Source organism: Heterocephalus glaber, unplaced genomic scaffold (assembly GCF_053883595.1).
Source record: "Heterocephalus glaber isolate CG9 unplaced genomic scaffold, H.glaber_assembly_v1.0 deba00000281, whole genome shotgun sequence".
NCBI lineage: Eukaryota > Metazoa > Chordata > Mammalia > Rodentia > Bathyergidae > Heterocephalus > Heterocephalus glaber.
Window position 1 is genome coordinate 38,061,727 of NW_028258139.1, and position 72,089 is coordinate 38,133,815.

The following is a 72,089-nucleotide window of genomic DNA, read 5'->3' on the forward strand; positions in this document are numbered from 1 at the left end:
GAGATGGACATGGACCCCACCATCCTTAATAAGCATTAAGACCAGTGAGTGTAGGTTTGGAAGGCAGCTGGACCTGAATGTGCTGGCATAAATTTCACCAATTGGCTTAACACCTGCCCTGTGGTCTCATCCTGTAGAGAACAGTGATCTGTTTGCTTTCCATCCCAACCAACATGAGCATGGAAACACCTTGGCTTGAAAGTTTGCATGGCTTCAGATGCATGGATAGTGTATAGCTGGAAAAATGGGCACCTCACAGAAACACACGACATAAAGCTAGGTGAAGAAAAACGTGGCTTGCTGGCTTTCAAGATTTTAGAACCTGGAAAGAAACCACTCATTATAATATACAGATCAATTTTTTTTCTTTTCATTTCCTTTCTTTTATTTGAGATGGTTGGGACTTTTTCTATTTTTTTTTCTTTTGTCCTTTTAACTTGGTTTCCATTCTTCTCACTTTTTTATCCTTAATTTTTTATTTTTTCATCTTATTTTTTCTAACAGAATTAATTTTCTATTACTCTACAAAGGGATCCTCCAATTTACTTTTCTGTCATTCTGTTTTACACTGATTAATTTTTCAAACTATACATTTTTGCATTTTCCTTTTTTACAACTACTTTGGTAGAAGTTGTACCAACTTTATTGGTAGAACCACTAAATTTTATGATTTGTTACATAGTAAAATCTATGCTATTACTGTTGGATATTGATCTGTTGTTAGCGAAGGTATAGTTGTTGCATTTAGTATTTATTCTATGGCAATATTTATTTGTCTTTGTATTTGTATTATAATTATAGGTATCTTTCTGTAGTTAACAGTGAAGCATTACTATCTGTTAGGGTAGGTCAATATCCAGATTGTCTTTGATGTTAATATTGTTGTGGATTTCATCACTAATAAAAAAAATGGAAGAATTGGTACTAATAATTGGTTTTCTTTGTATGACAATATCTAGAATACATTTGCATTATTAACAATACTGTTACCCAATCCCAGAGAACTGGGTGCTGGGTGAAATAAATGGCAGCCTCGCCTCTCAATTAAACAGAGGTCTTGGGTTTTCAGACAAAGGGCAATTACTGGAGGCTGATTAATCCTCCTAACTTTCTAAGAAGGGGTAGTGAGGGCTAAAGAAAAAAGACAATAGAGACATAATTTCAAAGTACACAGGGAACTGTGAGGTCAGTGCCAGAGTGGGCAAAGGCAATGACACTCTGAGCTAGCTAATATTTATACATACAAACAAAAATTTGTGAGAAAGTAACAGTGACTCAGAGGGCAGTAATAATCCTATTTTGACAAGGGTCTCAGGTTCATGAGGATCTTAACTTGATGAGGATGGTGAGAAGGGCAAAGAATTCTTACAATACTAGGAGGGATGAGATGGCAGGCTAATAAGGAATTTGTCCTTCTCCCACAAGCAACATTTCTCTCTGTTTTATTACTACTCAGATCTCAAAGAAACAAAATGTATTCATCTGCAAATCTTCCCATTGAGTGTCACAGCATCACTGGACCACTGAGGCCTCAGCTTGTGAATGGAGGTACATGGAGTTATGTTTCAACATATCATAGCCAGCTCTCAAGCAAGGTGACATTGGGCCTCAGACATCCTTAATCATAATTTAATTATGAAATAATTTCCCACAAATTTGTATTGAATGGCTTTCAACAGGAAAGTGTCATATTTAGCCAGCTCAGTGTATCTCTAAAGAGTAGAAAATAGCTAAAGTGATCTCCATACTAAAGGTATATATTACAAACATATGCACTCAGTTCCCATGTACTTAACTCCATAAAACAACCATTACTGGAAACAAACACAAATTTTAAGGTAAATATCAACAAGATTGAAATGGGGTCCACTATACCCCACTGGCACAAAGAGACAGACCAGCTACACAAAAAATCTGAAAAGAAACATCAGATTTGAATCAAATCTTTGAAAAAATTGACCTAATATATACCTACAGTGTTCCACTTAACAACAGCAGAATACATATTTTACTCCACAGAATATAAAACTTTCTCCTAAGTATACCACATAGTAACCAACATGCTTAAAGAAATGTAAAAAAATGAAAGTTATCTCATGCATAATACCAATCATATCTCAATGAAACTGAAAATCAATAACAAAAGAAACCATAGAAATTATGAAAATGTATGGGCATTAAATAATATACTTTTCAATAAGTGATAGTCACAGTAGAGACCAACATGACTGAATAGAGGAGGAGTCACTTAAGAGAGACTTGGAGATCAGCTAAAAACATAGGTAATGAGAAGAAGGGGAGAGACTTCCATCCTGATATGAAAACAACAATTTGAAAGAGAAGACTGGTAGATCAAATAAAACATATGTATAGGAGTTTAAAAGAGGCAAGAGGCAGTCTGACAGGTCTGCGGGGCCTCACCCTGCATGCAACAAAGGAACTAACATTTTGGGAAATTCTCAAATAGCTGGTAGGATGCAAGTAGCAGAGTCAAACCACTCAGGACAGACTTGAGGTACACTCCCCTTGCCACATGGAACCCTTTACAAACAGAGGACATTGCAGCCTAGCAGCTTGTTTTGTTGACATATAACAAGGGCAAGTGACCAGGGAGCTTCTCCATCCACTAACATCCTCATATGTTCTCAGACTCTGAGTGCATAAACAAGCAACTGCTGCTTGTGTTGCGAGTCTTCTTCATTGGGCCCCAATCACACCTGAATCACTGCTGGGCATCTGCAGTTTATCCCAAGCTACATGGGACATTCATTCAGAACACAGAGCTAACAGTGGTTTGGTTTGAATCCATACTCAGCACCCTGGGATCCCTTGAGCCTATGTTGAGCTAATACTGACTTCTCCAACCCTAGACCCACCAGAATGTGTCTGACATCCAGGACCAGTCCCTGAGCAACCTGGTTCACATGAGTGTTCCAAGCACCCTGGGCACAGCAGACCCTTCATCCTGAATTTAGATAGAGCCCTGAACACAGTCCCTGCCTGACACAATAATCCAGTCCTCTACCTGGTTAAGCAGCAAGGATTAATGGCTGCCTATTCTGCCTGATATCTGGACAGCCATAAAATACCACCCAGTGCTCTGCTCCCTCACTTGGCTTGTATATATCTGCCCATGTTAGTCCTGAACTGATTCATTTCTCTTTTAAGCATCCACAGGGCTGACAGGCCTGAAATTCCACAGGAGCCTCCATGTTCCAGGAGCGTGTCCCCTAGACACCGGAACACACATCTAATAACCAGCATCGATCAGCAACAGGGAGAAATCCAACAGGAGCCTCAGAAACAAGGTCTCACACCTTCTCTGGTCCAGTCACCCAACCAGAAGAACTGCTAAAAACTGGTGACTATGGAGAGAGGCTACCTTGAACCGAGTGACCTCCATACAAACTCACAGTCTACAAAGAGGGGCAAATAGGAGTGTGACTTGTAAGATTAAAACATAATATCTGGAAATGTGTAGGAGCTTTGTGCTCTCTCTCTCTCTCTCTCTCTCTCTCTCTCTCTCTCTGCATTAGTGGTGTGTTTTTGATTTTTCTTTTTTGTTTTTTGCAGAGGTTATAGTTTAACCACCCATTTCTGTTTACTTCATTTTTACCTAATTTTGATTGATTTTTGATAGTCGCTCCTTTTACTCTTTCTCTCCCCCTCCTTTTCTCAGTTTCTCTCTTTCAAATAGTTCATTCCATACTTTCCTTACTTTCTTTTCCTCTATTTTCATCTCTACCCCCTGTTATTCTTTCTTTTCCTAGGTGTTCCTCTCTGTTACTGCTATCTAATACCACTAGCTTCCCTTTACTCTTAACAGGACCTGCTGCATCAACCTTACCACATTCTGAACATCTGCCACTGCTTAATTCATAATCAATTTCCTTTGCTCTTTTTTCTTCAAATTTTCACATTCATACCCTTAGTTTTATGAATTTATCAACAGTTAACTATATCTTACTATAGCTGAACACTGCTTTAGTATAAAAAAGGGATGAATTACACTATGGTGGAGATAGTGACTGTATATAATTTTCCACCTCATCTTCAATTTTGTTATGTACCTATAAATCATGTACCTAGGGTGAAAAGTGACAAAGTATTACCGTTGTCATTTTCCAGTTTGTGTTTGACTCTCTCTCTCTCTCTCTCTACACACACACACACACACACACACACACACACACACACACACATATATATATATATATTTTTTTTTGTACCAGGGATCAAACTTGGGACCTTGCACTTGCAAGGCAGGAGCCAGAACCACTGAGCTAAATCCCTAATGAAGGAAAGATAAAAATGATACAAAATAGAAATAAAAGGTCAGAAGCCCAGTTGAGTCAAAGGAAGAAATTACAGAGACATTGAATGAGTGGTTTCTTTCCAGGATGTGCATCTCAGGGTCAAGCCAATCAAAATTTTCTCTGCTTTGTTTTAAGTCCAGTTGGCTTTTAATGTGACCTCTCTGCATCCAAGTTTCCTCTGCCTATTCCCTCTATACTGTGTTTACCATCCAACCCAAGGTGGCTCCTTATTCCTGTTAGTAAGTGGTAAACTTGATCAGCCCTATTGTCTCTGCTGGACTTAGGCTCCAGCCTGGCAGTGGGTATGGGCTGCCCATTGTCCATGCCTGTGTGGTCTGGTTGCTTCCTTGTTTTCATAAGCATTGTCCTCATTCAGGATTGGGTCATGTGGTTATTCTTCACTTCTGCTACCCAGTGACACAAGGTAGCAAAATATAGAGCCAGGTTGGAGTCATTGGGTGTTTGCCCACTAGTGTCAGGGGACAAAATTCATGTGGCACACATAGGCCTACATGCTTACATGGGGGTAGCAACCTGCTCTTTCCATGCAGGTCTGCTTTTCCCATGGGGGCAGGGTACTGCATCTCTTTCCAACTTTACAATTTTTACAAGCCATTCAGGAAATCTTTGTCTCCTCCATCCTTCTCCTTTTGGTGTGATAATATGAGATAATTAAGAAATATAGAAATATTCTTTTCTATAGAGACATGAATTTTAAAAATTGGTGCAGAGCATGAACCACAAATCAGAAGAGTTGTCAAGCTTTCCTGACAGAAAAGTTTTCCCCAAGACCTTTTTTTCTCCAAAGAGCAGTTTAAAATGTGAATGAGGCACTAAACAGTCTGACCAGTTCTGCCATGAAGAAAGACCTGGGAGATTCTCCCACTATGCTGCAAGAAAGAGCTCTTTGTGGAGCACAGTGAAATCATAAATGTCCCCCATAACAAGTTATACCAGCATGTTCTACTACCTATGAATTTTATGGGCAAAAATGTATCATATGTAAACAAGCCAGAAATAAGGTCAAGCCAAATCACATATTTCCAACTCTCAATGGAACCCTGTATAGTTTTAAGATAACTGTCTATTGATTTGGACATAAATAGGATTCTTAGGACTACATCAAAAAATATCCAAACCACAATACTCACCTTGTGAATGTTTGTAGTTTTTATGATTTGCTTTTAGCTGATATCCTAAGAAATTTCGGGAAAATCTCACAAAATATAAAATGATGAATATAGTGCTGTAGAGTTTAGAAAATTTACATATAAAATCAGCCCATCCATAAGTAACTTTTTTTCAGTGCTCACAATGTGTTGTATGAAATATTACAGATGAAAAACTCATATATTTCTCCAAATAACTTGCTTGAAAATAATAACAGACAGTGAAATAGGAGGAATTAAAATAAAAGTCAAGACTGACTCTATTACCTAATTGAAAAATCCCGTTTTTCACCCTTGCCCAGCCCTCCCTTCAACCCCTCCAGCCCTCCCTATTTACAAAAATTTTGTTCCTATTTTTCCATTTTCTCATATTAATTCCATTCCCTTCTATCCTTTCCCTTAGCCCTCCCACTTCCTTCCCCTTTGCCCCTTTTCTTCCTATTTCACATGACCTATTATACATTTAGTCCTTATTTACACCTTCAGTTTCTCACACCAGAGAAACTATTCAGTACTTACACATCTGTGTCCTATTTATTTCACTTAAGAGTATTGCCTCAATGTGCATCCACTTAGCTATAAATGTCTCTAATTTCTCATTTTTTATGGCTGAGTAGTACTCCCATTTTATAAAAAACCCACATTTTCTTTGTTCAGTCTCCAGTTGATGGGCATTTGGGCTGTTTCCAAGATTTAGCTATTACAAACTGCGCTGCTATGAATATGGGTGCACATATATCACTGTGGTATGATTCTTTTAATTCTTTGAGGAAGATCCCCAGCAGTGGAATAGTGGGGTCAAAACAAGAACCAAGAGAGACTATGTAAAGATGCAAATTTCCAATGATGAATGTCATTATATTGTATACCTAAAATGTACCAATGATTAGAATGAATAATTGATAATGTAAAATAAGAATAAAAGGTCCAAAAGGGTAGGGGTAGTGGGAGGCACAGGAGAAAGGAAAGAAGGGAAAGGAAAAAATGATGAGAAATGGAAAAAATGGAAATAAAGTCTTTGTAAATAGGAAAGGGTGGAGGGTGTGAAGGGAGGGCTAGGAATGGGGAAAAAATAAGAACCAAGATGCATTATATAAAGGTACAATTCCCAACGAGAAATGTAATTGTGTTGTATACCTACAATGTACCAATAAAAGAATTTAATATGAAAAAAAAAAGATTAGCATAATGTTGAGTTCCTAAAATGAGGGGAGAAGTGTTCCTTCTTTTTTCTGCTTTAAATGTTTAATATAATTTATCTGTTAAAATGTATATGAGTCTGTTGTTGTCATATAGTTAGGTTTTTCAAGCTAGGGATACACTTTCTTTAATAGGAGCTATTCAAATTTTATATTTCCTCCAGAGTTAGTTTCATGAATTTGTCTTTCAAGGTACTTCTTAGAAGTTGTCAAATTTATTTCAAAAAGGATTTTTGTATTATGCTTTCTATATCCATTTAAATTCTGTAAAATCTGTGGTAGTGTCTTCTAGATCTTGGTATTGTAATTTTTAAAATGTATAATTGATATTGTGTAACAGGAAGAAAAGGTCTAAAAGAGTAGAGGAAGTGGAGGGGTAGGGGAAAGGAAAGAAGGGAAAAGAAAAAATATGAGAAAAGGAAAAAATGGAAACAAAACCTTTGCAAATATGGAAGGGAGGGCAGGGGAAGGGGAAAAAAATAAGAACCAAGATGCTCATGTAAAGGTACAAAATCCCAATGATGAATGTAACTGTATTTTATAACTAAAATATACCAATAAAATTAATGGAAAAAAAGAGAAAAATCCTGCATTAGCAATTAAATTATAAACCAATATTTAGGATATACACATTTGTCACATCTTCTCTCCAAATTACTCTGTAATGTTCATATTATTTCCTGACGCAAATGTGCACACATTTACACAAATGCACATAAGAGAAAGCATGTAGATCATATTACACAATTGCTTATAAAGAAAAGGAGTAGGACAAATAAAAAATACCATTAGTGCATTAATATATAATAATACTACAATTTTCCCTCAGTTTTTGCACCAATCAGTTTGATGGTGTTTTCTGTGGTACTGCTTTTCATTAAAGAGAAAATTTTACTCATGGGAGATGAAAGACACTATTTGGGCCTAGAGATTATGGCATTGTGTAATTTTCTCTGGGGTTAGTAATCAAAAACATTACAATGGTGAAGGCCAATGTGATTTCATTAGTCCTTGCAAAATTTCACAAAAGGTTAGACATAATACCATCTGTTGCACAAGCCCTGTGGTACTTATCTGGATGGACAATTATTTAATAAGTGTTTATGTTTCATAACAGTAAAGGTATGAATTAGATGGAAAAGAAAAAGAGGAATAGCCTGTGAAAATATTTTCCCACATTGTCAGTAGTCTTTTCACACCGCTGGTGGTTTCTCTTGCTGTGCAGAAGCTTTTAATAAGAAGACATCCATCTTGTTTATTGTTTGTGTTAGTTCATGGGCAACTGAATTTTTGTTCATAAAATCTTTACCTACACCAAAGTCTTCAAGAGTTCTACCTAACCTCTGTTGCAGCTGATTCAGCATTTCTATTTTAATATTTAGATCTTTAATCCATTTTGATTTTAGTTTAGTGCATGGTGAGAGATATAGGTCTAGTTTTAATCTTTTACAAGTTGAAACCCAATTTTTCCAGTACCATTTATTAAAGAGGTTATCTTTCCTCCAGTGAGGGTCTTTGGCTTCTTTATCAAAGATAAGATGACTGAGTGTTTCTGGAGTGGTTTCAGCATCTTCTAATCTGTTCCACTGGTACTCATGGCTGTTTCTTTGACAGTACCATGCTGTTTTTATCACAGTAGCTTTGTAGTATAGTTTTGTGTTGGGGGGTGTGATAGCCCCTGTCATGTTTCTGTTAAGGTCTACTATCTAGAATATATAAAGAACTTAAAAAAAATCAGACCTCCCAAATTTAAAAACCCAATACAAAACTGGGCATCTGAAATGAACAGACATTTCTCAGACAAAGAAGTAGAAATAGAAAAATAAACCTGTGAAAAAATGTTCAACATCACTGGTCATTCGAGAGATGCAAATGAAAACAACACTGAGATCCCACCTCATTCAGAAGGAATGGGTGCTATCATGAAATCAACCAATAACAAATACTGGTCAGGCTGTAGGGAAACAGGAACCTTCCTTCATTGGTGGTGAGAGTGTAGACTGGTGCAACCACTGTGGAAATCAGTATGGAGATACCTCAGAAAACTAGAACTGGAAGTCCCATTTGACCCAGCTATTCCCCTGCTGGGTATCTTCACAAAAGAATTAAAATAATCATACCTCAGCGATATATGTGCACCCATATTCATAGCAGCACAATTTGTAATAGCTAAAACTTGGAAGCAGGCCAAATGCCCTTCAACTGGAGACTGGATGAAGAAAATGTGGGTTTTTAAAAATAAAATGGAGTAATACCATAAAAATGAGAAATTACAGACATTTGAGCTCAATGGATGCACAATGAGGTGATAAACTTAAGTGAAATAAATAGGATACATGTGTAAATACCAAATAGTTTCTCTATTCTGATAAAATGAAATTGTAAATAAGGATGAAAAGGTATAATAAATAATGTGAAATAGGAAGAAAAGGGGCAGAGAGGAAGGGGCAGTTGGAGAGGTAGGGGAAAGGAAAGAAAGGAACGGAATTAATATGAGAAAATGAAAAAATGGCAACAAAGTCTTTGTAAACAGTGAGGGATGGAGGAGTTGAAGGGAGGGCAGGGGAAGGGGGAAAATAAGAACCAAGAGAGATTATGTAAAGTTGCAAATTTGCAATGATGAATGTCATTATATTTTATACTTAAAATGTACCAATAAAATATAATTAAAAAAAAGAAAATTAAAAATACTTTTTTTCCTGTAAGGAAACTGACTTACTTATGAGAAAACAGTTCCCTCAATGCTACTAGATAGTTTTGCTTGAAACATCTGTAACTCTTCAATCTACTTGTCTTCATTTATGAAGACATTAGGAAAGTGCCTAATAACTTTTATTGTAAAATTTAAAAAAGGAAAATTTGATATGAAATTGCAAAATTAAACCCTGACTGCTTTACTGTGGAATTGTGTGACCTCCTGGAATGATCCTTATCAGCAACAGGCAAATACTTACTATATGACCACATAATGTAAATATTCCTTTTATATCTGTCAGATTGATAAATAATTTTACTTTTTACTTCATCATGTACTTATAAAAGACAAAGTGATCTTATTTTACATTCATCCACACTCACCTGCAAATGGAAAAGATACTAAAGACCTCATTCTGCTAGCTAAAAGCATGACTTACTGGACAAGGCATGTTCCAGTTGCCTTTCTGTCTGTCTTAGAAGCTTTCTTTCCCTTCATAAATTATTTTTTACTCTATAAAAAAAAGCATGTATGACAGCTACCAGCACACAGGAGGCTTCTGGCTCAATGTGCCACAGCTCTCACTACAGAGTAGGAGGTTTCCAGGCCAACCTAGCCCCACTCCCAGCACAGAGGAGGTAAGCCGTGAGTGGGCAAGCAGCAACCTGTCACCCATTGTCAAAAGGAGAAGACACATAAACAAGCCTCAGAACCAGACTTCCAGATCACCTACAGCAACCAAAAAGGGAAACAAGATGGCACACTCTGATACTCAACCACCTGGACTCAATGAACTAGCAATGAAAGAGGATCTGGAAAAAATGAAAACAGAAATAATGTTTCCATAACAGCAGAGACTGTGCCCATAGTGCAAGACATGACTAATAAATCTAGACAGGATACAGATTAAAAAATAGAGGAGTTGTGGAACATGACAGAATCCCAACATACAAAACAAATGGAATCCATAAAACAGAATCAAACAGATTTCCCAGAGATTAAAAACTCCATTGAAAGTTTATGCAGCAGAATGAGCCAATGTGAGGACATAATTTCAGATATAGAATATAAGATTGCAATTAGTGACCAGGAGAACAAAATTGCTTTAAAATTGTTGGAGACCATGAGAAATCAATCCAGCAGCTGATAGATGATGCAAAGAAGAATAAAATAAGACTGATTGGAGTCAATGAAGAAACAGGAGAGAGTGCAGGTGACATAAAGAAACTGTCCACAGAAGTAATGGCAGAAAACTTCCCAAGCAGGGAAAAAGTATTTGACATAAAATAAATGAGGCATATAGGACTTCAAATAGCTTTGATCAAAAAAATCCACACATAGGCATATAATTGTTAAGATTCCAGAAATCCAACAGAAGGAAAAAGTTATACAAGCATTTAGATAAAAGAAACAAATCACATACAAAGGAAAGCACATCAGGATCACAGCAGACTTCCCAATGCAAACCCTCAAGGCAAGAAAAGCTTGGAGTGACATATTCCAAGCCCTAAATGACAAAAGTCTCCAACTCAGATTGATGTACCCTACAAAACTATCTTTCAAAATTGATGGAAAAATAAGATAATTTCATGACAAAGAGCACCTTAGGAACTTCATGAATACCAAACAAGAACTCCAAAAAATTTTAGATATTATCTTAAGAACAATGATGATCACATCCCCAGGAAGCACAGGAGAATGAATCCATCAGGCACAACAAAAAATTAAATGTAAATGAGGAGATCCAACAAGAAAGAAAAAATCATGACAAGGATAAGTCAATACATATCAATTATAACCATCAATGTTAATGGTCTGAATTCACCAATCAGAAGAAATAGAGTGGCAGAATGGGTCAAGAAGCAAGACTCAAGAATATGCTGCATACCAGAAACACACTTAATTCAAAAAGAAATTCATAGACTGAAAGTTAAAGGGTGGAAAATAATACTCCATATGAGAGGAACCTGAAAATAGCGGCAGCAGCTTTGCTCTTTGCAGATCAAATGGATTTCAAGCCCACACTGATTAAGAGAGACAAAGAAGGACACTACATCCTTGTAATGGGAACAATCCAAGAGAAAGAGATGATAATCATAAATATCTATGCAGCAAACTCTAGTGTGCCCTGCTATATGAAAATGCTAATGAACATGAAAAATCATATAAGCACTAATACAATCATATTGGATGACTTCAATACCACACTATCACAAATAGATAGAACAACTAGACAAAAAACAATGAAATACTGGAACTCAAACTCTTGAACAAATGAACTAGACATATATTTACAGAGTGTGCCCTACAAAATCAGAAGGCACATTCTTTTCAGCTGCACATGGGTCTTTCCACAAAATAGACCACATGCTAACTCATAGAACATATTTAGGTAAACACAAAGAAAATGAAGTTATCCTCTGTATATTGTCAAATCATAGGCTGATGTTTATGGATATCAATAGCAAAAGAAACCACAAAAATTTCATATACACATGGAAATTGAACAACATAATTCTGAATAACCAATGGATTACAGACAAAATTAAAGAAGAAATCAGACAGTTCCTTCAATTAAGTGACAATGACAATACAACATATTGGAATCTATGGGACACAATGAAAGTGGTCTTACTAGGGAAATTCATAGCAGTGAATACACATATTAGGAAAACAGAGCAACTGCACTTAAATGACCTGATGCTGATCCTCAAGCTTCTAGAAAAAGAAGAGCAGGACAAACCCAAACGCATTCAAGGGAGGAAATTATAAAGATCAGAACAGAAATCAATGCAATGGACACTAAGAGACCGATACAAAAACTCAATAAAGCCAAGAGTTCGTTCTTTGAAAGAATGAACAAAATCAAAAAACCCTCAGCCAACCTTATCAGACAAAGGAAAGAAATGGCCCAAATCCATGTAATTAGGAATGTAAAGGGTGAAATTTCAATGAAATTCTGAAAGCCAACGGATCATCAACACCTACTTCTAGAATCTATACACCAATAACATGGAAAGCACAGAAGAAATGGACAGATTCTTATATACATATGAATTAACAAAGTTGAACGAAGAAGACCTAAAAATTCTAAACCCAATAGCAATCAATGAAATTGAATATGTAATTAAAAACTTAACACATAAGAAGAGCCAGGGTACTGATGGCTTCACTGATGAATTTTACAAGACATTAATATGAGAAAATGAAAAAATGGAATCAAAGTCTTTGTAAATAGGGAGGAATGGTGGGGTTGTAAGGAGGACAGAGGAATGGTGAAAAAATAAGAATCAAGTTAGATCATGTAAAGGTACAAATTTCCAATGATGAATGTCATTATATTGCATACCTAAAGTGTAACAAATGAAATAATGTTTTCATAAGACAAGTAAATTAATCTGATGCTGGAAAAATAAAATGGGGGTAGAGGGCAGGAGAAAAATAATTGAATTTAAATATGTTATGTACATGTACTGATCCTTTACAGTGAATGTAGTCAGTATAACTGCAAAAATAAAATGGAGGTAGCAGTATAAAAAGAATTGAATTAAAATATGTTATACACATGTACTGATCTTTTACAGTGAATGTAGTCATTATTATTGCAAATATGTATCAATAACAGAAAAAATAAAATAAAATTTTCCTGTACTTAAAAAAAACTGATAGAGAGTTACATACCTGTAAAAATTATTACCAAACAACGAGTAACACTTTAATTTATTGAATTGTACATATATGAATTTAACTTCATCAAAATTCCTACAAAAATGTTTTGGAGTCATGATTTTCAAGATTCCCTTTAGGTAATGTAGCTACTGTATCACTAGATATGTGTTACAAGACAGTCACCTTGCATTTGCCACTGTTATTGCATTTTGAAATACTGCTTGAATAATACAAGTGCCTGAAACGTACTGGTCATTAAGTCCAAGCTAGCTGAAATTACAAAACATTAAAAGAGAAATTAAATGCTCTTATAAAATCATGTCAACTTTTACATTTGGCTTTTCTCTGCTATTAGTTTGCCTGCTTTATCAATTTGATATATGTACTTTGATCAGTCCAAGTTATCTTTTAACTTTGGACAATTTTTCCCTAAATATAAGCATGAGTAATGACAGAAGGTAGCAAAATTTGAAAAGAAATGCTTCATCTTACCAAGATCTCCAAGAAATGGATCTCAGCTCTTCTGTTGCTAGAATTGAGTTTCTATTTCATGTTTAGAAGCTGTGGAATGGTGGTGGTATTGCTCATGGAATGCAGCCATTGTATGATACAAACAATATAACAGAGGAACTTATTCAGAGGGGGCATGAGGTGTCATTTCTGAGACCTCCACATTTCATTTGTGTTGATGTTCATTCATCAATCTGGAATTAAATTTGAAACATTTACTACATCCACCAATAGCAATCAACTGGAAGACCTTTATATTCAATGCATCACCAAGAGCATGAATATTGAATCAATAGATACACATTTGGCATATTTTCCACTCCTGGAAGAAATTCTTCTAGAATGTACTGTTATTTGGGAGAATATTTGTAAGGAACTGGTTTTAAACAAGAAACTTATGACAAAACTCCAGAAATCAAGATTTGATTTCCTTCTTGCAGTTCCTGTTGCCCTTGTGGTGACCTGGTGGCTGAGCTGCTAAAAAATACCTTTTGTGTACAGACTCTGTACCTCTCCTGGTTTTCAACTAGAAAAAGATGGAGAATGGATTATAGTTTTTCCTTCATATGTACCTGTCAAAACTAAGTGGTCAAGTGATCTTTATGGAAAAGGTAAAAAATATCACATGCATGCTTTATTTTGACTTGTGGTTTGAAATGTTCAATGAGAAAAAGTGGAATGAGCTTCATAGTGAAATCTTATGTAAGTCATGCTTTTTAAAAAGTTTTATTTTACTGGTACATTTTAGGAATGAAATACAACATTCATCATTGAAAATTTGAACTTTTATATAATCTCTCTTGGTTCTTATTTTTTGTTCCTTCCCCTGGCCTCCTTTCTACCCCTCCATTCCTCCCTATTTACAAAGACTTCGATTCCATGTATTCATTTTCTCATATGAATTGTTACCTTCTTTTCTTTTCCCAATCCCTCTGATTCCCTATTCCCCTTTGGACCTTTTATTCCCTCTTTCTCAATATCTATTATGCCTTTTGGCCCTCAAGTAAACTTTCAGTTTCTCATTCCAGAGAAACTATTTAGTATTTACACATATGTGTCCTATTTATTTAACTTCAGAGTTTGGCCTCAATGTACATCCATTTAGTCATAACTGTCCCTAATTTCTCAATCTTTATGGCTGAGCAGTATTCCATTTTATAAAAAAAAAATTTCCATATCCAGTCTCCAGTTACTGGGCAATTAGGTTGTTTCTAAGTTTTAACTATTACAAATTGTGCTGCTATGAACATGGGTGCACATACATTGCAGTAGTATGATTCTTTTAATTCTTTGTGGAAGATACCCTGCAGGGGAATAGCTGTGTCAAATGGGACCTGTAATCCTAATTCTTTGAGGGATGTGCATACTGACTTCTACAGTGGTTCCACCAGTCTACACTAGCACCAGCAGTAGAGGAGTGTTCCTCTTTCCCCACAGCCCCACCAGCATTTGTTATTGGTTGATTTCTTTCAGGGTTGAGGTGAATCTCATTGTTTTCAATTCCGTCTCTCGAATGACCAGTGATGTTGAACATTTTTTCATAGGTTTATTTGCTATTTCTACTTCTTTGTCTGAGAAATGTCTGTTCATTTCAGATGCCCATTTTCGGATTGGGTCTTTAAATTTGGGAGGTCTAATTTTTTTAAGTTCTTTATAGATTTGAGATAGTAGACCTTTGTCTTAGGGAAAGCTGATAAACATTATTTCCCACATTGTGGGTGGTCTCTTCACACTGCTGGTGGTTTCTTTTGCTGTACAGAAGCTTTTAATAAGAAGAGATCCCACTTGTTTTTGTGTGTGCTAGTTCACAGGCAACTGAGGTTTTGTTTATAAAGTCTTTTCCAATGTCTTCAAGAATTCTTCCTAAACTCTCTTCCAGCTGGTTTATTGTTTCTCTTTTAATATTTAGATCATTAATCTGTTTAGCACTTATTTTAGTGGATGGTGAGATGTTTAGGTCTAGTTTTAATATTTGGGAAGTTGAAACCCAGGTTTTCCAGCGCCATTTAATAAAGAGGCTATCTTTCCTCCAGTGAGGGTGTTTGCCTCCTTTGTCGAAAATGAGGTGGCTGGTTGTGTCTGGCCTTGTTTCTGTACCTTGTAATCTGTTCCACTTGTCCTCAGGTCTGTTTCTTTGCGAGTGCATACTGGTTTTTTTTATCACAGTAGCTTTGTAGTATATTTTCAAGTTGGCGGTTGTGATACCCCCTGCCACGTCTCTGTTACCCAGAATTGCTGTTGCTATTCTGAGTCTCTTCTTGTTCCAAATGAATTTTTGGATTGTTTTCTTAAGATATATGAAGTATGCTGCTGGGATTTTAATTAATATTGCATTAAATCTATATAGCAGTTTTGGAAATATGGCCATTTTCTCTATGTTGATCCTTCCTACCCAGGAGCAAGTGATGTCTTTCCATTTTCTGATATCCTCTTCAATCTCTCTGTTCTGAGTGCTATAGTTTTCAGAAAAGAGGTCTTTGATTTCTTTGGTTATGTTGATTCCTCGATATTCCAGTTTTTTGGATGCTATTGTGCAAGGAATTGTTTGCCCTATTTCTCCCTCAGTGGGTCTGTTGTTCATGTAGAGGAAAGCAATTGATTTTTTTGTGTTAACCTTGTATCCAGCTATTTTACTGAAATTGGTTATTAAGTCTGCAAGACTTTTGGAAGAGTCCTTGAGGTCTTCTATATATGGTATCATGTCATCTGCAAATAATGACAATTTGACTTCATTTCCTATTTTATTCCTTTTGTATCTTTCTCTTGTATAATTGCAATGGCTAATCTTTCCAAAACTATATTGAACAGGAGTGGTGATTGTTGACATCCTTGTATTTTTCATGATTTTTGTGTGAAGAATTTCAGTTTTTGACCAATTAGTATGATAATGGCTGTTGGTTTTTGATAGATGGCTTTTATCAAATTGAATTAGAGCCTGTCTATTCCAATTTTTTGTAGAGTTTTTATCATAAATGCTTGTTGGATTTTGTCAAATGACTTTCCTGTATCTATTGAGATGATAACCATTTTTTTTGTCCTTGACTCTATTGATATAGTGCATTACATTGATTGATTTGTGTATGTTCCACTATCCCTGCATCCCTGGGATAAATCACACTTGGTCAGGTTTAAGATCTTCCTCATGATCTTCTGCATTCTATTTGCCAGTATCTTATTAAGGATTTTTTCATCTATGTTTATTATTGAGATTGGCTTTTAATTCTCTTTTTTGGTTGATTCTTTCTCTGCTTTGGGGATCAAGGTGATGCTTAATCCCAGGAATGAATTTGGGAATACTGCTTCCCTTTCTATTTCATTGAAGATTTTAAACTGTAGAGGGAGAAGTTCCTCTCTAAATGTCTTGTAGAATTCAGCAATGAAGCTATCAGTACCCAGGCTTTTCTTGTTGGTAAGTTTTTAATTACATATTCAATTTTATTTATTGATATTGTGTTGTTTAGAATTTTTAGTTCTTCTCCACTCAACTTTGATAATTCATATGTATATAGGAATCTGTTCATTTCTTCTGTGTTTTCTTTGTTATTGTTGTATAGGTTGTAGAAGTAAGTATTGATGATCATCTGGATTTCTGCTGGGTCAATTGAAATTTCATACTTTTCATTCCTAATTGCATGGATTTGGGCCTTTTCTTTCCTTTGATAAGATTGGCTAAGGTTTTTTTCATTTTGTTCATTCTTTCAAAGAACCAGCTCCTGGCTTCATTGAGTTTTTGTATCAATCTCTTAGTCTCCATTGCATTGATTTCCACTCTGAGCTTAATAATTTCCTCCATTGTATGAGGTTTGGTTTTGTCCTGCTCTTCTTTTTCTAGAAGCTTGAGATTCAGCATCAGGTTATTTAACTGAGGTTGCTCAGTTTTCCTAACATGTCTATTTACTGCTAAGAAATTCCATAGTAAGACGGCTTTCATTGTGTCCCATAGATTCTGATATGTTGTATTGTCATTGTCACTTAATTGAAGGAACTGCCTGATGTTTTCTTTAATTTCATCTGTAACCTATTGGTTATTCAGAAGTGTGTTGTTCAATAACCATGTGTTTATGAAATTTTTGTGACTTCTCTTGCTATTGATCTCCAATTTCATTGCCCTATGATCTGGTAATACAGAGGGGATGACTTCATTTCCTTTGCATTTACCTAAATATGTTCTATGAATGAGTATGTGGTCTATTTTGGAGAACGACCCATGTGCAGCAGAAAAGAATGTGTGTCCTGATTTTGTGGGGTGGAACACTGTACAAATCTGTTACATCCACTTTTTCAAGAGTTTGATAGAGTTTTAGTATTTTGTTTCTTTGTTTTTTGTCTAGTTGATCTATCTTTTTGTCATAGTGAAGTACTGAGGTCTCCCACTACTATTGTGTTAGTGCTTATATAAGTTTTCATGTCCATTAGTATTTGTTTTATAGTTGGGAACACTAGTGTTTGCTGCATAGATATTTATGATTGTCATCTTTTCCTCTTGGATTATTCCCATTATAAGCATGTAGTGTCCTTCTTTGTCTCTCTTAATCACTGTGGGTTTGAATTCCACTTGGTCTTCAAAGCGGATAGCTTCTCCTGCTTTTTTCAGTTTCCTGTAGCATGGAATATTGTTTTCCATCATTTATCTTTCAGTTTTTGAGGTTTTTTAAAAATTAAGTGTGTTTCTGGTATGCAGCATATTATTTGGTCTTGCTTCTTGACCCTTTCTGCTATTCTATCTCTTTTTATTGGTGAATTGAGACCATTACAATTGGTGATTATAACCGATACATATTGACTTCTCATTGTCGTGTCTTTTTCTTTTTGTTCAACCTCCACCTTAACATTTAATTTGTTGTTGTGGCTGATTGATTCATTCTGCTCTGTACCCTAGGGATGTGATCCTCATTGTCTGTTTAAATATTATCTAAAATTTTTTGGAGTTCTGGTTTGGTATTCATGAAGTTCCTAAGGTGCTCTTTGTCATGAAAGTACCTTATTTTTCCATCAATTTTGAAAGATAGTTTTGCAGGAAACATCAATCTGGATTGGAGGCTGTTTTCCTTTAGGGCTGGAAATACATGTGTCACTCCAAGCTCTTCTTGTCTTGAGGGGTTGTGTTGCAAAGTCTGCTGTGATTCTGATGGCCTTTCATTTGTATGTGATTAGTTTCTTTTCTCTAAATGCTTGTAGAACTTTTTTCTGTTGGGTTTCTGGAATCTTAACAATTATATAACTATGTGTAGATTTTTTGATCAAGGCCAGCTGGAGTCCTATATGCCTCACTTATTTTATGTCAAATTCTTTTCCCCTCCTTAGGAAGTTTTCTGACATCATTTCTGTGAATGGTTTTTTATGTCACCTGCACTCTCTCCTGTTTCTTCATTGACTCCAATCAGTCTTATGGTACTCTTCTTTGCATTGTCTAGCAGCTGCTGGATTGATTTCTCATGGGTCCTTACAATTTTAAAGCAATTTTTTTTTCCTGGTCACTAATTGCAATCTCATATTCTATATCTGAAATTCTGTCCTCACATTGGATCTTTGGGCTGTGTAGCCTTTCAATGGAGTTTTCAATCTCCGGGAAACCTGTTTGCATCTGTTGTATGGATTTCATTTGTTTCCTATATTGGGATTCCATCATGTTCCTAGGCTCCTCTAATTTTTTTATCTGTGTCTTCTCTAGGTTTATTAATCATGTCTTGCACTAAGGGCACAAACTCTGGAATTATGGAGAAATAATTTCTGATTTCATTTTTTTCCAGATCCTCTTTTGTTGATAGTTCAGGGAGTCTAGGTGGTTGAGTATCAGGGTGTTCCATCTCGTTTTCCTTTTTGGTTGCTGTAGGTGATCTGGAAGTCTGGTTCTGAGCCTTGTTTACATGTCTTCTCATTTGGAGGGAGAGGGTGGGTGTTTTTTTGCACACTTACAGCTTACCTCCTCTGTGCTAGGAGCAGGGCTATTTTGGCCTGGAAGCCTCCTACTCTGCACTATAAACTGCTTCTCATTGACCCAGAAGACACGTCTGTGCTGGGATCAGGGGTAGGTTTGCCTGGAAGTGTCCTACTGTGCACTGGGAGGTGCAACCCATTGACCCAGAAGCCTCCTCTATGCTGGGAGCTGTAAGTCATGGATTTTTTTAAAAGAGTAAAAACACTCACGAAGAGCAAGAAAGCTTCTCGAGAGACAGTAAGGGAACTGGACCATGCCTTTCCTAGTAAGTCATGCTTTTAATTAGTACAGTAAGGCCTTTAATATATTTTGCATTTGCAAGTGAGCTTGGGTGAATGTAAAATAAGAGGACTTTGTCTTTTATAAGTACATGATGAAGTAAAAAGCAAAATTATTTGTTGGGCCAGGGATTTAGCTTAGTGGTTCCAGTGCCTCCTCTCAAGTGCAAAGGTCCTGAGTTCAATCCCTGGTAACAAAGAACAAACAAACAAACAAACAAAAATCCAAAAAACCAAAATTATTTGTCAATCTGACATATAAAAAGAATACTTACATTATGTGGTCTCATTGCAACCCTTTGCCTGTTACTGATATAGATCATTCCATGAGGTCACACAATTCTACAGTGAAGCAGTAAGGCATGAATTTTGCAATTTCATGTCAAATTTACCTTCTTTTTATTTTACAATAAAGGTCATTAGGTACCTCCCTAATGTCTTTATGAATAAAGACAAGTAGATTAAAGAATTAAACATGTTTTAAACAAAACTATCTAGTAGCATTGAGGGAACTGTTTTCTCATGAGTAGATCAGTTCCCTTACCAGAAAAAAAATCTATTTTAAAAAAAAATTTATTTTATTGGCATATTTGAGGTATACAATATAATGACATTCGTTATTGGAAATTTGCATTTTTACATAATCTGTCTTGGTTTTTATTTTCCCCTTCCTCTGCCAGCCCTTTAACCCCTCCATCCCTCTCTATTTACAAAGACTTTGTTTCCATTTTTTTATTTTCCCACATTAGTTCCATTCCCTCCTTTCCTTTCCCCTAACCCTCCAACTTCCCCTTTGCCACTTTTCTTTCTATTTCACATTATCTTTATATCTTTTTGTCCTTATTTACACTTTTAGTTTCTCACACTAAAGAAACAATTTGGTACTTACACACATGTGTCCTATTTATTTCATTTAAGAGTATCACCACAATGTGCATTCATTTAGCTTAAATGTCTATACTTTGTCATTTTTTATGGCCAAGTAGTACTCCATTTTATTTAAAAAACCCACGTTTTCTTTATCCAGTCTCCAGTTGATGTGCATTTGGGCTGATTCCAAATTTTAGCTATTACAAACTGGGCTTCTATGAAAATGGGTGCACATATATCACTGTGGCATGATTCTTTTAATTTTGGGGGAAGATATCCAGCAGGGGAATAGCTGGGTCAAATGGGACTCCCACTCCTAGTTCTTTGAGGTATCTCCATATTGATTTCCACAATGGTTGCACCAGTCTACACTCTCACTAGTAGTGTAGCAGGGTTCCTCTTTCCCCACAGCCCTGGAGTATTTGATATTGGTTGACTTCATGAGAGTAACCATTCTGTCTAGAGTGAGGTGGAATCTCAGTGTTGTTTTCATTTGCATCTCTCAAATGACCAGTGATGTTGAACATTTTTTCATATGTTTATTTGCTATTTCTGCTTCTTTGCCTGAGAAATGTGTGTTCATTTCAGATGCCCATTTTTGGATTGGGTCTCTAAATTTGGGAGGTCTTATTTTTCTAAGTTCTTTATAGATTCTAGATAGTGGACCATAACAGAGACATGGCAGGACGTATCACAACCCCCAACTTGAAACTATACTACAAAGCTACTGTGATAAAAACAGCATGGTATGGGCAAAGAAACAGACCTGAGGCCAGTGGAATAGATTAGAAGATGCAGAAACAACTCCAGAAACACTCAGCCATCTCATCTTTGATAAAGGAGCCAAACACATTCACTGGAGGAATGTTAGCCTCTTTAATAAGTGGTACTGGAAAAATTGGATTTCAAATTGTAAATGATTAAAACTAGACTTATATCTCTCACCATGCACTAAACTAAAGTCAAAATGTGTTAAAGATCTAAATATTAAAATAGAAACGCTGAATCAGCTGGAACAGAGGATAGGTAGAACTCTTGAAGACATTGGTGTAGGGAAAGATTTTATGAATGAAACCTCAGTTGCCCATGAACTAGTAAAAACAATCAACAAGTGAGATGTCTTCACATTTAAAAGCCTCTGGACAGCAAGAGAAACCACCAGCAGTGTGAAGAGACAACCCATAATTTGCAACAAAATCTTTACCTGGTGTTCCTATTTTTTCTTTTCTGTATAAATTATACCTTTACACTTGTGAAACATAAAAACTTATTACATAATTGTCCATAAAGATAGGTACTACAGGGGTTGTGCATCAGATGGCATTTTGTCTAATCTTTTGTGGAATTTTGCAAGGGCTAATGAAATCATATGGGCCTTCATCATTGTAATGTTTTTGATAGGTAATCCCAGAGAAAATACCACAATGCCATATTCTCCAGAGCTCTAGATAATATCTGTCATCTCCCTTGAAGAAAAATTTTCTCTTTAATAAAAAACAATATCACAGAAAACACTATCAAGCTGATTGGTACAAAAAGTGAGGGAAAATTATAGTATTACTAAATATTAATGCACTAGTAGTTATTTTTGTATTTGGCCAACTCCTTTTCTTTATCAGTAATTGTGTAATATCTATATGCCTTCTCTCATGTGTATTTGTGTAAATGTGTGCACATTTGTGTGTGTCAGGAAAAAAATAAGAACTTTACAGAGTAATTTGGGGAGAAGATGTAACAAATGTATATATTTTAAATCATGGTTTATAATTTAATTGCTAATGAAGGATTTTTCAATTAGGTAATATAGTCAGTTTTGACTTTTATTTTAATTGCTCCTCTTATACTGTCTCTTATTTATTTCATGCAAATTATTTGGAGACTTAAATGAGTTTTGTGTCTTTAATATTTCATATGACACATTGTGAGCACTGAAAAAAGTTACTTATGGATATATTGATTTTACATGTAAATTTTCTAAACTCTGTAGTAATTTTTTAATCATTTTATAATTTGTGTGAGTTTCCAGAAATTTCTTAGAACATCACCTAAAAGCAAAGTACAAAAACCACAGACATTCACAAGGTGAGTATTGTGGTTTGGATATTCTTTGATGTAGTCCTAAAAATCCTATTTATGTCCAAATCAATACATGATTATCTTAAAACTACACATGGTTCCATTGAGAGTTGGAAATATGTGTATTTGATTGATCTGATTTCTGGCTTGTTTACATATGATTTTTTGCCCATAAAATTTATAGGTAGTAGAACGTGTTGGTATAACTGGCTATGGGGGACCCTCATGATTTCACTGTGTTCCACAAAGAGATCTTTCTTGCACTACAGTGGGAGCATCTTCCCCAGTCTTTCCCCGGTGAAGATGTGGTCAACTGGTGGAGTGCCTCCTTCACATTCTAAAAATATCCTTTGAAGAACAAAAGGTCCTAGGAAAAACTCATTTGCCAGGAAAGCTTGACAACTCTTCTGATTTGTGGTTCATGCTCTACACCAATTTTTAAAATTCATGTCTCTATAGGAAATAATATTTCCATATTTCTTAATTATCTCATATTGTCACACCAAAAGGAGAAGGGTGGAGGAGACAAAGATTTCCTGAATGACTTGTAAAAATCATAAAGTTGACCAGAGAAGCAGCACACTGACCCCATGGGAAAAGCAGACCTGCATGGAAAGAGTAGGTTCCTATTCCCATGTAAGCATGTAGGGCTATGTATGCCACATGTATGCTGCCCCCTGAGACAAGTGTGCAAACACCCACCAATTCCAAGCTGGCTCTGAATTTTGCTACCCTGTGGCATGGGGTAGCAGAAGTGAAGAATATCCACATGACCTAATCCTGGATGAGGACAATGCTCATGAAAAGAAGGAAGCAACCAGACTGCACAGCTGTAGACAATGGGCAGCCCATACCCACTGCCACGCTGGAGCCTAACTCCAACAGAGACAATAGGGCTGATCAAGTTCCCCATTTACTAACGAGAATAAGGAGCCACCTTGGCTTGGATGGTAAACACAGTGTAGAGGGAATAGGCAGAGCAACCATGGATGCAGAGAGGTCACCTTGAAAGCCCACTGGCCTTGAAGCATAGAAAATTTTGATTGGCTGGATCTTAAGACTGCACTTCCTGGAAAGCAACCACTAATTCAGTGACTCTGCAATTGCTTCCTTTGACTCAACCTTGTTTTTTACCTTTTATTCCTATTTTGTATCATTTTTATCTCTCCATTAGGTTTTTTGGAGGAGTTATTATTTTTCCCTTTGTTTCTATTTTAATTTTTTTTCTCTTTTTCACTTCAACCTTTTCTCCTTCTTATCTTGGTTTTTTATTGTTTTTCCAGTGTTCACATTTTTTCTTCTTTTTCTTGTTTGATTTTTTTCTGTGACTGTTCTCTATGAATAATAACTCGTCAATAGGTCCCAATATTTTCCTTTCTCTCCTTTTAAAAGGCTATTGATTAGATTTTCATATTTTGTTTTTGTTCCTAGTTCCCCACATCCACTACTTTACTAGTATAACTACTAAGCTCATGGATAGTTAAAATTTATACTACTGTGGTTGAACACAGTGCTAGTGTAACTAGAGAAGAAATAATTCTGTTTGGTAGATATTTACTATAGATCAAATATAGGTTAATATTTGTTTTGTCTTAGTGCTCATACTGTAATGATGCATCTCTTTTCTGTGGTTAAGTCTGATACATTTTGATTCCTGTGGTTAGTAAATATCTAGTACACATTTGATGCTATAATTGATTCAGATTTATTTATTTAGGAACAGGGGATCAAACTCACAACCTTGCACTTGCGGGGCAGGTGCAGCACCACAGAGCTGAATCCCTGGCCAGATGCAGATTTTATTACAACAGCTAAGATGACATACCTGTTTCTTTTAAATGGCTTTCTTGGGATGGTAATATTTGGATTGCCTTGAGGTCACTAAAAGTACTCTGGCACATTGCTGGAAAATACTTTAAACTCCAATCTCAGGTAAATGGAGAAAGTTAAAATGCATGACAGAGTGAAAGGCCAGTATGTAGCCATCCTGACACCACACCACTGAAAATAAGTAAACTAAGGAGGTAACCATAATGGAAAAAAAAAAATCTCTCCTCTACAATCACCCTGCAAGGCTCATCACACAAAAAAAGCAAAAAATAGGAAACAGGAGAAAACAAACCAACAAAATGCCTCTACAAACTCCCAACTCCCCACAGTTGATCCATGTGGCTGGAAGGGAAGGAAACCAAAAACCACAGAGCTGAATTACATTAAATTATATGAGGTAAGACAACAAAACAGATTAATATGACATTTGCCAAGTTCATAATGCATATAAGTTAAAAACAGTGGGCCAAATAAACAAAATGATTAGTGAGTCTACAGAAGACATTAATAAAATGCTAATAGAGTCAAATAAAATGATGTGAAACATAAATGACTAGGAGCTAAAAGAATTAAAGGTTATGAAAGGGCTTCAAGCATTAATTTTGATATTAAAATTGTATCAAAATTATGAGCAGCAGAATTGACCAATGTGAGGATAGAGCCAGAACTAGGATAGGGCTGCTGTTCATGAACAATTAATAAGAGCTACTTTAAAATCAACAAAAGGACATGAAAAATGGACTGTGTATCTCCTAGATGATGAACAGAAGACTAATTAACATTAAATGACATTAGTGAAAAATCATAAGACAACGCAAATGGCATAAAAAGCATGTAAAAATATTGAAACAATAGATGAAAATGTACCCAATATGAAAAATGATTTAACATGCATATAACTGAGGCATATAGAACTGTTAAATAGCCATGATCAGAAAAGATCTTCTCCATGACACATCAAAATCAGAATCCCACAAGTATAACACAACAACACGATCTTACAAGTGGTTAGAGAAAATCAGCGAAATATTTATAAAGCAAACATTTAGGATTACAACAGACTTCTCACCATCAACCTTTGAAGGCCAAGAGAGCTTGGAGTGAAGTGACTTAAGCCCCAAAAGAAAATAATGTCCAACTCAGGCTGATATGACCTGCAAAACTTATGGAAATACAAGATAACAGCATCTAAAAAACTTCATCACCACCAAACTGGCACTGCAAAAGTTTTTCAAAGATTGCCATAAAAGAGGAGATTAATTTAACAGTGACAGTGTGAATCATAGAATGATTATGCAAGGTCAAGTGAACAGTGATTTAGAATGGAAACTTAGAGAATTAGCAAAAGTATAAAAAGGCAATAACAAGATGGGAATGGTCTTAATTCCCCACTGGACTCACACTCACAGAATGGATCAAGAAACAAATCCAACAATACATTCTTTACTAGAAAAACATTTAACCCCCAAAAGAAAAAGACAGATGAAAAATCAAAATTTGGAAAACAAGATTCTGTGCATGGGAACCTGTAAAAAGCAAGTGTAATTATCCTGTATTCATAAAACTTCATGCTAAAACTGAAGAGAAGAGAAAAAGAAAGTCACCACATGTTGATTAGGGGAACAATCCAAGAGGAACAGATAGCAATTATTAACATTTATGTACTGAAAATGGCATAACTAAATTGATGAAGCTATAAGTACTGTTCATAAAAGACTAGATGCACAAAAGCAAAATTATAGTGGAGGATATCAAAACCATACTAACTCAAACAAGTTATGAAGACAAAAATCAACAAAGAAATAAAGAGGTTTAGAAAACGTTTAAAAATGGACTTTATGAATATCTATAGAGTGTCATATGCAGCAACAAAGTACACATTCTTTTCAGCAGCACAAGAAACTTTCTCCAACATAGATGGCATACTAGCCAAGGAAGCAAGCTTAAGTAAATTAAAAGGATCAAAATTATACCACTCATTTTATCACATCATAGCACAATAAAGTTTGAAATCATGAAAAAAGAAAAGACAGACATTATTCAAGTGCAGTGTAATTAAACACTATGCTGATAAACAGTGTGTAACAGAAGTACTCAAGGAAGAAATAAGACACTTGCTAAAAATATATCACAATGCTAGTACAACATACCAAAAATTTGGGGACATAATGAAAGCAGTTCTAGAAAGGAAGCTTATAGCTGTGAATGACAAAATCACAAAAACTGTGACCCCCCATAAACAAACAATGCACCTGAAGGTCCAAGAAAAGCAAGAACATTCCAAACGCAAAGCTACTGTAAGGAAGTAAATTATAGATGTAGGAGAAGGGATTCACAAAACCGAGGCTCCCAAAAAAGAATGAATAAATCAGATTTAGTCCCTGAACAGAATTTTTAAAACCCAGAAAAACCCTTAGACAATCCAACTAAAAAAGGGCACATAATTTTTGTACAGAACTCTTGGTTCAAAATTTGCATGCTTTTATCTGGGTCTTTATTTCATTCATAAAATAAAATGACAAGTAATCCTCTCTCAAAAAGTCATATTACATTTATCATTTTGACACCCACTTTCTAGCTAAATTCACGTTATAGCTTAAAGTAGTTAAGCATTCTTTAATAATAATCATTATATTGATAGGGTATATGCATATAATAAATTTTAAATCATTTCTTAATGTAAGATACATGCATACGTTTCTATGAGTGTCACAAATATTCACTACATAGGTCTGATTATTTCTTCTGCATATCTTAGTTTGGGTGCAACCTAAAGGTAATAGTCATACATGCATATAAATGTACTGGTGCATTTTGCCTTTTTACATTGAACAATTATTTCTTTTATGTTTAAATAATATATAAACTTCTAAGGAATATAACAATCAATGAGAACACAAGGAATTGAGAGGAAAAATTACTTTACATAATGCAGAAAGAAAAGATCTGAGTCTGATGACGCATGCTTGTGAACCCAGTGCTCCGAGAGCCTGAGGCACAGGATTACAAGTTTGGGCAGTTTAGTAACCAAGGGAGGCCACTGTCTCATTCAAAAGAAGTGAACAAATGGCCTTGGGTTTAATCTCCAGTATTCCAAAAAAGGCAAAGCAAAATAAACTAAAAAACCATAAAGGGCTGGGGATGTATTTCAGCAGCAGTGTGCCTGCCTGGCAAGTGCAAGGTCCTGAGTTCCATCCTCAGAACAGCAAGAAAATAATAAATGAATAATATACAAAGGCTTCCTAAAATTGGCTTTCTTTGAAATCTGTTTTATGCAGCTAAATAACAGCTATGATTACTATTTATCATAATCAGATGGCTGCTAACTCTTGTCCTCTTCCTGATTCTTCTTTTCCTTTTTTCCCTCTCCTAATGACATTGGCATTTTTCTTTACTGTGGATGGAAGGATCTCTCAAGATGAGATGATTTCTGAGACCTTATATTATCTTCGATTAAGTTTTCTTGTGCCCTATAAAAGTTACCATATCTGGAGAAACAATTTCCAGTCAAACTGGATATTATGTTTCAAGGCTTATCTGTTTGTATCTGTTTTCTGGCATCCAGTTCTTTCCTATACTGGGCACTCATGGTTTCCCTATGCGCCTCTATTTTTTATCTGTATCAACTTTAGATTCACTTGTCATTTCCTTCATTACAGTCATCATATCTTTAACGACCTGTGCAATTTGTTTGCATATAGAAATTTATTATCTGCTTTGTTTCTTCTGCTGCTACCATTTCATAAAATTTAGGTGTATGCTTATTAGCTCTTCCACCTCAATGCCTGCTGGCTTTTGTTGGGTGAATCTGTTGTCTTAGATTGCATGTTGATTCTGTGTTTTCTCATTTTCTATTTTTATTTTTGTTGATTAGTTTTCCACACTGAGGCTTGTAAGTAGCTTAATGTGGGTAGTTTTATCCCTAGTATCAAGACTTCTTTAAGTAATTTCTATGTTGCTGAGCTACACTGTAGGAGTAGCTGGTTCTTGGCCTTCAAGTCTGTTCTGACATCCTACTTTTCTGTGTACTAGGGATGAGAGTTTGCACCCTGTTTGGCTTGGCACCCAGGTCTTTGGTACTGGGCTGTAATATTATTTATTGGTCCCAGACAATCTGGAGTTGGCACGTGAGGAACATCAATTGATCACAACAGCTATGTCGCCTGGGCTAACTTAGTACAATCAGTAATAAATATAGCATCATACACAAACTGGAAAATGACAACTCTAATAACTAATACTTTGTCACTTTTCACCCTAGGTACAATATTTATAGTTATATAACAAAATCAAAGATGAGACAGAAAATTATATCCAGTCAATATCCCCTCCATAGTGTAATTCATCCCCCCTGTTTGTTTTTTATCATAAAGCAGTGTTCACCTATAGTAAGATATAGTTAACTATCAATAGATTCATAAGACTAATGGCATGAATGTGAAAATTTGAAGAAAAAAGAGCAAAGGAAATTGATTTTGAATAAAACAGCAGTGGTAGATGTGCAGAATGTGGGAAGGCTGATACAGGAGGTCCCGTTAAGGAGTAAAGAAAACTAGTGGTATTAGCAGTAACAGACAGGGACACCTTGGAGAAGGATGAATATCAGGGAGTAGAGATGAAAATAGAGGAAAAAGAAAGTAAGGAAAATATGGACTGTACTATTTGAGAGGAAGAAAGTGAGAAAAAGAGGGGGAGAGAAAGAGTAAAAGGAATGACTATCAAAACATCTATCAAAATAAGGTTAAAATTAAGGAAAAGAAAATGGGTGGTTAAACTGGAACCTTTGCAACAAACAAAAAAGGAAAAAAATCAAAGACATACCACTAATGCAGAGAGAGAAAGCGCAAAGCTCCAACACGTTGCCAGATATGTGTTTTAATCTTATAAGTCACACTCCTGTTTGCCCCTCTTTGTAGACTGTGAGTTTGTATGGAGGTCACTCAGTTCAAGGCAGCCTCTCTCCATAGTCCCCTGTTTGTAGCAGTTTTTTGGGCTAGGTAACTGGACCAGGGAAGGTGTGGGGCCTTGTTTCTGAGGCTCCTGTTGTGGAATTCTCCCCGTTGGTTTTTGATGCTGGTTATTAGATGTGTGTTCCAGTGTGTGGGGGACAGGCTCCTGGAACATGGAGGCTCCTGTGGAATTTCAGGCCTGACTGTCAGTCCTGTGGATGCTCAAAAGAGAAATGAATCAGTTCCGGACTAGCATGGGCAGATATACAAAAGCACAATGAGGGACCAGAGTACTGGGTGGTATTTCATGGCTTTCCAGAGTGCCAGGCAGAATAGGCAGCCATTAATTCTTGCTGTTTAACCAGGTAGAGAACTGGACTATTGTTTCAAGCAGGGACTGTGTTCAGGGCTCCACCTGAATTTAGGGTGGAGGCTGTGTTGTCCCCAGGGTGCTTGGAACACTCACATAAACCAGGTTGCTCAGGAACTGGTCCTAGATGTCTGACACATGATGGTTGGTCTAGGATTTGAGAAGTCAGGAGAGCTCAACATAGGCTCAAGGGATCCCAAGGTGCTGAGTATGGATTCAAACCAGACAGGTGTTAGCTCTCTGTCCCAAATGAATGTCCCAGTTTGCTTGGGAAAATCTGCAGGCTCCCAGCAGTGACTCAGGTGTGATTGGGGCCTGATAAAGAGGACTCTCAACACAAGCAGCAGTTGCTTGTTTATGCACTCAGATTCTGAGAACATATGGTCAGGTCAGTGGAGGGAGAAGCTTTGTGGTCACTCACCCCTGTTATATGCCAGAAAAACATGCTGCTATGCTGCAATGTCCTCTGTTTGTAAAGGGTTCAGTGTGGCAAGGGGCATGTACCCCAAGCCTATCCTGTGTGGTTTGGCTCTGCTATTTGCATCCTGCCACCTATACGAGAATTTCTCAAAATGGTAGCTCCTTTGCTGTATGCAGAGTGAGGCCACTCAGGCCTGTCAGACTGCCTCTTGCCTCTTTGAAACTCCTATACATATGTTTTATTTTATCTTCCAGTCTCCTCTTTCAAATTGATGTTTTTGCATCAAAGTCCAAGTCCCTCCCCTTTTACTCATTATCTATGTTTTTAGCTGATCTTCTCCAAGTCTCTCTGAAGTGACTCTTGCTCTATTCAGTCATGTTGGTCGCTACTGTGACCATCACTTATTCAAAAGTATATTATTTAATGCCCATGCATTTTCATGATTTCTATGGTTTCTTTCTCTGTTGATTTCCAATTTCATTGAGCTGTGATTGATATTATGCATGGCATAACTTTGATTCTTTTGCGTTTCTTTAAGCATGTTGGTTACTCTGTGGTATACTTAGGAGAAAGTTTTATATGCTGTGGAATAAAATAAGTATTCTGCTATTGATAAGTGGAACCCTGTAGGTATATATTAGGTTCATTTGTTCAAAGATTTGGTTCAAGCCTGAAGTTTATTTCCTGATTTTTTGTGTATTTAGTACCAACTCTGCCATTTTGTCAATAGTGATGAAATCAGCAACAATACTAAGATCAAAGATAATCTGGATATTGACATACCCTAAGAATTAGTAATGCTTCACCCATAACTACAGAAAGATACCTATAATTATAATACAAATACCAAGACAACCAAATATTTCCATATGAAAAATACTTACTAAAAGCAAAAACTATGCCTTCACTAATAATCAATATTCAACAGTAGTAGCATAGAATTTACAATGTAACAAGCCATAAAATTTAGTGGTTCTACCAGTAAAGATAGAGAAATTGGGAAATAAGAAAATGAAAAGGTATAATTTGAAAAATTAATCAGTGGAAATCAGAATGAGAGAAAAATAAATTAGAGGATCTATTTGAAGAGTAATAGAAAATTAATTGTATTAGATAAAAGTAAGAGAAAAAAGATGAAAACAGAATAAAAACAAAAATAAGGATAAAAAGTGAGAAAGATGGAAACCAAGTAAAAAGGAGAAAAGAAAAGAAATAGAAAAGGTCCCAACAATCTCTAATAAAATAAAGAAAAATAAAAAAATTGATCTATGTATTTTAATGAGTTGTTTCTTTCCATGTTCTAAAATCTTGCAAGCCAGCAAGCCACAGTTTTCTTCACCTGGCTTTATGTCCTGTTTTACTGTGAGGTGTCCTTTTCTCCAGCTATACACTATCCATGCATTCAAAGCCTTGCAAACTTCCAAGCCAAGGTGTTTCCGTGCTCATGTTGGTTGGCATGGAAAGCAAACAGATCACTGTTCTCTACTGGATGAGACTACAGGGTAGGTGGTAAGCCAGATGGTGAAATTTATGCCAGCACTTTCAGGTCCAGCTGCCTTTCAAACCTACACTCACCAGTCTTGCTTGCTTACTAAGGATGGTGGGCTCCATGTCCATCTCAGCCCAAATTCAAACTTCTCAGAGAGTATAAATCTAGGCTGCATTCATTTTGTGGCTCTCTCCCTTGGCGATTTCCCGAGTCAGTGTGGGTGGGTAACACTAGAAACCCTAATTTGTAGTTATTCTATACTTCTGTGGCTCAGCATTAAACTAACCCCTTCCCCAAATGGCACCTGATTAAACATTCTCAGTCAATATAGCAGGCAATATGGTGTAAGGATTCCTTCTCAAACTATCTTTTAAAAATGATTATATATTTGCACCTTTGAACCTTTGATAGGTATGATCTTCCACAGTAGTGAAATGTTCTCATGTGTCCTTCCTTTTCTTCCTCTGTGAGAAGTTTGGACTCTTTTTAATAGAGTTAATCTCTGTACCTTCATTGGTAACAAAAAATATGCTTCTTTTCTCCAAAAATGTAAATTTCCTAAATCTTTTTGTCTGAATTTTGTGCCAGATTTGCATCATAAATCTGGCTAAAAGCTATCAGCAATATCCATGTTGCATCCTGAGGGCTCTTCCCCTTGAAATCTCCTTTTCAGTTTTCCTTTCAAGTGGTCTCTAGTACAGATACCATAAGAATCCTTATTTTCTTCTAAACCACAGTATAGTCTTTATTGTCCACATTTTTGTCAGTACTCTGGTATTCTGAGATCAAATTTGAATCAATCAGTAAGCTTTTCTTATAATATTCTTGACCTTTGTCTACCTACTTCACAAATCTTTCCAAAACCCTCCAAAATGCCAGTTCCAAAATCTTCTGAATCATATTAGCATGTATAGTCACAACAAGGACACCATTCTCAGTACCTGCTTTCTGTATTAGTCAGTTTTACATTACTGTAACAAATTACTTAGGGAAGTGAATGACTAGTAATTGAATGAACTAGGAAGTGAATGAACTATGATTTCAAATAATCTGCCAAATTTTAATTAAATTATTTCATTTTGTTCTTGTTTTCTTTTGAAGTAAAGGAATCATCTATATAGGTTGGAATTTCACCCCTTATGTGATATATATTTTACACCTAATTTTCTCACATTTTCTTTCCATAGTGTTAGTGTTTTGATACCAGGTAGTTTATTACTTGATGAATTTGTTTTTAGCTATTTTTAGTCTGATGCCTGAGGTTTTGGTACCATGTCTAATAAATTATTTATGAGACCAATACTGTAAAGTTTTCTCCTATGTTCTTATTAAGGTATTTTACAGTTTCAGGTTTAATGTTTAAGTGTCTAATCTATTTTGAGTTATTATTTCCATGCGGATGTGTATTTATGTTCAAACATGAGTGTCCATTTTAATTCTTTGCATGGAGATATCTGGTTTTCAAAATAACTTCTCTTACAGTATCTTACCCCCATTTTATAGAATATAGTTCTCTAGAGCAACAGCATTAACAGATAATTTAATTATAATTATGAAAGAAGATTTAGTCATTCAGCTTTCAGGATCCAATTCAAGAGTGTCCTGTGTGGCCATCTGCATGCTGGACAGCCAGATGATCCAACATCTGCTTAGCTCCAGAAGATGTAAGCCACTGCAAAGAGAAGGATCAAGGAGCCAACACCAATTCAAAATCTGAGGCCTGGAAGGTCAGTGAGGGGTCAACATTTGAAGACTGAAGAACTGGAGACCAGTGTCCAAAGATAATGTCAGAGAAATGATTCCTTGCTTAGGCAAAGTGAAGCTTTATAAAAATAGGTGTACTTTTTTTTCATCTTTCTCTTTTTAAATATCAGTCAGGGTAAAACCCTTTTGATTGCTGCTACCCACAAGCAGGTAGGAACTGTCCCCATTAGTTTGTTATTATACATGCCAGTCGCTTTTGGAATCACCCAAGAGGCACAGCCAGAACCATGCTTTACTAAACTACTAGGCATTTTTCTCCAGTTGAATTCATGAATCACAATCACAATTAATGGTCCACACCCATGGTTGAAGATCTGCTGATAATTTACACATGGGGTTGGGCTTTTTTTTTTATTTTTTTTACCTATTTTGATACATTAGGATCTATCTATCATCTATCTGTCTTTTTATATATTTTTTAAACCAGAATCAGACTTTAAAATCAGGAAGAAGTGAAGAATGTTTTTTCTTACTACTCCTGTTTCATAAATCTCAAAGCTTTAGACAGACATTAGACAAGAGAATGAAATCAAAAGAATATGTGAAATGGAAAATAAGTTAAACTATCTCTCTTTGCAGATAATATACTTTCCACAAAAGATAATAACCTCTACCAGAAAACACTTAGAGCTGATAAATTCAGCAAAGTAACAGAGTACAAAATCAACACTAAAAATAAATATCCTGTGCAACAATACAAAACATAGCAAGAATGACATCAGGAAAACTATTCCATTAATAATCGCTCCATAAAGAACTTAAATCCATAGGAATGAATCAAATCATAAAGGTCAAAGTTTTCTATAACAAAGACAATAGAACTCTGAAGAACAAAATTGAACTGAACACTGAACAATGGAAAGATAACCTATATTCCTGCAAAGTGGATTTAATATCATTAAAATAGTAATGGTAATAAAAGTGTACTTAGATTCAATGTAATGTCTTTTAAAATACCAATGATATTCTTTGTAAAAGTAAAAAATGCCCAAATTTATATCACACCAAAGAAGACACAGATCGCCACATCAATCTTGAGCAAAAAGAACAAAGTGGATGAAATTGCAACAGCAGATTTTGAATTCTACTGTGAAACCTTAATAACAAAACAACATGATACTGACACAAAAAGAAACATGTAGAAAAAAGGAATAGAATACAAGACATAGAAACAGCCCATGCACCTTTAGTAATCTCATTTTTGACAAAGGGGCCAAAATATAGACTGGAGAAAAGATAACTTCTTTAACAAAGGATGATGGGAAAGCTGGTTATCAATGAGCAGAAAGATGGAATTAGACAGTTTTTTATCACCTTGTGCTAAAATCAAGTCAAAATGGATCAAAGAGGGGTATAAAATAGGAGCTCTAAAAAATCTGGGAAGACAACATATGGGAAGTATTAGAAGCCATAGGCATATGCAAGGAATTCCTCCAGAACAAAACCCTAACAACAAAAGAAACAATACCAATGATAATAATGAGATTATATCAAATTGAAAACAAAAACAAAACAAAACTGTCTGCACAGAAAAGGAAACAATCATCAAAGAGAGGAGACAGCATATTTAATGTTGTATAATAATCTAATAGAGTATTAATATCTAGAATGTATAAAAAACTAAAACTTAACCCCCCCATATGAATGACACAATCAGGACATGGGCAAATGAGCTAAATAGACACTTCTCTAAACACAAATTCAAAATTGTCAATAAATACACAAAAAATTCAATTACTTTAGCCATTAGGGAAAATCAAACCAAAACAACTCTGAGATTCCATCTTATTCCAGTAAGTATGGGCATCATCAAGAATAACAGAGTAAAAAATATCAGGAAGGATATGTGTATGAGGGGATGAAACTTTTTATATTATTGGTGGAAATAACTGGTAGAATTTCTATGGAAATCTGTTAAAGTTTTTCTTTCTTTCTTTTTCTTTTTTTGGTACCGGGGATCAAACTTAGGACCTTCTGCTTGCAAGGCAGGCAGCGGAACCACTGAACTAAATTCCCGCTAAAATTAATTAATTAATTATTTTTTTTGTGGTATCAGGGATTGAACTCAGAACCTTGCACTTTTGTGGCAGGCGCAGCACCACTGAGCTAAATCCCCGGCCTTGTTAAGGTTTTTCAAAATAGCTAAAAATAGAAATTACATTTGACCCACATATACCTCTTCTGGGCATATGCCAAAAAATAGTTTAAAACATTGTATTTCATAGATATATGCATACCTATGCTTATAGCAGTACAATTCACATTAGCTAAGATTTGGAAAAAGCCTAGAATGCCATCAACAAATGAACTGAAAAACAAAGCATGATAAAATATGAATATTATGCAGCCATAAAGAGGAATGAAGCCATCTCCTTTGCAGGAAAATAAATGTGTCTTGAGACCATGATGTTAAGTAAAATAAGTCAGACACAGAAAGTTAAACATTGGATGGTTTCTCCCATATGAGAAACCCAAAATATAAATTAATTGCAGAGTAAAGTAAAGAACATATTATCAAAACAGGGAGGCATATCTTTTGGAGAAGGGAAAGCCAAAGGGGAAGTGGACAACAGAGAAACTAGGGAAGAGAGTAAAGAACTTAAAAGGATTAAGAAAAGATGATTTCTTGGAGTATTAGTTTCCCAAATGAATCTAACTATCATGCATTGGAACCATAAATAGATAAGTAAGTAAATAATTTTTTTAAAAGTGTATTTGTAAGACCTTCTGGGCCTGGGATTTTCTTTGTATGTAGATTTTGATTTTTAATTTAATATGTTTCTGTTTTTGTACAGGACAGTATTTAGATTTTCTTTCTTCCTTAGTATTCATTACAGAATATGTTTTATATTGTGATTTGAACATCTAATCTTATTTATCACATTTGTTCCTTATGGTGCTCTCTCTCAACTGGTTTACTCTAGCTTTTCTTGTCGTTGTTAGCACTATCTCTACTCTCATATCTCTATTTTTCCATGTTCTTTTTTTCAGATCATTCATTTTAAAGATGTGATAGTAAATGCTCATTTTGAAAGAATTCAGTTTCATTTTGTTGATCTAATCATTATTAGTCTTTCCTTTTTTCTTTTCCTAGCTTTGAATTTTTAAAGATGTATTACTATATGTTTTTGATCTTATATCTTTTTCCTCTTTTTATTTTCTTCTTCACTATGGAACAACCCATTTTTGGTTTCTTCTATTTTGATGACATTCTAAATTTCACTACTCCTCACTCTTTCATATTTGATGAAATTTTCAAATGCAGAAATGCTTTCCTGAAATATCCACTGGTAGTAGAAAAAATTCCATAGCAATAAATTGGACATTGCATTTCAATGTAAGTAGGCAATCTGAAATAAATATTCTCATCAGAACCTGAGGAAGAATTCAGTGGAGGCACGACCATTAGATAGAGCAAGGTCTACAGGATCAAGGTTTCAGACATTTGCATTTTAATATTTGAAATTGTTACATAAGACCAGATAACTTTGGAGTCTCCATTTGTCTGAAATTTGGATTATTTTGTAGAGCACATCATGTTGTGGAATATATTTGTGCAGTGAATATATGTAGTGACATACATATAGTCCAAATCCTTGCTTTTTAATTTGGGTAACCAAGAAAAGAGAACAGACTGACTTGCCCAATCCCAACCATAGAGAAGCAGATCTTTCTTCTCTTTTACCACAGGCATTTAGATGATGTTTCACCGCTAGTTTAGGTATGTTTTCAAATCCGTAAATTATGTTCTAATCATACTTTTGATTCTATCAAACACTTGTTGTTTAGGATTATGTTGTTGATTTTTCATGCAATTTTGATTTTCTCAAGTCTCTTTTCATTACTTAATTTAACTTCATTATTATTTGGTCTCACCATATACTTTGATTTGAATCCATTTACCTTGATTGAGATTTGAAAATAATGTTTTTTTTATGGTGTAGCCTTGGAGTTGTAAATGTATATCTGAGATGACTGTACATTTTGTTTCAAGAAGACTCTAAATTTAAATATTTGTAGTTCTATTCATTTTATAGTGTTTTTCAGATCTTCTATTTCCCTGATAATCTTCTGCAAAAGTCTTCATGATTTGTGCATGTATTATTGTTTTTCTTGGTGCTTAAAGATTTTCTGTCTTTCTATTCCAGCATTTCTCCTTGACATATTTGTGTTTTAGCCTATTTCGTTTATATTTTTCAAATTTTTAAATATATCTGAGGTAAAAGTTTGTCATCATTTATGGAAATGTTTCAGACAATATTTTTTTAATATTTTCTCTGTTCTTTTCTCTCTCTTCCTCTTCTGGCCCTAACACTTTGGTGATAGAGAAAATGGTGTTCCTCAAAATTATGTTAGATTCTCTTTACTTTACTTCATCCCTTATTTCTCTGTGTTTTGGGGGAGAGTGTGCTTATAAAATCTGCATTTCCTCAAGTTCAACTTCCTTTGCTATTTCAAATTTATTGGTCAGGCCACTTAGTTTTTTGTTGTGTGTTTTTTTTTAATTCTGTTACTTGTTTTCACAACTCCCAGAATTTTTTTTTCTTTTTTTTTCTTCTTTGTTTTTTTTTTTTTTTTTTGGCAGAACATAATGTTTACTTCCAATTTATTTTTTTTATATTTTTGTGCTTAAATTCTTTTATTGATACATTTTAAGTATGCAATATATTTACATTTATCTTTGGGTCCTTGTACCTGTACATGATGTATCTTGGTTCTTATTTATTCCTCATTACCTGTTCACTCTTCACTCCTCCACCCTTCCCTATTTACATACTTTGTTTCCATTTTTTTTTCTTTTCTCATAATTTTTCCTTTCCATTCTTTCCTTTCCCCAACTCCTGCCACTAACCCTACCCCTTTGGACCTTTTCCTATTTCAAAGTATCAATTATTACTTATTATTCCTTTTAGTCCTTATTTGCACTCTCAGTTTCTCACATTAGAGAAACTATTTGGTATTTGCACATGTGTGTCTAATTTATTTCACTTAAGAGTATTGCCTCTATATACATCCATTTATCTATAAATGACTCGTTTCTTGTTCTTTATGGCTGAGTAGTACTCCATTTTATTAAAAAAACCACATCTTCTTTATCCTGTTTCCAAGCTTTAGCTATTACAAACTGTGCCGCAATAAACATGGGTACACATATATCTCTGTGGTATGATTCTTTTAATTCTTTTGGGAAGATATCCAGGAGGATAATAGCTGGGTCAAATGGGACCGCCATCCCTAGTTCTTTGAGGCATCTCCACACTGACTGCCACAGTGGTTGCACCAGTCTGCACCAGGGTTGTCTTAACCTGTCTTTCCACAGAAATGGGGGTATGCAAATATTAATCAAAGCAATTTTTACAAAAAGTAGAAAATTTATTATCTTCTGCATCTCTCTAAATCTTACCTTCTCAAAACTACCTTTAGTTGCAATACTCAGAGTAAGTTCTCTAATCTTCAATACCTCATAATATTTTTTTGCTTAAATTCTTTTATTGGTACATTTTAGGTATACAATATGTTTACATTTGTCATTGGGTACTTGTGCCTGCACATGATGTATCTTGGTACTTAATTTTTCCCCATTCCTTGTCCTCCCTCCACCCCCTCCACCCAAAATAACAATCTTGATTTATTATCAGTGATGCTGTATTTCCAAGGGGAAAATATTCACACTTTATGCTAACTTAATAATTCACTCACTTTGGTCCCAATGTCACATTTTGCTGACTTACACAACTTACATATCAGAATTAGTGAATGAACTACCCTTTTAAGAGAACAAGTTCTAATACACATGTGATCCTATTACTATGTCATTGGGTTTATCACATTATATGAACTTTTCCTGGCAAACATTCATTCATTGTTACAGTCTTATACCATGTCTAATCAGTAGCATTCACTTTCCTTTGTTTTCTTGATCTGAGACACAAAAGGAATCCCATTGCACCAGGTGTGTTGCTGCATACCTGTAATCTCAGCACTCAGGAGGCTGAGGCAGGAGTACTGCTGAGACTTCCAGGCTAGGATGGACTACATAGTGAGATCAAAGCCACCCTGGACTACATAGTGAGAACTTGTCTCAAAAAACAACAACAAAACAAAATGAAACAAATCCAAAATCAATGTCACTGTAGTTATATAGACACAAATTCTTTATCCATAAAATAGATCTACTTTCAGTGACTCATATTGTACATTTCTCATTGTATTTCTAAAATTTATAACTAATTATTATGCTGACACTCACATAATCTTAGGTCATCCAAAATCCAGAGCTATTGTTATTCATGGGGAAGCCAATGGTGTTTATGAGGCAATCTACCATGGAATCCCTATGGTGGGCATTCGTTTGTTCAGGGAACAACATAATAACATTCCTCACATGACAGATAAGAAGCAGCTGTTAATGTGGAATTCATAACATTATCAAGTACAGAATTGCTAAATCTACTGGAGACAGTCCTTAACAACCCATCATGAGTACAAACTTGTTTTTAAATAATCTACATTCTAATTAGAGATAAGTTCTCACATGAAGGCCAAGGAAATAGTGGTGAGTCTGAAATGAAAATAATGAAATACAAATATGTTTAATGCTGAAGCCATCATTAGACATGAGGTTCAGTGTCACAATAGTTTTTCAGTGTTCTTATTTGAAATAGTTTTGCAAGATTTGGGCATAGTGTAAAATATTGAAATACTCTGTAACTGGAATGAGAGGAATCACTGAGGATGGTCACAGAGGAATTACAAGAAATATGAAGGAAACGAGGAAACAGGAATCATGAATGTTGTGGGGGTGTGATTTTTTTCCATATATCTAAGAAATCAAAACAGAGATGTTTATAAAACACAATAAACAAGAGTCAGTACAGTATTCAAAGAGCACAATCTGTTTTATAGTTTTAATGATTAAACTATTGAAAATTTCAATACTGCTTTCTGGTCAATACTGCAATCCTTAATAAGTTGACTCACACATGTAGTACAAACCTTGACAAGGATTTTTTTTTTTTAAGGATTTTCCTTTTGCTCTAAATAATGGTAGAGATTTGAAACTTATACAACAGGTCTATTAACAGTTTTCTACTGTATAATTTTAGCTGTAGTCTCATAAATACACCTTTTGCTAGTTTTTGGTTGGTTCGTTTTTCTACCTTTGGAGAGGAACTGATTCCAATATCTTGCTTAGAAATAACAGTGCTCCCTCAGCCTTAATCCTATGTGTTAGAAAGTTCTAAATTACTAAGATTTCTAAAATGGCTACTGAAAGATAATAATTTCTTTCAACTTATTTGCATTCACATTTACCACTTCTAAAAATTCACATTCTACCATTTTGAAATAATTCTAAACTTATTTAATTTTCCTTCAGCTATAAGGAGAATGCTATGTGGTTGTCCACCATTCACCATGATCAGCCCATGAAGCCCCTGGAATGAGCTGTCTTCTGGATTGAGTTTGTCATGCGCCACAAAGGGGCCAAGCACTTGTGGCCACTTGCCCAAAACCTCACCTGGTACTAGTACCACTCACTGGATGAGAATGGGTTCCTACTGTCTTGTGTGGCAACCATTACTTTCCTTGTCATAAAATGTTGTTTGTTTTGTTCTCAAAATTTGGTGAAGATGGGAAAGAAGAAAAAGAGGGAGTAGAGCTCCTTCAGATTTAATGGGTTAGAAATGAGACCATTTCATTTAAATCAACCACCATGGATCAAAAAATTACAAAGATGATCCTCCATGTTTTACAATACATTTACCTTTTTGATTTACCTATATATTATAATCCTATTTAAGGAATACATAATTCTAATTTCAGATTTCCTATAATAATTCTATTTTACTGTTGACTTGTACGTTACCATACATATTTTTTTAAAATATGACTCACTGAAATCTCATGTGAGAAATCTGTCTAGGAATGTATGATTGAACTGAATGATTAAACTGAGGGATACAATGGCATACACTCTGTGGGAAGTGAATTGTTAAAATATGAGGCAAAGCTACACAAATAACTAGACAAATAGGCAAAAGGGACACAGATTGGGTGAGAACACATGATTAAACTGTGGTGTGAAAAGCACACAGGCACTGTGAGAAATGAATTGTTAAATTGGGTAAAATTGCACAGACCATGTGAGAATCAAATGGGTAAACAAGAAGTTTAGATTTGTAAAGTATATTTTGTCTGGACATATCCTTCCCCTTTCCCCAAGAAAAAGTGCTTAGGCTTGAGACAGCTCCTGGCCCAAACTACTTTTCTTCTGCTTTTTTCTCTAATATTGATATTCTAAATAAAAGCCAGAGAGTTCTTAAGTTGGTAGATTGGAGTGCTCACAGTGGAAAATGAGCTCCTCTAACTCTCTCAGTAGATTGAACTAAGTCTCATCTGCAGGTAAACTTTTCATCCTCCATGCCACCCAAGGTCACATACTGCCACAGCCTCAATTTGTTGATTTGAGAAAAGCATTATTTTATTGTATTTTCAGAAGCATTTTTCTATTCAAATAAAATGTAATACTCTTGACTGTTGTGTATGTCAAAAAATACCAGAGGCAGAAATTAGATAACAGTAGCAAGACATTTTCTCAGAAAACTAAAGTAGTGGAGAGAAAGTTCAATATAAATGCAGCTCAATTCCCACTAACACAAATATGACAATTGTCTTCATGGGCATAAAAAGAAACTGTGGGGAAGTGAAGAAGGGAAACCAAAGGGAAATACTGGGATATAGATAAATGGAAAAACTATAGTGGAAGGAAATACAAAAATTCTGAAAATGGCCTGACAAATGGGGTTAGACAAAGTAGTTTGGAGTTTGGGAAAATCACATTTTCATGAGCAAAGAAATAACAGGAATAGTAGAATTACCTGTAGGGACATAATCAACAATTTAAGGCAGATAGAAGGCAAGGTAAATTTAGTGAATTCCACAGCACATTTATAAGACAATTATTTTATAATATAGGAGAGTTAACAGTGGGAATCCCTTAAGAAACAGGAAATATTTCCTATGAAATTTGAATTTGATACACAAAGTTTTGTTTGTCCTAACTAGTTTTCTTTCCTGAAACCTTTTAACCTGGTCTAATCCTAGATTAGAAGGATGAAGGAAGTTTTCAACATGAAGCCTGGAATATTCCCCAGCTTCTGTTTTTGTCCTAATGAATGATTTTCTATAATTGACTAATAAGACCAAAAACAGAAGGAAATATGACACTTTAGGGATACTAGCTGAAGCTCTAAGTGTTTAGCTCGGTACCACTGGATTATAATTTTAGATTTTCCTCCTTTTCCAATTATGTCTCTAATTTCTTAGTCAGATGCTTCTATAATACCAAGTTATAACATGATAAGGGCATCAAAAACAGAAATTCATACATTTGTGTTTATTTTTCTCTCCAAACACATGAAGAAAAGTCAAGATGGAAGTAATGGCAAAAAATTGGACGTGGCAATTTTTAAATCCTATGCTCTAGAAAGCAACATAAATGGCCAAAAATTTTCCACAACTTGTCTTTGAATATCTACAATCATCATCTATGGATGCACAAGATACTATACACAACATTCCACCGAAAGAAAAGAAATTATTTGAAGACTTATTCTTCTGTCTGAGAAGAGTTATGTTTAAATAGTTCATTGGAAGATAGTGACAATTATCATTTAGTTATATGCCAATGATTTTTAAAACATTGATTTTTATAAATTACAATTAATTTTTAAAGAAATCTATTATGTTAAATTGTCAAGAAGAGGAAGTGACAATCATTTTTTATTAAACTTTGGATATCTAACAAGAAAAAACAGAAGAAACATTATGCATAAATATTATTCTGAACAATAATGATACTGTACATCTACTACCTGATAGAAATTTCAACATATTTTTTATTTCCTCATGAAATGCTCTCTGTAAATTAAATTATGATTTTTTGTTGAACTACATTTTCTTTACAGATATTAGATAATAGAGCTAGATGGATAATGATTCCTCACAATTGATAAACAAATTATTTGATTAGATTTTTAAAAAATAAACTTTATTTTATTGGTACATTTTAGGTATACATAATGATAACATTCATCCTACAGAATTTGTACCATTACATGATATATCCTCCTTCTTCTTTGTTTTCCATTCCCCTCCTCTCCCTTCAACCCCTCTTTTCTTCCTTATTTACAAAAGCTTTGTTTCCATTTTTTCCTTCTATTCTCTTATTTTTTTTTAAAGTCATAATACTTTATTTTTTCCATTAAGTTTATTGGTATATTTTAGGTATAAAATACAGTTACAATCATCATTGGGATCTTGTACCTTTACAAGATGTATCTTCGTTCTTATTTTTCCCCATTCACTTGCCTTCCCTTCACCCCTTCACCCCTTCTCTATTTACAAAGACTTTGTTTCAATTTTTTCCTTTTTTCATATTTTTTCTTTTCCCTTCTTTCCTTTCCCCTACCCTTCCCAATTCCCCTACTCCTTTATACCTTTTCTTCCTATTTCACACTATCAATTATAAATTTTGATCCTTATTTACACTGTTTTTCACACCAGAGAATCTATTGGTATTTACACGTGTATGTCTTGTTTCACTTGACTATCGCCACAGTGTGCACCTAGTTAACTATAAGTGTCTCTAGTTTCTTATTCTTTGTGGCTGAGTAGTATTTCATTTTATATTAAAACCCCACATCTTCTTTATCCAGTCTCCAGTTTATGGGCAATTGGGCTGTTTCCAGGTTTTAGCTATTACAAACTGTACCCCTATAAACATGGGTGAGCATATATCACTGTGGTATGATACTTTTAATTCTTTTGGGAAGATACCCAGCAGAGGAATACCTGGATCAAATGGGCCTTCTAAACCTAGTTGTTTGAGGTATGTCCATATTGATTTCCACAGTGGTTGCACCAGGCTGCACTCCCCACAACAGGGAAGAAGGGTTCCTTTCTATCTACAACACTGCCAGAATTTTTTATTGGTTAATTTCTTGATAGTGGCCATTCTTTCTGGTGTGTGGTGAAATGTCAGCATTGGTTTCCTCTGCATCTCTCAAGTGATCAGTGATGTTTAACATTTTTTCATATGTTTATTTGCTATTTGCAATTCTTTGTCTGAGAAATGTCTGTTCATTTTAGATGCCCATTTTTGAATTGGGTCTTTTTATTTGGGGGGGGGGTCTGGGTTTTTTTAGTTCTTTATATATTCTAGATAGTAGAACTCTGTCTGAGGAACAACTGGTAAAATTTTTTACCCACATTGTAGGTTTTCTCTTAGCTCTGTTGGTGGTTTCTCTTGCAGTGCAGAAGCTTTTTAATAAGGTGAGATCCCAATTGTTGATTCTTTGTGTTACTTCCCGTGCTACTGAGGATTTGTTCATAAAGTCTTTTCCTATGCCAATGTCTTCAAGAGGAGAATCATTTTATAATTTCTTTTTTTTTTTTTTGTACCAAGAATCGAACTTGGGACCTTGTGCTTGTGAGGCAGGGGCCAGTACCACTGAGCTAAATCCCCAGCCCTACTTTTTTAATTTTAAAAAACAAAATTTATTTCTAAGTATCCTGGATGCCAGGGAGTTCAAGTGGAAGGCAACAGCAGAGTTATTGTCTACTAATAATTTCTTACCTGCTTCCAAAATGGCCCCTTGGATATGACATACTTTTGATACTTAGTTTATGATATGCCATATAAGGCATCCTTCACGGCTATAATGTGCAAATTTATTGTTCTACCTTGTGAATTATTTTTACTTTGATGGTGACATCTTCTGATGACAAAAGGGCTTAATATTAATGAAGTCTAATTTCATCAAATGTATTTTGTTGTTTTGCTTCTAGTGTCATACCTATTTCCAAATTCAGGATCACAGATACATAATCATGCTTTTATCGACAGTTTTATATTTATTGTTATGACATTGAGGCTTTTATTTATTCAAAAAATCATGTATTTTGAAGTTAGGAATACAGTTTCATTCCTTAGATATCAATAATCACTTTTGTCATCAGTATTCATGTATATATTGTTGTTTTTCCTATTAAAGAGTTTGGCTTCTTTCAAACATCAAATGAACAACTATGCATGATGTATTTTCTAGATTCTAAAATCTTTTGCAAATGTATATATGTAAGTAGATGTATATATCTATAAGTATTACTTTCAAAATTATTTTGTATATCCTTTGTAAAGTTTATAAACTATTTTTATGTTAATTGAAGTGATCTTGTTTTCATTTCAGTTTAAATTATTCATTGGAGTTATGTAAAGCTAATTGATATTTATATTGATCATGTATTCTGAAATTTTTCTTTATTGTTGCAATAATTTTCTACTGATTTTTAAAATTTTACTGTATATGATATCATTTCAACTGTTGATAGTTTTCTTCTTCTTGTCCTGTGTAATTTCATGTTTCATTTTGCATAATTTCCTTGACATAAAACCCTTATACAATTTTAGATAAAATGATAATGAATTTACTTGACTCATGTTTGATTTGAAAGGATGTATTTGTTCAACACAATATGATATTTCTTTGCATATGCTTTAAAGCAATTTCAATTTGTTTCAGTTATTACTTGATTAGTTTTAGCACAAAGTGTTGACTTTCCTCAAATTATTTGTTTCTAAATATATTTATGTAATAAGGCAGGTTTTTAAAATTTTTGCTATAATGATGTGGTATATTTATCATTGAGTTATCAGCTGTCAAAGTGACATGGCATTTAAGAATAAGTTCAAAGTGCTGGGGATTTAGCTCAGTGGTTTTGCTGCCTGCTGCACAAGCACAAGGACCCGAGTTCAATCCCAATTGCCAAAAAGAAAAAAAAAGAATAAGTTCAAAATGATCATGGTATATAATCATTTTTGTATGTTCATTGATATACTTTTTGTAGGGTTTTCAAAGAGTTTTTTAGTCTGTGCTCATAAAATCATCAATATTTAGTGGGTTTTTTTTATCCTGTAAGTCTCTGCAATTTTAATAGTGTTGAGTTATTAAACATGTTAGTAAATATTACTTCCTACTGTACTGTATATTTATTTTTAAGAATTGGTATTGATTGTTTTCACATGCATGCTTATATGCCTAGTTTTAATTCAACAATAAAATTATGGGCTGATAAGAGAGAATACTCACTTAAAATATGACAATATATAATAATAACCATTATTTCATACTACCCTCTACAAATTCATAGAATGTCACAATTTATCTGTAAGGTTGTTGAATGAGAATCTTTGTGAGAGAAACGGACATACATATTATATATCATTGGGAGAGAATGAAAATTGACTATGTCCTGTTAGATGGCTCATTATTATTATTTTTTTTTTGTACTTGTGATTGAACTCAGGACCTTATGCTTGTGAGGCAGGCACCAGAGCACTGAGCTAAATCCCCAGTCCCAAGACGTCCCATTTTTTAATATCACAAGATTTATTCAGATCTTATATACAATATCAATACTTCAAAAAGATAGCGAAATCAAGCTAGTGAATTTTTTAAAAGGCCATGATCAAATACAAACAAATAAAAAAACCAAACCAAATAAAACACTACTTAACGAAACTGGTGTCTTTCCCAAACAGCTTGATATTATATGAAATAGATGAGAGTGGCAATAATTCTAATCCAATGTAAGTTTTCTGAAACAAGTTGGACGAGACAAAAATTTTTGTCTTATAGAAATAGAAAATAGTGGTAAGGCTGTCTATATACTGAGTTCAAGCACCATATTTTGTCTCCTAAATTACAGAGGAATATATGTAAGTATGTATATATATTTTTTCTTTTTAAGAGCACATGCAACATTCTTTTTCTAATTTTATTGCTACATTTTAGTTATACAATATAATGACATTGATCATTGGAAATTTGTATGTTTACATAATCTATCTTGGTTCTTATTTTTTCCCCATTGCCCTCCCTTCACTTCAACCCATCCCCCCATTTACAAAAATTTTGTTTCCATTTTTTCATTTTTTCATATTAATTCCATCCCCTTCTTTCCTTTCCCTTGTCACTCCCACTTCCCCTTCCACTTTGCCCCTTTTATTCCTATTTCACATTATCTATTATACCTTTTAGTCCTTATTAACACTTTCAGTTTCTCACTCCAGGGAAACTATTCAATATTTACACATGTGTGTTCTATTTATTTCTCTCCAGTATCACCTCACTGTGTGCATACATTTAGCTATGAATGTCTCTAATTTCTCATTCTTTATGGGAGAGTACTACTCCATTTTATTTTTTAAAAACCCCACATTTTCTTTATCCAGTCTCCAGTTGATGGGCAATTAGGCTGTTTCTAAGTTTTAGCTATTACAAACTGTGCAGCTATGAACATAGGTATGCTTATATCACTGTGGTATGATTATTTTAATACTTTTGGAAAGATATCCAGCAGGAGAATAGCTGGGTCAAGTAGGACCTGTAATCCTATTTCTTTAAGGTATCTTCATCCGGATTTCCACATTGAGTCCACCAGTCTACACTCCCACCAGAAGTAGAGCTGGGTTCCTTTTTCCTCACATTCCAGGCAGCACTTGTTATTGGTTGATTTCCTGATAGGAGTCATACTTTCTGGAGTGATGTGGAATCTCAGTATTGTTTTCATTTCCATCTCTTGTTTGAGGAGTAATATTGAACATTTTTTCTTATGTGATTTGATATTTGTAATTCTTTGTCTGAGAAATGTCTGTTCATTTAAGTTGCCCATTTTTAGATCGAGTCTTTAAATTTGGGAGTTCTGATTTTTTTATGTACTCTATATATTCTAGATAGTAGACCTTTGACTAAAGAAGAGCTGGTGAAAAAATTTTCCCACATTGTGGGTTGTCTTTTCATGCTCTTGGTAGTTCCTCTTGCTGCCCAGAAGCTTTTTAATAAGAGGAGATCCTATATGTTGAGTCTTTGTTCTAGTTCACATGCAACTGAAGTTTTCATCATAAAATATTTTCTTACACAACTGGCTTCAAGAATTCTACCTATCCTCTCTTCCAGCCAGTTTAGTGTTTCTGTTTTAATATTTAGATTTATAATTCATTTAGATTTTAGTTTGGTGCATGGTAAGAGACATATGTCTAGTTTAAATCTTTGGCAAGGTAAAACCCAATTTTTCCACCATAATTTATTAAAGAGTCTATCCTCAATTGAGGGTGTTTGACTCCTTTGTCAAAAATGAGGTGGCTGAGTGTGTCTAGAGTTGTTTCTGTATTTTCTAATCTGTTCCACTTCTCCTCAGGTCTGGCTCTTTGCTAGTACCATCCTGTTATTATCATAGTAGCTTTGTAGTACAGTTTCAACTTGGGAATTGTCTTTATTACCTATCTTTATTCACTACCTTGTGGGGAGCGGTGTCAGCCAAAAAGCTTCATTTTAATTTTACCCTCTGTTATAAATAGCCAGGAGACTATGTAATGGGGAAGCGTGTCTCCACTAACTCTGATGTTTCCCTTTAGAGATTGCCCTAGCAACAAGATGAACCTTCTGTAACCCCAGGAAACAAAGTAGCCCATGAGGGTGAGGAGTGTCTAGAAAACTAACAAACAAGGAAGCAGGTGCTTTTTTGTATAAAGGTCATGATTAATGACCTAACTCACTGAGGGTATAAAAGAGAGGTGTAAATAAACTTGCTTGCTCGGTCTTGGGAGCCCTCTGGACTCTGTCTCTTCTCTTGATTTTTCTCAGTCCTCCTTTCCCCCATTCAGGAACTGTTCAACTGGTGACGGCTGGTCCGTCACAGGTGGCGCCCGAACAGGGACCTGAATACGGGGGATACCAGAGTGAAGGACGCCGCGGGAATACGAGGGTGCACGGTAAGTGACGGGCGGCGATAATACTCGGGAGAGTATGGGGCAAGGCAGTAGCAGGGTGCTGTTTGCTCAAACGCTTAAAAATATGTTACAGGCCCGAGGTGCACGCATCGGGCATCAACAGCTCTGTGCCTTTTTAGAGTTTGTTGAAAAGGTCTGCCCCTGGTTCCCCACGGAGGGAACTGTTAGTTTAGAATTATGGAATAAGGTAAAAAATTGTGAGCTCGGACAAGTAAGTACAGAGCGGCAATATAAAATATGGGGACTAATAGTAGTCGGATGCTCTTTGCTCAGATATTAAAAAGGATGCTTCGGTCTCGTGGAGCTAAGGTTGGGCAACAGCAGTTGTGTCATTTTTTGGAATTTGTGGAGAGAGTCTGCCCATGGTTTCCCGAGGAGGGATCAATTAATTTGGAACTTTGGCTAAAAGTAGGAAAACAATTGCAAGACTACTATGATCAGGAAGGGCCTTCCAAATTTTTTGTTGATGTGTTTAGCCTTTGGGGTCTTATCAAGGAGAGCTTGGACCCGAGTCAGGGGACTTCAATGGGTAACTCACAAGGAGACGCGGCTGCCTCTAGTCCGGAGGACATTTCGTGCATAGGTAGAAAAACTGAGTGCCCTCCTTCAGCTCCCCCTCTTGTAGAAGGTTTAGATGAACCCCTCGACCCCTCCAATGCTGGGGATCTGGAGGAGGAGGTGGCTAAGTATAATAATGAGGAATGGCCTCCCTCCTCTCTGATAGCTCTTACCGAAAAAATGAAAGTGAAAGATAAAAAAGATAAATCTGAAAATACACATCCCTCAAATTCTTTGGATATGTTATAGTTTAATTGGAAATGAAATATTTACAGGTATAAAAATGCTTTCTTAATTTCAAGAGATCTCTGTTAATTGACTATTCCAAAGTTTTTGACCAGTCATACAATTATAAATCTAATAATCATAAAAAGGATATTATGATTCAATTTGGCTAAATATATTTGATTGCACTCTAATTTTATAAATTGTCTTATATGTTTATCTGTTGTCTGTTTGTACAGTTGAGCTCAATTTTTTTTCTCTTTTCCTTTTCACCTTTTGAAAAAAAATTTTTTTAAAAAAGATATTCACCTATTGTTAAATTCGCTTACAGATAAATGTTATTAAATTAAAGGCATGCCTTCCTTCCCAGGTTGCTAACTGATCAAAGTGCCACCGAGATTTATTTTATAAAAGTAATGTGTATTGTCACCTACATGCAATAATCAAATTGCAATAAGCAGTTATAAAATAGGAAGATATATATATTCTTATTCTTTGTTTGTCAAAATAGATAGAGACTCTGGGTACTCCCTTTGGTAAATAAAGAAGTGGCCACCCAGAAAATAATTATTCTGGTCTTAATTCACTAAAGGGACCCCCTAGTAATTTTTATAATCTTATGGGAGACACACCACAACAAATATTGTCTCAAAATGTTATTATAAATTGATTACATTGGTTATCATTGATGTTTAAGTGCTAATATGTGATTGTAAAATGTTTACATTGGTTACGTTCTGAATATGTTATTGTAATATGTCCACATTGGTCATCGTCAAAAGCTTAATTTCTGTGTCATAAAAAAGAGAATGTTATTAGAAAGATGGTTTTGGTACCAAACTACAGTAAAGAACATAAAGTTTTATGTCACTGTGATATTTATTACTGCTCCTTTTCTGGTGTACAAACTATATTCATGCCCTCTAATTGTATGGGTCTTCTAACATTGTTTATGGTAATAACTTTTGATTCAGGTATTTGTCCTCTTATGCTCCAGCCACCTATGAAAATAGGCACACTTGTATGCTGATATATTTTCCTTAGATAAATTCCTATAAAAAGCTACTCAGGGATTCAACCACAAAAACAACTATATCATTGGCAATAATAACAGTTTAACTATATTTTTATTTCAAAATACTTATATCCAGGTAAAATTATAATAGTTGAGATCACTACTCCTCTTACAATGCTAATGTTATTGATCTTCTCTTCTGGGTGTTCAACAACCAAAGTTTAGAGGCCAAAACTGAAGAGGTATTTGGGCTAAAAAGGCAGCCAATATTTTGGCCCTGGCCCTCCAAGGTCAGCAACAATAGCAAAAAGATCCAGGACATGAGGGAACCATCTCTGAGATCCTACATTTTTGGTGAGTCACCCAACCTCTTGAGCAGGGAGGTTGCTGAATACCAAAACAATAAAAACCCAACAAAAAGTGTGCCAAAGGAATGTCACCTGGAGAAAAAAAAATCTCCCATGCTTTCACAGGAAGCAACATGGTCAAACAAGGCCATGACATATCCTGATGGCTGACACTGACAGAGGAGCTAAGAGGCTCTATGCATGGTTCCAAGACAGTGCCTGTAGATACTTAATTGACCTTGTTAGATAACAAGAGATTGATTTTATTTAATATAGGTCTCACTGTAACTTGGTCTTGAACATCCTGTAGAAAAGTATAACTATATAAGACAATAGCTACTTTCAATTAAATAAGGTAAAGAAGGGGGAGTTATATCCCCCATCCCCACAAAATTCTCTAAATCATGCATTATTTGTTTTGAATTTTTTGATTGTGGATGCTCAAGGGTTGACTGCAGCAGAAAGATTATGGCATCCAGAGACCAAATCATCATATGCATTGGTAAAATGGAAAGATCCCCTCACGGGTGTATGGAATGGCCCCGGCCCAGTATTAATATGGGGTCGAGGGCATGTTTGTGTTTTTCCACAAGACGCTGAAGGCACCTGGTGGTTGTCTGAAAGATTGGTCCTTTCACGGGAAGTTCTTCTGCCCATAAAAATGATTCTGACAACTGTCCTGCTGGTGAATCTAATGATGGTGTGTAATGGAGAACTTTATTGGACTTACGTACCTGATCTACCTGTTGTACATCCAATGAGCTGGGAGAATGGAGAAATAATGGTATGGGTGAATAATACCAGGCTGTTGGATGAGCCAGTGGCCCCTGACAAGAACGAGGTCCGATCATTTAACTATACGGGATCAGGAACCAGAACCCCCATATGTTTCTCCAAAATCAACAGGACTGGGTGTATAAGACTGAGTGCTCGCACCTTGGTAGGAAGGCAGATAGATCAATGCAAAAGCGGGATCATTGGAGTCCGTTTACATTTACCTGTGGGTATGGAGACTACTGGTGTAGTGCCTCAGACTTTTCCACCTTGTGGGAGGAAAGAATGCTCTAATAAGACTATTCCATGGAAGAGATGTGTGGCAGACGCTCCTGTGAGATATAATATTACTGGATTTGATACTTATGTCTTGGACTGGTCTAAATCTCGAGATTATGCCTCTGCCCAGGTGTATAATTCCCCTTCTCCTAGTCCCCCACCATTAAGCGAAATGCCACTGTCTGCAGGATTATGATGGAGTGATAAAAGATATGCCCAAACATATATTTGGAAATTGGCTGCAGCTTTGGGTGAGGTTAAAGCCCAACCCAAGAATTCTTATCATCCCAAAGGAAACGTCACTGCTTGTGTCATGTGCCCTTATGTATTGCTTGTGGGAAATGTTAATATTCAAAATGGTAATGGTTATTATAATGTTTCTTGTTCTGATTGTCAAATAAGTAATTGTGTTACCCGGACAGAGAATCAGGTAATGGTTTTGCAACAGCCAGCATTTGTTATGATGCCAGTCAATGTTACAGGGGCATGGTATGCAGATCAAGGATTACAGGTGTTGGAAAAAATTAATAAGGCTCTAAATAGACAAAAGAGAGTAATAGGGTTAATTATTGCTGGAGTAGTTGCACTCATATCTCTTATAGCCACTGCTGTTACTGCCGCTGTTGCCATTTCTCAGTCTATACAAAATGCACATTATGTTAATGAGCTGTCAAAAAATGTTACTATGGCCTTAAAGACACAAGAGGATATAGATCTTAAGATGGAACAAAAAATAGATGCCCTATATTCTATTGTCACATACTTAGAAAACAAAATACAGGGGCTCAAAATTAGAAACAAGCTGAAATGTCATGCTGATTATCAATGGATCTGTGTTACTAGTAAGATGTATACTGATACAGGTTATGAGTGGGATAGGATTAGAAAACATTTACAAGGGGTTTGGCACAGTACAAATGTGTATTTGGATTTAATAAGGCTTCATAAAGAAATTATGGATCTCCAAAATGCAGAGCCCCTAAAATTTGATGCAGCCCAGGCTGCACAAGATTTTATTGAACAAATTAAAAAATTTTGCCATCTGCATCTTCATTTACATGGTTACTCATTTCTATAACAATCATTGGAGGAGGGTTAATTCTTGGATTCATGATCCTTCCCGTGCTATTGCAGGTGTTTATGCATTCCTCAATGAAATTGGCTGGAAGTGTCCATGATCTACAATTACATGTTGAACCACCTAGGCCCACGGTGTAATCCCCTGCAGAGGCTGGTAGTCAATGATGGGTAAGAGGAGTATGAGACATCACCAACCTAAGACAGAGCAAGAGTATAATGATGCTCTTGACTCCATGATGGGTAAGGGATTTCTTTATATTCCTCGCCTAAGACAGGCACAGTCTATCTGCGTGATCAAGGGACCTTGATCATATTATATAAAACAGGGGGAGATGTGGGGAGCGGTGTCAGCCAAAAAGCTTCATTTTAACTTTACCCTCTGTTATAAATAGCCAGGAGACTATGTAATGGGGAAGCGTGTCTCCACTAACTCTGATGTTTCCCTTTAGAGATTGCCCTAGCAACAAGATGAACCTTCTGTAACCCCAGGAAACAAAGTAGCCCATGAGGGTGAGGAGTGTCTAGAAAACTAGCAAACAAGGAAGCAGGTGTTTTTTTGTATAAAGGTCATGATTAATGACCTAACTCACTGAGGGTATAAAAGAGAGGTGTAAATAAACTTGCTTGCTCGGTCTTGGGAGCCCTCCCAACTCTGTCTCTTCTCTTGATTTTTCTCAGTCCTCCTTTCCCCCATTCAGGAACTGTTCAACTGGTGATGGCTGGTCCGTCACACTACCTTGTCTTTATTACCTAGAGTTGCTTTTGCTATTCTAGATCTCTTCTTGTTCCAAATGAATTTTTGGATTGTTTTCTCAAGGTCTCTGAAGTATGTTGCTGAAATTTCAATTGGGATTGCATTGAATCTATATAGCAGTTTTGGAAGTATGGCCATTTTCACTATGTTGGATCTTCCTACCCAGGACCATGGGATGTCTTTCCACTTTCTGATATCTTCTATGATATCTTTTTTCAGAGTGCTATAGTTTCTATAGCAGAGTTCTTTAATAACTTTCATCAGGTTTATTCCTAAGTATTTCAATTTTTTGGATGCTATTGTGAAAGGAATTTTTTGTCCCATTTCTCTCAGTGAGTCTGTTGTTCATGTACAGGAAACACATTGATTATTGTTTTTTGACCCTGTATCCAGCTACTGTACTGAATTTGGTTATTAAGTCTAGAAGACTTTTGGGGGAATTCTTGGGGTCTTCCAAATAGAGTATCCTGTGGCCTGCAAATAATGACAATTTGAATTCTTCATTTCCTATCTTTATTCCTTTATTATTTTCTCTTGTATAAGTGCTGTGGATATAGTCTCCAAAACTATATTGAACATAAGTGGAGCTAGTGAAGATCCTTATCTTCTTCATGATTTTAGTGTGAAGGATTGTAGTTTTTGATGATTTTGTATGACATTGGCTATTGGTTTTTCATAGATGGCTTTTATCAGCATGAGGTAGAGATGATCTATCCCAATTCTTTGTAGGCATTTTATCATGAAAGTGTGTTAGATTTTGTAAAATGGTTTTTCTGCATCTGTTGAGATGATCATATGGTTATTTCCTTGGCTCTATTAATACAACGTATTACACAGAGGAAGGGGTTTCCAGGAGAAAGTCCATCCTGCCACTCCTGGGCCAGAGGAAGGGGCTTCCAGGCTGCCATACTTCCCAACTCTCCTGTACCAGAAGAAGGGGCTTCCAGGCTGCTGTCAGTCCCACTACTCCCAGCAAAAAGGAGGGGCTTCCAGGCTGCACTCCATCCTGCTGTTCCCACCCCAGAGGAAGGGGCTACCTAGCCGCAGTCCCACCACTCCCAGCTCAGAGGAGATGAGCCACAGGGGTGCCAACACCACCCATCCCATGGGTAGAAATGAGAAGACACATAAACAAGTCACAAAACCAGACTTCCAAATCCCCTACAGCAACCCCAAATGGAAATGAGATGGAACACTGATACTCAGCAACCTGGACTCCCTGAACTGGCAACAAAGGAGGATCTGGAAAAAATGGAATCAGAAATAATTTCTCAGACAACAGCAGAAATTTTGCTCATAGTGCAAGACATAGTTAATAAATCTAGAGAGAAGCTGAGGAACATGATGGAATCCCAACATAGGGAACAAATAGAATCCATAAAGCAGATGCAAATACATTTGCAAGAGATCAAAAAATCCACTGAAAGTCTACGCAGCAGAATAAGCCAATGTGAGGACAGAATTTCAGATATAGAAGATAAGATTGCAATTAGTGACCAGGAAAAGAAAAATTGCTTCAAAATTGTAACAGACCATGAGAAATCAATCCAGCACCAGCTAGATGATGCAAAGAAGAATAACATAAGACTGATTGGAGTCAAAGAAGAAACAGCAGAGAGTGCAGATGACATAAAAAAAACTGTTAACAGAAGTAATGGCAGAAAACTTCCCAAGCAGGGGAAAAGAACTTGACATACAGATAAGTAAGGCATATAGGACTCCAAATAGCCTTGATCAAAAAAGTCTTCATGTAGGGATATAATTGTTAAGATTCCAGAAACTCAACAGAATATCAAAGTTCTACAAGGGGTTAGAGAAAAGAAACAAATCACAAACAAAGGAAAAACCATCAGAATTATAGCAGACTTCTCAAAGCAAACCATGAAGGCAAGAAGAGCTTGGAGTGATGTATTCCAAGCCCTAAAGGAAAACAGCTTGCAACCCAGATTGATGTACCTTGTAAAACTATCTTTCAAAATTGATGGAGAAATAAGATATTTTCATGACAAAGAGCACCTTAGGAACTTCATGAATACCAAACCAGCACACCAAAAAAATTTAGATAATATCCTAGGAACAGACATTGTGGATCACATCCCCAGGAAGCACAGCAGAATGAACCCACTGGGTGTGACAAGAAATTGAATTTAAAGGGTGACAACCCAAAAAAAGAAAATGTCGTGACAATGATAAGTCAATACACATCAGTTATAACCATCAACATTAATGGTCTCAATTCACCTATCAAATGAAATAGCCTGGCAGAATGGGTCAAGAAGCAAAATCCAACAATATGGTGCATACAAAAAACACTTAATTTGAAAAGAAACTCATAGACTGAAAGTTAAAGGGTGGAAAACAATATGCCATGTGACAGGAACCTGAAAAAAAGTAGGAGTAGCTATACCCTTGCAGATCAAGTAGATTTTAAACCCACACTGATTAAGAGAGACAAAGAAGGACACTACATCCTTGAAAAAGGAAAAATCAATAGGAAGAGAGACAACCATAAATACCTATGCACCAAACACTAGTGTACCCAACTATATTAAACAAATACTAACAGACATAAAAAGTAATATATACAAATAAACAATTGCAGTGGGGGACCTCAATAACCCACTGTCACAAATAGATAGATCAATGAGAAAAAAATAAGTAATGAAATACTAGAACTCAATTGAAATCTTGAACAAATGAACTTAACAGATGTTTACATAGTGTTCCACCCACAAAATCAGAATGCACATTCTCGGCTACACATGGGCCATTCTCCAAAATAGACCACATACTCATGCACAGAACATGTTTAAGTAAGTGCAAACAATTTGAAGTTATCCACTGTATATTATTAGACCATAGTGTGATGAAATTGGAGATCCATAGCAAAAGAAACTGGAAACATTTCATAAACACTTGGAAATTGAACAACACACTTCTGACTAACCAATGCATGGCAGAGGAAATTAAAGAAGAAATCACAGAGCTCCTTCAATTAAATGACAATGACAATACAACATATTGGATTCTATGGGACACAATGAAAGCAGTCTTATGAGGGAAATTCATAGCAGTAAATATATATATTAGGAAAACAGAATGAGCCCAATTAAACAACCTGATGCTGAACCTCAAGTTTTTAGAAAAAGAAGAGCATGACAAACCCAAATGTCATACAAGGGAGGAAATTACAAATATCACAGCAGAAATCAATGCAATGGAGACAAAGAAAACAATACAAAAATTTAATGAAGCCAAGAGTTTGTTCTTTGAAAGAATAAACATAATTGACATTCCCTTAGCCAACCTTATCAGAAAGAGGAAAGGAAAGGCCCAAATCCATACAATTAAGAATGAAAAGAGTGAAATTACAACAGTCCCAACAAAAATGCAGAGGATTATGAATACCCAGTTCAAGAACCTATATGCCAATGAGATGGAAAACACAGAAAAAGTGAACAGATTACTAGATAGATATGAATTACCCAAGTAGAACAAAGAAGACCTAAAAATTCTAAACAACCCAAAATCAACCAATGAAGTTGAAAACATAATTAAAACTTACCAACCAAAAAAAGTCCCGGTCCTGAGGGATTCACTGCTGAATTTTACAAGACATTTAGAGAGGAACTACTGCCTCAACAGTTTCAACTCTTCAAGGAAATTGAAAGGGAAGCAATACTCCCAAATTCATTCCCAGAAGTAAGCATCACCTTGATCCCCAAGGCAGAGAAAGACCCAACCAAAAAAGAGAACTATAGGCCAATCTCACCAATGAACATAGATGCAAAAATCTTTAATAAGATACTGCCAAATAGTATGCATGAGATCATCAAGAAGATCACACATCTTGATCAAGTGGGATTCATCCCAGGGATGCAGGTATGGTTGAACATGTGCAAATCAATCAATTTAATACACTATATCAATAGAACCAAGGCAAAAACCATATGATTATCTCCATAGAGGAAGAGAAAGCATTTGACAAATCCAACACACATTTATGGTAAAAACCCTACAAAAATTGGAATAGATGGTCTCTACCTCAAACTGATAGCCATTTATGAAAAACCAACAGCCATTATCATACTAAATGGTCAAAAAATGAAATCCTCCACACTAAAATCAGGAACAAGACAATGATGTCCACTATCACCTCTCTTGTTCAATATAGTTTTGGAAACATAGACATGACAATTAGACAAGAGAAAGAAATAAAAGGAATAAAGATAGGAAATGAAGAAGTCAAATTGTTATTATTTGCAGATGACATGATACTCTATATAGAAGACCCCAAGAACTCCACCAAAAGTCTTCTAGACTCAATAACCAAATTCAGTAGAGTAGCTGGACACAAGTTCAACACACAAAAATCCATAGCTTTCCTTTACACAAACAGCAGACTCACCAAGAGAGAAATAGGGCAGATAATTCCTTTCACAATAGTATCCAAAAAACTGAAATATCTAGGAATCGACCTAATGAAAGAAATCAAAGACCTCTTCTCTGAAAACTATAGCACTCTGAAAAGAGATTGATGGTGACATCAGAAAATGGACAGATATCCCCTGGTCCTGTGTAGGAAGGATCAATATAGTGAAAATGACCATGATTCCAAAACTGCTATATATTTTCAATGCAATTCCAATTCAGATCCTAGCAGCATACTTCATGGACCTTGAGAAAACAATCCAAAAATTCATTTGCAACAAAAAGAGACCCAGAATAGAAAAAGCAGTTCTAGGTAACAGAGCCATGGCGGGGGGTATCACAATCCCCAACTTGAAACTGTACTACAAAGCTACTGTGATTAACAACAGCATGGTACTGGCAAAAAAACAGATCTGAGGACCAGTGGAACAGATTAGAAGATGCAGAAACATCTTTAGACACACTCAGTCATCTCATCTTCAATAAAGGATCCAAACACTCTCACTGGAGGAAAGATAGCGTCTTTAATAAATGGTGCTGGAAAAATTGGGTTTCAACTTCCAATAGATTAAAACTAGACCTATATCTCTCGCCATGTACTAAACTAAAATTAAAATGAATTAAAGATCTAAATATTAAAATAGAAATGCTGAACCAGCTGGAACAGAGGTTAGGTAGAACTCTTGAAGATATTGGTTTAGGAAAAGATTTTATGAACAAAACCTCACTTGCCTGTCAACTAGCACAAACAATCAATGAGTGGCATTACTTCTTATTAAAATCCTTCTGTGCTGAAAGAGAAACCACCAGCAATATGAAGAGACAACCCACAATGTGGGAAAAAATGTTCACCTGCTTTTCCTCAGACAAAGGCCTACTATCTTGAATCTATAAAGAACTTATAAATATCAGACCACCCAAATTTAAAGACCCAATCCGACATTGGGCAACTCAAATGAACAGACATTTCTCAAAGAAGTAGATACAGCAAATAAATGCATGAAAAAAGAGTCATACCACAGTGATATATGTGCACCCATGTTCAAGGAACCACAATTTGTAATAACTAAAACGTGGAAACAGCACAAATGCCCATCAACTGGAGACTAGATAAAGAAAATGTGGGTTCTTTTAATAAAATGGAGTACTGAGCCATAGAAAATGAGAAATTAGAGACATTTACGCTAAATGGATGCACATTGAGGCAATACTCTTAAGTGAAATAAATAGGACACATATGTATAAACACCAAATAGTTTCTCTAGTGTGAGAAACTGAAAGTGTAAATAAGGCCTAAAAGATATAATAGATAATGTGAAATAGGAACAAAAGGGGTAAAAGGGAAGGGTAAGTGGGAGGGGTATGGGAAAGGAAAGACAGGAATGGAATTAATATGAGAAAATGGAAAAAAGGAAACAAAGTCTTTGTAAATAGGGAAGGGAGGAGGGCTGGGAATAGGGAAAAAATAAGAACTGAGATACATCATGTAAATGTACAAGTTCCCAATGAGAAATGTAAATGTATTGTATACCTGAAATGAACAATAAAAGAATTTTTAAAAAAATACAATACATTACATTTATTGATTTGCATATGTTGAAACATGCCTGCATCCCCGGGATGAATCCCACTTGGTCAGAGTGTATGATCTTTTTCATGATCTGCATTCTCCTTGCAGTATCTTATTAAAGATTTTTGCATTTATGCTCCTTAGTGAAATTGGCCTATAGCTCTATTTTTTGGTTGGGTCTTTCTCTGCTTTAGGGATCAGTATGATGCTTGCTTTCAGGAATGAATTTTGAAGAATTCATTCCTTTTCAATTTCATTGAAGGCTTTTATAGTAGCGACAATCGGCTCTCTCTAAATGTCTTGTAGAATTCAACAGTAAAATGGGCTTTTTATAGTTCTTAAGTTTTTAATAACATTTTTAATTTCTTTCATTCTTTTGGGTTTTTTTAGAATTTTTAGGTCTTCATTCAACTTTGGTAATTCATACATATTTAGGAATCTGTCCATTTTTTCTGTGTTTCAAATCTTATTGGCATACAGTTCTTTCTTTCTTTCTTTCTTTTTTTTTTTTTTTTTTGTGACTGGTGTTCTAACTCTGGTCCATGCGCTAGGGGCCCAGGTGGCGGGATCACTGAGCTAAATCCCCAGCCCATTATATAGGTTCTTGAATTAGGTATTGATGATCCTCTGGATTTCTGCTGGGCAGATTGCAATTTGGCACTTTTCATTCCTAATTACATGGATTTGTGCCTTTGCTTTCCTTTTTTGATAAGGATGTTGAAGGCTTTGTCCATTTTGTTTATTCTTTCAAAGAATCAACTCTTTTCTCCATTGATTTTTGTATCATTCTCATAGTCTCCATTGCTTTGATTTCTGCTCTGAAATTTATAATTTTCTCCCTTGTATGACCTTTAGGTTTGTTTTGCTCTTCTTTTTTTAGAAGCTTGATGTTCAGCATCAGGTTGTTTATTTGACCTCAGTCTGTTTTCCCAATATAAGTATGACTGATATGAATTTCCCTCATAAGACTGATTTCATTGTGGCCCATACATTCTGAAATATTGTACTGACATTGTCATTTAATTGTACAAACTGTCTGATTTCTTCTTTAATTTCCTCTGTGACCCATTGGTTAGTCAGAAGTATGTTGTTCAATTACCATATTTCCATGTGTTTATGAAATTTTTGTTGTTTCTTTTACTATTGATCTCCAATTTCATTGCACTATGGTCTGATAATATACAGGGTATAACTTCAATTCCTTTGCAGTTACTTAAACATGTTCTATGAGCAAGTATTTGGTCTATTTTGGAGAATGAATCTTGTGCAGCTGAAAAGAATATATATTCTGATTTTGTAGGGTAGAACACTAAACGTGTTAGTATCGTTTGTTCAAGAGTTTGATTGAGTTCTAGTATTTCATTATTTTTGTCTACTTGATCTATTTGTGACAGTGGGGTAAAGTTTTCCTACTACTAGTCTATTAGTGCTTCTTTTATTCTCCTGTAAGTTAGTATTTGTTTTTCATAGTTGGGTGCACTAGCATTTGGTCCATAGATATTTATGATTGTCACCTCTCCCTCTTAGATTTTTCCCTTTACAAAGATGTAATGACATTCTTTGTCCCGCTTAATCAGTGTGGGTTTGAAATCCATTTGATCTGCAAAGAGGCTCCCTACTCTTGCTTTTTGGGGGTTTCCTGTCACATGCAGTATTGATTTCTACCCTTTAACTTTCAGTCTATGAGCTCCTTTTTAAATTCAGTGTATTTCTTGTATTCAGCATGTTGTTGGATCTTGCTTCTTAACCCATTCTACCAGTCTATTTCTTTTGATTGGTGAATTGAAACTATTAACATTGATGGTTATAACTGAAACATATTGACTTATCATTGTCAGGACTTTTTCTTTTTGTTGAGGTCTCCCACTTTACATTTAATTTCTAGTCATGCCTGATGAGTTCATTCTGCTTTGCTTCCTGGGGTTGTGATCCTCATTGTCTGTTCCGAGGATTATTGTCCAAAATTTTTTGGCATGCTGGTTTGGTATTCATGAAGTTCCTAAGGTGCTCTTTGTCATGAAAATATCTTATTTCTCCATTGATTTTGAAAGATAGTTTTGCAGGGTACATCAATCTGGGTTGGTGGCTGTTTTCCTTTAGGACTTGGAATGCATCACTCCAAGCTCTTCTTGCCTTGAGGGTTTGCAATGAGAAATATGCTGTGATTCTGATGGGCTTTTCTTTGTATGTGATTTGTTTCTTTTCTCCTACTGCTTTTATAATTTTCTTCTTTTCCTGGGTTTCTGGAATCTTAATTATTATATGCCTATGTGTAGATTTTTTTCTTGACCATGCCTAGTTGGTGTCTTATATGCCTCATTTACATCTGTGTTAAGTTTTTTTCCCTTATTTGGGAAGTTTTCTACCATTGCTTCTGGGAACACTTTGTTTTACATCACCTGCACTGCCTTCTGTTTCTTCATTGACTCTGATCCATTTTATGTTATTCTTCTTTGCATTGTCTAGCAGCTGCTGGATTGATTCCTTCTGGTCCCTTCCTATTTTAAGAAATTTTTATTTTCCTGGTCACTAACTGTAATCCTATCTTCTAAATCTGAAATTTTGTCCTCACATTGGCTCATTCTCCTCCTTAAATTTTCAATGGAGGTTTTAATCTCCTAGAAATGTGTTTTATGGATTCCATTTGTTTCTTATGTCATGATTCTATCATGTTCCTCAGCTTGTCTATTTTTTTATCTTTGTCTGTTTTAAATTTATTAATCATGTCTTGCACTACAGATACAATCTTTGTTGTTATATGAGAAATTATTACTGATTTCATTTTTTTCCAGATCCTCTTTGTTACCAGTTCAGAGAGTCCAGGTTGTTGAGTATCAGATTGTTCCATCTTCTTTCCCTTTGGGGTTTACCGAGGTGATCTGGAAGTCTTGTTTCAGACTTGCTTACATGTCTTCTCATTTCAACAAATGCAGCCTCCTGTGCCTCTGTTAAAGTAATTTTTGGTTCTCCCAGTGGTCTTCAATTCTCAGCAAGCCATGGGGTGGCCTTTTCTCTGATGTTCATCAGTCCACCAATTTCTGGTTCAGAATAATTGCCTTTTGGATGCCTGAGCTGATGTATTGTATGGGTGGGCTTCTGGCTAAAGCCTGTGTACACTTGGGATTATATCTAGGCATAAATATAGCTCGGTCCTGCTCCCCTATGTAGCTGTTCTCTGGGAGGACCTTTGGTTGGGGGCAGTGCACCTCAGTCCCTGGTGTGTAAGCAGGCTTTCTGCTAGTTTCTCTGCACCCTTACCTATTGTAATTGGGTGAGCCACTGGTTGTTGCTTGTGTGTCTCTTCAGCTCTTTTCTGTGAGGCCCTTTTGCTTTGGCCATTGTGCCCAAGCCACTGGGGTCAGGGCAGCATCCTGGCTGGATCTGCCTGCAGCCATGACACTCTTGTCCACACAGCACACAGCTGCTCACTGGGATCTCAACATTTTATAAAATTGATCTCAGCCCAAGTTACTGATAAATTCTCAGCAAAGTTTAAAGAATTTATGTTTGATAAATATAACTATAATGAAAAGAAGAAAATTGAAAATAGTGAATTCAGCCCCCACTCTGACATACAGACTTAATTGGAGTTCAGTTCAGTGACATGGATTGAGGTGATCACAGATGACTCAACCATTTTCAGTTATTTCTTCTGCAAACACACACACACACACACACACACACACAGGCACACTGTATGAAAGAAGCAACACAAAACAACATATATGCACCAATTTCTAGTGGTGAAGGAATTCTATGAAGAAATGTTTGAAGGAATTATAAAAGAGATGCTTTACTTGCAACTTAAATGAGACATAAGCTCTAATATAGAGATCAAACTTTATCCATGTAGTCCAGTGTCTCTCTGCTTAATGAGAATGTATTACAACACAACTAGATGCCTCTGCATGCTACAACAAATGTGAAAGCTTAAAAACAAAGACTTTTCATTTTGAACATGTGCAGTAATCAACAACATTTGTTGGGGAACTGATGAAGTTACACGAGAAAAGAATATACCACATGACATAGGAAGATTTACAAGCAAGAGTTATAGAAAAAGTAAAAATATGTTATTAAAATAAGAATACTTTGATGTTCAGATATGACAAACTGTTAATGTAAGACAAGAATGAGAAGAGGATGGTGATATAATGAAAACTATTAAGAAATTCTTGAAATCAGATAGGCATTCTCTGATTACTGGAAAATCAGTTGAATGAGTGAAAAAAATGGAATGCATCAAAAAAAGAATAAGATCAACAAAGAAATTAGTGAATTCATTTTCCCAAATGCATCCTCACTGATAGCCCGTAATCAGAATTATTAGAAATTGCCAGTATATGGATTAAAACAGTTATGTGTTAAAATCTTTATTAGGGCTTCCCTTGTTCCCTAATTTTCACCTAATGCTCTTTGTTTCTAATTATTTTCTTGGCTTTAAACACTCATTTTTTTTAATGAAGATTTTGTGAACTCATTTGATCTGTTTGCCTCAATATTGATTTAATTACCTCCTACTCTTCCAATGTGCATGTAACCATTTTGGTCAAACCATCAGTTTTAAACCTCTGACCTAGAAATTCTGATTAATTTTTAATTTTTAAAAAATTCTGATTAAATTTTTAATTTTTTAACCTTTATTGATCTCATTTCTTTGACACTCAATCTCAATCACTGTCATCATGACTCAGGATTCTAGTTCTTTTGGAAGCAACAAAATTTATCTTTCACAATTCTCTGTACAAAAGAATGGATTGAAAAATTCCACAGAGGGCTGGGAATTTAGCTCAGTGGCATGGCACCTACCTCAAAAGAAAAAGGTCCTGAGTTTGACCCCTATTACCAAAAGAAAAAAAGAAAGAGAAAAAATATTCCACAGAACATGAATGCAATATGAAAACAGAAAAAGCTGTATGATTTTTTGCTGTTTTGAAAGGAGTCGAAATGTAGAAGTAATGCTTTAGGGAATCAAAGGGGCCCACAGAATAGATTCCAAGGAGAACTGAGCTATGAGAAAAACTATTATGACTATGAGAAAACCCCAATCTCTGAAATATTAATGCAAACATAAGACCTCACTAAAAATAAACCTTAGTTTCATTTTCCTGGATGCTTGTAATATAATCCCCACCTCAAAAATAACCTCCAGTTAATATTGTGAGCTAGACAGATGCATTTAGTACATCTGTGGCAACACACAATTGATATATTGAATTATAAAATAATAGCAATGCATAAATATAAATAATATTGATATTAATACATAGTAAACATGATAATATGTTATAATTAATTATTTGTACATACTCATGTGAGGAACTTTGAATGAGTGGTAAATGCTTATATAAACAGGAAAAACAGAAAAGCACTCATGTGGATTAATGGAAAGTGATCAGAGAGGCAGAAATACTCCAAATATATTCAGCTATTGGATCTTAGACAAAATAGCTGAAAGAAATATACTAGAGAAGCCCTCATTAACAAATGTTACTGAGAACATTGGATATACAAACACAGAAGTTTAAGGCTAGAAACATATGTATTACCATGCACTGAACTAAAATAAAAATTAATTGAAGACCTAAACCTTAAAAAAGAAGGACTTAATCTGCCAGAAGATAAAGTAGGTAAAACTTTTGAAGGCATAAGTGTAGGCAAGGACTTTCTGAACAGAACTCAAGGGCACAAGTAATAATACTAAGAAGGAATAAATGAGATCATATAGTTTTAAAAAAATCTTCTGTAGTAAGGGAAACACAAACAGTGATGAGCCAACCTACAGAATGTAAAAAAAAATTTTCCAGCTATTTCTTGGAAAGAAGACTAACATCAACAATACATAAATAACTCAAAATATGCACCCATGAAAATAAAAGACACAATCAATCCATAAGCAGATGAAATAAACAGACAACTCACAGAAGTGACAGTGCCCAAAAAAGACAAAAATCTTATGTATCACGGGATATTATAGAAATAAAAATTAAAACAACATGGAGATACCATCTTACTCCAGAAAAAATGACTATCATCAAAAAATTAAATAAATTCTGTTGATATTGTGGAGGGAAGAAAACACTTCTATATATTTACTAAGAATGCAAAATAATACAACTACAATAGAAATCAGTGTAGAGATTCTTCAAAAATCTACAAATAGAAATTCCACTTGACATGGCCTTTCCCTTCCTAGGTGTCATTCTGAAAGTTAAAGTTAACATATTACAGGACTACATGCATACTCATGTTTGCTGTAAAACAGTTTTAATATCTAAATTTTGGAAATGGCCTCTATGCCCATTAGCAGATGAAGGGATAGAGAAAATGTGTTATTTATCACATAATAGAGTACTAGTCTGTATAAAGGAAGATAAACTTGGGGAATTCATAAATAAATGCATGCAATTTGATTCCAAAATGCTAAGTGAAATAAATGAGACACACAAGCTTACATAGTGTATGGGTCCAATTATATGGAGAGAGAGAGGGAAAGAGAGAACACAAACATATTAAGGAGAAGTTTTTTCCAATGGATAAGTGAAGAGAGATGGATTGAGGACAGAAGGAGGGGAGGAAAAGAGGATGAAAAATAATTGAAATGAAAAAAAAATGAATATCAAGTTTTTGCACGTGAGAAAGAGACCAAGATTTGTAACAACATGGAGGGATGGGAAATATAGATGTGAAAGAAGTAAAAGAAGAAAGAGGAAGAAGAAGAGAGGAGGAGAAAAGAATTAAGATGTATTACATGTTTGTATCAACACATATGATAAATCTAAACATTATGTATTCCAAATATGTACTAATAAAGAATAAAAAAGAAATGGAGAGTCTATCAGCTTTTTCTCATCTTCACTTAGAAAGATGTTTTAATTTGGGGGGAGTAAAGACAGTCCAACTTCTTAGTAAAACTAAAGTGAAGCAGAAGTTTAGGATTTGCCAAAGCTGGCTGGAGAATTTAGGGTGATTTTTAATTTCAAAACACTTGGAAACTGAATAACACCCTCCTGAACAACCAGTGAGTCACAGAGGAAATTAAAAAAACAAATTAGACACTTTCTTCAAGTACATGAAAATGCCAGTACAACATACAGGAATCTATGGGACACAATGAAAGCAGTTCTACATAGGAAATTCATAGCTGTGAATGCCCATATCAGTAAAGCAGAGAGAACTCAGTTAAGTAACCTAATGCAGAAACTCAAGCTCCTAGAAAAAGGAGAGCATAACAAATACAAATGTCATACGAGAGAAAATTACAATGATCAGAACAGAAATCAATACAGTGGAGTTTTAGAGAATGATACAAAAAATCAATGAATAAAAGCATTGGTTTTTCAAAAGAATAAATAAAATCAATAAACCTTTAGCCAATCTTATCCAAAAAAGGAAAGAAAATGTGCAAATTCATGCAATTAAGAATGAAAAAGTTGAAGTCACATCACATCCAACAGAAATCCAGCGGATCATCACTATCTACTTGGAGAAACTGTACTCTAATAAAATGGCGAACACAGAAAATATGGACAGATTCCTAGATACATATGAATTGCCAAAGGTAAATGAAGAAGATATAGAAATTTGAAACACCCCCATTGCAACAGTGAAATTTTAAATGTAATAAAAAAATTACCAAAAAAGAAAAGCCCAGGACCTAATGGCTCCACTGCTGAATTCTACAAGACATTTAAAGAAGAACTACTGCCATTACTCTTTAAACTCAAGGAAATTGAAAGGGAACAAAGACTTGCAAATTCATTCCTGGAAGCAAGTTTCACTTTGATTCCAAAACCAGGGAAAGACCGAACCCAAAAAGAGAACTTCAGGGCAATCTCCCTAATGACTATAGATGCAAAAATCCTCAACAAAATACTGGCAAACAGAAGGCAGAGGGTCTTCAAGAAGATCATACACCCTGACCAAGTTGTATTTATCTCAGGGATGCTAGAATCATTCAACATTCATAAATCAACAAATGTAATACACTATATTAACAGAGTCAAGGACAAAAATCATATGATCAACTCCATAGATGGAAAAAAGGCATTCAACAAAATTCTTGATAAAAACCCTAAAGAAAATTGGAACAGAAAGTCTTTATCTCACCCTGATTAAGGGTATCTATAAAAAACCCACAGCCAACATCATATTAAATGGTCAAAAACTGAAAAATTTTATGCTAAAATCAGGAACAAGACAAGGATGCCCACTATAATTGCTCCTATTCAATATGGTTCTGGAAAAAATAAGCCACAGCAACTAGAAAATAGAAAGAAATAAAAGGAATAAAGATAGGAAAGGAAGAAGTGAAACTGTCATTATTTTCTGATGATATTATACTTTACATAGAAGATCCAAAAAACTCCTCCAAAAGACTTCTAGACTTAATTGACACATTCAATAGAGTAGCAGGATACAACCTCAACACTCAAAGAACAATAGCCATCTTGTAAACAGATAACAGGCTCACTGAGAGAGAAATTAGGAAACAAATACTTTTACAATTGCATCAAAAAAAAGAGAAATACCTAGGAATCAATCTAACAAAGGAAGCAAACTACCTCTACAATGCAAACTTCAGCACTCTGGAAAAAGAGATCTAAGAGGATATAAGAAAATGGAAAGACACCCCTTGCTCCTGGGTAGGAAGAACCAATATAGTGAAAATGGTCATACTTCCACAACTACTACATAGATTTGATGCAATCTCAATTGTAATTCCAACAACTTAATTCACAGAATTAGAGAAAACAATCCAAAAATACATTTGGAACCAGAAGAGACCTAGAATAGCAAAAGCAATTCTAGGCAACAGAGACATGGCAAGGGGTATCATAATCCCCAACTTGAAACTATACTACAAAGCTACTGTGATAAAAACAGCATGGTACTGGCAAAAGAAAAGACCTGTGGATCAGTGGAATAGATTAGAAGATGCAGACATAAATCCAGACATACTCAGCCACCTCATCTTTGATCAAGGAGCCAAACACTACCATTGGAGGAAAGATAGCCTATTTAATAAATCACATTTGAAAAACTGGATTTCAACCTGCCAAAGATTAAAACTAGACCGATCCCTATCACCATGCACTAAACTGAGATTGAAGTGGATTAAAGATGTAAATAATAAAACAGAAACACTAAACTTGCTGGAAGATAAGTTAGGTAAAACTCTTGAAGACATTGACATAGGAAAAGGCTTTATGAACAAAACCTCAGTAGCATGGGAATTAGCACAAAGAATCAACAACTGGGATCTCGTCTTATTAAAATGTTTCTGCACTGCAAAAGAAACCACCCACAGAGCTAAGAGATACCCTATAATGAGGGGAAAATATTTAGCAGCTGTACCTAAGACAAAGGACTACTACCTGGAATATATAAAGAACTGAAAAAAATCAGATCCTTGTAATTCAAACACCCTATTCAAAAGTGGGCATCTGAAATGAACAGACATTTCTCAGAACAAGAGGTAAAAGCACCAAATAAATATATTAAAAAATATTCAACATCATTGGTCATTTGAGAGTTGCACATGAAAACAACAGTGAGATTCCACCTCATCCCAGAAAGAATGGCTGCTATCAAGAAGTCAACCAATAACAAATGCTGGCAGGGGTGTGTGGAGAAAGGAACATTTCCGCATTGCTGGTGGTAGTGCAGGCTGGTGAAACCACTGTGGAAATAAGTATGGAGATACCTAACAGAAATAGGACTAGAAGAACCATTTGACCCAGCTATTCCCCTCCTGGGTATCTTCCCAAAAGAATTAAAAGCATCATACCACAGTGATATATGTGCACCCATGTTTATAGTGGCACAATTTCTAATAGCTAAAGCTTGCAAACAGCCCAAATGCCCATGAACTGGAAACTGGATAAAAAAGATATGTTTACTTTTATTTATAAAATGGAGTACTACTCAAGCATAAGGAATGAGAAACTAGAGTCATTGATAGCTAAATGAATGCATATTGAGGCCATAATCAAGTGAAATAAATAGGACACACATGTGTAAATACTGAATAGTTTCTCTACTATGAGAAACTGAAAGTGTAAATAAGGGTTAAAATGATTAAAATGAATTCATAATTTGAAACAGGAAGAAAAGTCCAAAGGGGTAGGGGTAATCAGAGGGGAAGGGGAAAGGAAAGAAGGGAAAGGAAAAATCATGAGAAAAGAAAAAAGATGGAAATGAAATCTCTGTGAACAGGGAAGGGCAGAGGGAGTGAAGTGTGCACAGGTAATGGGGAAAAAATAAGAAGCAAGATACGCCATGTACAAGTACAAGCACCCAATGACAAATGTAAATATATTGTATACCTAAAATGTACCAATAAAGAACTTAAGAATTAAAAAAACAAGAGTACACACATAGTCATAATCTATATCTCCTTAAACATCAAGGTGTTCAGAATAGACATCTAGATATATTATTCTCAAATCAAATCCTGGATGTCACAACTACCCAAAGATGAAGAGAACTAAACCTTTCATCTGAGAGCCACTACAGGACCTCAAAGTCTTCTTCAAGATAAAGCTACCTGAGTCCTTAAAATAGAACTCATGCTTAAAATGCTGTAATTTATTATAGAGAACATTATTGAAGAACTCTGGAGTGGGTCTGTGATTTCTTATAAGACAGTACCATGCAAGTGAGAAAGGGAGAGCGAATGAGAACAAAAGACACAGACACACAGTTGAGAGCAGAGCTGGGTCTTGGCCTGATCTAGGCTGCTCTGGGGAGCAAAGACAGAAGGCACCAATGACATCCAGTGTTTATTGATAACAAGCATGTGAATAGGGAGGCTGGTCAACTTCAGGACACCTGTAGATAGCAGGTATCGCAGACAGGACTCTGAAAGGGAACCCATAGCATATCTTGCTGAAGAGAAACAGTGAGTAATTCAGAAAGCATTTAGAGGGAGTTGATCTGACATTAGCTAGAAGTTAACTTAGCAGGGCCCTGCTACCTCATGAAGTAGAACTCAAGTCTTGGGAATAGCCATTAGCAGAGGAGCTATAGTCACCCAACTTTTACAATGTGATATTCCCATTTGACATACATAAAGCTTCGTCAGACACCTAATATAATACACCCAAATTATAGAGGCAAGAAGCTTGTGTCACTTATATCCTGCTAATACTAGGAAGAGGTGTCATCTACATCTCCTCCTTTCTTTTTTGAAAACATCAGCAGCTTCCACAGGGTGAGGCAAGTTTTCATGGCATCTAGAGTCATCTGGTTGTAGCTCCTCATTGGCATGATAGGCCTCTTGGTTGCTTGATGTCAGTGGCAGTTGGTATATCAGTCTAGTGATCTCTACAGGACTGAGTTTGTTCTCTGTTGCCACAGCAGCATACTCTGGCCCCCATATTATTTACATTGAGCCATTTTACTTTTAGTTAGGGCATCCTTTGACAACACTTGTGTCTAGAATATGTCTGCAGTATTATCTTTGTATAAATGGAGTTAGGATAGGGTATATTTTCTTTCCATAATTGCATTTTAAAAATTGAAAATGAAAGGAACAAGGGAAGGTAACAAAATCAAATTGAGATTTTAGAGGTAGTTGTACTCCCCCGTTTTTGTTTATGTAATTGTGTTTTTAAGGAAAAGCAATTACTCCCAATAATGAGTTATTCCTGTGGGTT

The 72,089-nt window shown here is 35.4% G+C and overlaps 2 pseudogenes; both read left to right on the top strand.

Annotated features, from left to right (window-relative positions):
* Positions 1 to 13,526: 13,526 nt before the first annotated feature.
* LOC147830290 (UDP-glucuronosyltransferase 2B17 pseudogene) lies at positions 13,527 to 24,204 on the top strand (annotated as a pseudogene).
* A 2,514-nt stretch (positions 24,205 to 26,718) lies between these two features.
* On the top strand, positions 26,719 to 41,387 carry LOC101699145 (UDP-glucuronosyltransferase 2B10-like; annotated as a pseudogene).
* The last annotated feature ends 30,702 nt before the right edge of the window (positions 41,388 to 72,089 follow it).